At 47.1% G+C, this 64,396-nt stretch overlaps 6 protein-coding genes, 1 long non-coding RNA gene and 3 pseudogenes across 10 annotated transcripts; 5 read left to right on the plus strand and 5 right to left on the minus strand.

Moving 5' to 3' along the window:
* Positions 1-7,779: 7,779 nt before the first annotated feature.
* LOC136496055 (uncharacterized) lies at positions 7,780-11,306 on the plus strand (annotated as a pseudogene).
* A 7,083-nt stretch (positions 11,307-18,389) lies between these two features.
* On the plus strand, positions 18,390-22,898 carry LOC136497146 (calcium-dependent protein kinase 13-like; annotated as a pseudogene).
* Positions 22,899-23,710: 812 nt separating this feature from the next.
* Positions 23,711-25,385, minus strand: LOC136497152 (mevalonate kinase-like; annotated as a pseudogene).
* Positions 25,386-25,653: 268 nt separating this feature from the next.
* LOC136497144 (putative pentatricopeptide repeat-containing protein At3g11460, mitochondrial) lies at positions 25,654-28,690 on the minus strand. The gene has a single exon (XM_066492940.1). It carries the CDS (start codon positions 28,591-28,593, stop codon positions 25,939-25,941), a length of 2,655 nt encoding a protein of 884 aa, XP_066349037.1. The 5' UTR covers positions 28,594-28,690; the 3' UTR covers positions 25,654-25,938.
* An 855-nt stretch (positions 28,691-29,545) lies between these two features.
* LOC136497148 (uncharacterized) lies at positions 29,546-32,529 on the plus strand. Its single transcript, XM_066492944.1, has 6 exons — positions 29,546-29,825; positions 30,281-30,341; positions 30,488-30,623; positions 30,766-31,093; positions 31,344-31,472; positions 31,733-32,529. The coding sequence occupies exons 1-6, from the start codon at positions 29,747-29,749 to the stop codon at positions 32,227-32,229; spliced, it is 1,230 nt and encodes a 409-aa protein (XP_066349041.1). The 5' UTR covers positions 29,546-29,746; the 3' UTR covers positions 32,230-32,529.
* Positions 32,530-32,662: 133 nt separating this feature from the next.
* Positions 32,663-35,727, minus strand: LOC136497151 (protein MULTIPLE CHLOROPLAST DIVISION SITE 1-like). The gene is made up of 4 exons (XM_066492947.1): positions 35,200-35,727; positions 34,430-34,596; positions 33,596-33,983; positions 32,663-33,391 (listed from the first exon to the last, which is right to left on the minus strand). Exons 1-4 carry the CDS (start codon positions 35,416-35,418, stop codon positions 33,206-33,208), a joined length of 960 nt encoding a protein of 319 aa, XP_066349044.1. The 5' UTR covers positions 35,419-35,727; the 3' UTR covers positions 32,663-33,205.
* LOC136497157 (uncharacterized) lies at positions 33,345-34,009 on the plus strand. The gene is made up of 3 exons (XR_010769223.1): positions 33,345-33,449; positions 33,521-33,774; positions 33,872-34,009. It is a non-coding gene; the product is annotated as an uncharacterized lncRNA (long non-coding RNA).
* A 1,030-nt stretch (positions 35,728-36,757) lies between the features above and the next one.
* LOC136497145 (probable L-type lectin-domain containing receptor kinase S.5) lies at positions 36,758-39,522 on the plus strand. 2 transcript variants are annotated; one of them, XM_066492941.1, is made up of 2 exons: positions 36,758-39,124; positions 39,294-39,522. In XM_066492941.1, exons 1-2 carry the CDS (start codon positions 37,026-37,028, stop codon positions 39,328-39,330), a joined length of 2,136 nt encoding a protein of 711 aa, XP_066349038.1. In that variant the 5' UTR covers positions 36,758-37,025; the 3' UTR covers positions 39,331-39,522. The 2 variants fall into 2 exon arrangements, with proteins under 2 accessions (XP_066349038.1, XP_066349039.1); XM_066492942.1 differs by having other exon boundaries at positions 36,759-39,522.
* A 2,157-nt stretch (positions 39,523-41,679) lies between these two features.
* Positions 41,680-42,894, minus strand: LOC136498120 (probable E3 ubiquitin-protein ligase ATL44). The gene has a single exon (XM_066494059.1). It carries the CDS (start codon positions 42,772-42,774, stop codon positions 42,223-42,225), a length of 552 nt encoding a protein of 183 aa, XP_066350156.1. The 5' UTR covers positions 42,775-42,894; the 3' UTR covers positions 41,680-42,222.
* A 6,626-nt stretch (positions 42,895-49,520) lies between these two features.
* Positions 49,521-55,210, minus strand: LOC136498184 (protein S-acyltransferase 21-like). Of its 3 annotated transcripts, XM_066494142.1 has the most exons (10): positions 55,093-55,199; positions 53,715-53,828; positions 53,531-53,633; positions 53,235-53,440; positions 52,640-52,708; positions 52,452-52,523; positions 52,188-52,316; positions 51,474-51,554; positions 51,177-51,368; positions 49,524-50,701 (listed from the first exon to the last, which is right to left on the minus strand). In XM_066494142.1, the coding sequence occupies exons 1-10, from the start codon at positions 55,192-55,194 to the stop codon at positions 49,877-49,879; spliced, it is 1,893 nt and encodes a 630-aa protein (XP_066350239.1). In that variant the 5' UTR covers positions 55,195-55,199; the 3' UTR covers positions 49,524-49,876. The 3 variants fall into 3 exon arrangements, with proteins under 3 accessions (XP_066350238.1, XP_066350237.1, XP_066350239.1); XM_066494141.1 differs by having other exon boundaries at positions 49,521-50,701; positions 51,177-51,554; positions 55,099-55,210; XM_066494140.1 differs by having other exon boundaries at positions 49,521-50,701; positions 51,177-51,554.
* Positions 55,211-64,396: the final 9,186 nt, after the last annotated feature.

Raw genomic sequence — 64,396 nt, forward strand, 5'->3', positions numbered from 1 at the left:
TGATGGTTGGCACTACCGAGTCGACTTTGTCACTTTTAGCCAGATTCTTGGCTTTAGAGAGGAGCACAGAGGTTACACTTACATTCATGATGAGCCTCGAGCTGAGATCCATGACATCAGTTACATGTGGAGAGATAGAAGGATTGCAGATGGCAAGAGGAGTGGTCAACATAGCTTCTATTATATCCTCAACAATCTCATCAGGATCACCATCAACCCAAAAGATGGAGCAGCCTCAGATATTAATGGCTATGTGAGAAATGTGTTAGCTAGATTTGCTCCATGTGGGAACAAGTTCAATGTCCCTATATTCATATGGACTAAGTTGAGATTTGTAGTGGAGGATGGGAGGAGGGGGCTGCCCTATGCCCCTTACCTTATGTTCATGATTGAGAGGGTCACTGGATTTTATTTTCTAAAGGATGGGATGCACACCATCTATAAAATTGAGAAGACCTAGCTAGCTGTAGCTACTCATTGATCATGGAGCTCTCATGCTCATATAGATATCCCTGAGTCTTCTTGCTCTAGGTCTCGCAGAGGAGGCAAGATGAAGAAGTTTGACAAGTGGTTGAAGGCAATCTTCAGCAAGTGCACCTATGCAGCAGACAGAGCATATGAGACATAGCTTGAGCAGTGTCAGCAGCATGAAAAGGACCTTTCCACCACTTCCTCCTATTCCACCTCCTCCACAGTACGGCCTTTTTGAGTCTCTTCGACACATATTCAGATGATGATGATGATGAGGAGGAGAAGGGGCAGCAGGGATGAGCAGTAGATTGGGATGAGACCCTAGAGGGATACTGTCAAAGACAGGAGTCGAGGCGTTCCACTCGCTACACCGCCACTACTCACCATCAAGGGCGTGCACGTATTGACTCCAACAACGATGATGGTGATGGTGGTGCTAGGACTGCTGTAGGAGGTGCTAGGGCTATAGGACATGATGATATTGATTGGACGGACATCCAAGGAGATGACGAGTAGGTGTTGATCTTTCTTCTTTTCTTCTCTTTTTGGTGCTTTATGCCAAAGGGGGAGAAAATTAGAGGGGTCAACAACTTTTTGACGCCATGGTCAGCAGCTACGCTTCATGTCATATTCAATGAGTGTTAGTCTTCACTAGGTGGAAAGTTTGAGAGTCGCTCAAAACTCTAAATTGTGAAATAATGCTACTATTTGACCTTTGTGTGGGATATGGATATATATTAATCTATGCTATCGCTTGTGATACAATTATGCTAGAATGTATATCTTTATATGTTTTACATGTTGTGTGGTGTTTGTTCTGATCTATGCTGTTACAGCAAGTGCGGTAGTGCCACACCCAGCTACAACAGCAAACCATGTTGTACATAAACTGTCATTTGCATCACATTTTACATACCCGACACAGTATGCAGCACCCCACAGGAGCATGGATGTATGAAGAGCCCCATCACTTTCACTAAAATGTGAATATTGGCTTCTTATGCCAATTAGAGAATTCAATTCTTTATTCACATACTTAGGAGGAGGATCTACACCCATGGCTCGAAAGTCTTAGTATTTATTTCATAACTTTTGTAAGCTCTAATTGGGTTATAATCAATCACAAAAAAGGTAGAGATTGAAAGTGCAATCAAGCCTTAATTATGGGTTTTGGTGATAATGACCATGCAATCAGAGAACTAATGAGATTTATCGAGATGACAAGCAGGAATTTTATATTCGAGGATGCTACATGAAATGGAAGAGCCCCCAATTATAAATGTAGATGGCTTTAAACTTAAAGGAGGTTTAAATTCTTTTATATATTGAATTTGAGTATATGAAAAGCCATACTATAAAGGGGGGCACAATGCTTAAGCTAATATGTGCTACCAAGTGCTCAAACAACCATATGCATCCTTAGATTCATAGTCAAGACAATCTACAATTCACTATTACCCTTGCTGTCTTATGCGGTGTGGCACTGCCGCACTTAAAGAGAGGCTCGCCCGACCCCTTGGTCGTGGGCTCTAGTTTGTCCGACCCCTTGGTCGCGGGCTCCGGTTCGCCTGACCCCTTGGTCGTGGGCTCTGGCTCGTCCAACCCCATGGTTGCAGGCTCTGTCTCACCCGACCATGAGGCCATGGGCTCCTTCTCGTCTGACCTTGAGGCCACAGGCTTCATCTCGCCCGACCCCTTGGGTGCGGTGTCCGTTGAGGGATGGGGGTATATATAGCTTTCTCTTTCCTCCCCCAATGGCTATCTATGATTCAAGTGACCGTTGGGGGTTGGAAGGTATATATATACCTTTCCCCTTCCTCTCCAACAGTAACCAGCCTCTTCTTTCTCAATTCAGCATGCTCAAAACAGAGTAGGAGCTCTCTCTCTCACTCCATTGTTGACCTCAAGCCCCCAAGCAAATCCATTGATCTCCCCATCAACCCTTGAAGGAAAAGGGTCCAAAACTCTATTAGAGAGCAGCTCCATTGATTCCCAAACTCTAAAGAGCACTTGGTTCACATTTTAGCCAACGGTTGCGTTTATTACTCTTGGAGCTTGGCTTCTAGCCGGCTAGAGCGTCGCCTGGTGAGCTTGCCGAGTTTGTGGCAGCACCGAGAAGTTTGTAACCACATCTTACAGCGAGTAAAATCACCCCTCATCTCAAGAGTTCACTCTCTTGACTTGAGAATGAGGTAGGGTTGTGAATCCCTAAGCCTTAGTGGTATACATCAATAACGTGGACATAGGCAAGCCTTGGTGGCGAGCTGATCCACAGGATAAATCCTTGTGTCATCTTGTGCTTGTGTTGCTACATTTGTGTTCTTATTGTTGTTGAAGTGATTTCTAGAGTTTGAGGCCGATCTATTTGTGTGTGGTGTTCCCACCACTTTCAGCTATCAATCTATGATCTACTACCCTGCAGAAAGCTAAGAAATGTACCCGATATAAATTTTGTTGGGTATATTTTGAACTATGAACTAATCTCAACTACAGGTGCGGTAGTGCTGTGGGTGAATTTGACTTCAGTTTGAGTTGAATTTTTATAGGCCTATTCACCCCCCTCTAGGCGTATCAGTGATCCTACACTGTCGATTTAGGTAGTGTTTGGTTTAGGGGTAGGACGAGGACCAGGTGGGATATCCCATTTCATCCAGTGTTTGGTTTCGAGACATCAGGGACGGAGATGACTCCGGAGAGGAATATTCCTCGAGATGAAGGGATGCCCCCGTCCCCTGAAATTGGTGGGATGGAGTGGGTACATGTACCCACTTCTCCTGTAGGCTGATTTCTCGTGCTACCATGTTCCCCCTGATCATGTTATCCTCCAAGAACACAACGTATCTTGTTTCTACAATCTTCGTATGTGTGTCAGGACAATAGAAGCGATATCCTTTCGATCTTTCTGGATAGCCAATAAAATGGTAGCTGACTATCTTAGAGTCTAACTTTCCTTTGTTTGGGTTAAACACTTTTGCCTCAACTGGACAGCTCCACACACGCAAATGGTTAAGTAAGGGTTACCTTCCTGTCCATAATTCATATGGTGTTTTAGGCACCGATTTACTTGGTACTCGATTAAGTATGTGAATGGCGGTTTTCAGTGCCTCCATCCATAAACTAATCGGTAATGTAGAGTAACTCATCATGCTTCTTACCATATCCATTAAGGTATGGTTACGTCTTTCAGCCACTCCATTCTGTTGAGGTTCCCCCAGTGTGGAGTACTGAGCAACTATGCCATTTTCCTGTAGGAACCTTGCGAATGGTCTAGGAATTTAGCCATATAGGGTATGTCGCCCATAGTACTCTCCACCTCGGTCTGATCGTACTATCTTGATTTTCTTATTGTGCTGATTTTCAACTTCAGCTTTAAATATTTTGAATTTATCCAATGCTTCCGATCTTTCTTTAATTGGATAAATATTGCCATAACGAGAGTAGTCGTTTGTGAATGTTATAAACGAGTCATAACCATCTACACTTTTCATAGGAAAAGGACCACATATATCTGTGTGGATTATTTCTAAAATTCCTGTGCTTCGTTTGGCATCTTTCTTAATTTTCTTGACATACTTTCCTTTGATGCAATCAATACATTGTTCTAAATCTAAAAATTCTAAGTGCAGGAGAATTGATTCCTTAACCAATCGTTCCATTCTCCCCCTCGAAATATGGCCCAAGCGACAATGCCATAATTTTGAAGAGACAGTATCAATTCTCTTATGCTTCTTAGTTACATCCGCAGATGGGAAATCATTCACATTCTCATCACATACATTGTTCACATTCTCAGCAAGAGATAATAAATAAAGCTTGTCTTGTCGGAAGGCAAGACCAACACATTTATTATTAACCAGTATCTTACACTTGCCATCACCAAAATGGCAATCAATTCCATCATCATCAAGTTTCGAAACACTTATCAAATTTCTACGCAAAGAGGGAACATAAAGTACTTCTTTAAGTCTAAGTACAAAACCATTATTCAATTCTAAAGAAAAAACTCCAATGGCTTCAACATTGGCTTGCACTCCATTTGTAACTTTAATCATTATTTCTCCTCTTTGCAAGGTTCTCATCCCACTTAACCCCTATAAGGAATTTGCAACATGAGTAGTTGCTCCTGAATCAACCCACCAAGTGGATTTATCATAACATAAATACAGGGATTCATCTACAAATATAATAAATTCATCACCTTTCTTTAGCAGAGATTTCAGGTTGTCTGGACAATCTCTCTTGTAGTGTTCCTTCTTGAAGCAGTGCTTGCACCGATCCTTTTCAGCTCCACCATACAGTTGATTCTCAGAATCCTGGGGTTTCTTTCCCTGTGAACTGGAGGAAGAGGTCTTATCCCACTTAAGTTTCCCTTGTGGTTTAGAATTCTTGCCATTAAAGTTCTTTCTTTTATTATCCTTCACAAAATAAGCAGATTCACCTTATGAGGACTTTATCCTCTCCTCTTCTTGAGCACACATTGAGATGAGTCTTTCTATGCCCCATCTTTTAGCTTAGATGTCATATTCTTTTGGCAATGAAGGTGTCATATTGTAGTTCACAATGAAGGTGTCATATTCTTTTGGCAAAGAAGCAAAAATCAAATGAATCAGGAAATCCTCCTCCTTCAAATTCATTTCTTTTAGCTTAGATGTCGTAGTGTTCATCTTTAAAATGTGCTCTCTTATGCTACCACCAGTGAATTTCTCATTCACAAGCTTCTTAATCAGTAAACTTGCTGTGGCCTTGGTAGACCCAGTAAACTGACTCTTGATTTTCTCAAGATATTCTTTGGCAGTAGCACATTCAGGGATTGAGCCCCTTATCTGTTCTTCTATGGTGGCCTTGGTCACCAACAGGCACTTGCAGTTGAAGAGAGTCCATTGCCTATGTTCAAGGTCATATTTCATTCTTATTTCAGCATGATCACGCTTTCGAGCAGCGAAATCAGCGTTAGATTCATTTTCACCTCTCACAGGGTCCTCTGGCTCAGTAGGACACGGTGAGGTGATGGTAAAATCGACCTCTCCCAACGCAAGTTCCAATTCATACTTCTCCCGCCACACATGATGATTAGTCCCATTGAGTGTCGGGATATTGGCAATGTTCACAATGCATTTGCCTTCTGAAATCACACCAAAGTAAGTAAGAAACATTTATACGTAAAATTTCATGCTTTAACTCAACGTTGGTCAAATTAAAACTTATAATTCATCCATGCAAACATTTTACATCACCGTTGGGCAGAAGTAAATTTAATGCATAATTTCTCATGGATCAAAAATTATAATATTATTATTAACAACGTTGGTCAGAAAATAACAATATCATAATCGCATCAAAATTATCAGAAATTCATTTCTCTTAAAATTAAATTATCCCGTTGGTTCAAATTTAATCAAAGAGAACAATAATTATCATGCACAGCGGAAACATTAATAATCTTTTCATATTATTATTTTCCAGAAGCACTAAAAAATTCACTGTTTTCTGAGCAAAATATCGTTGGATAAAATTTGCACAGAAAATTGTATCAAAATCATTCAAATTCATCAAAATATGCATTAAAATTGCTCCTGGAAAATAATAAGAAAAATTTCTTCTTCTTTCATTTCAGCCCAGCGCGGCCCAGCTCGCCCAGCAGCGCACACTGTAGCGGCCCAAGACAGCCCAGCGTCCGCGCGCTCCCACCGCGCCGAGGCCGCAACCTGGGCCTGGGCTGGAAATTTGGCCTTGCGCGCTCTCCCGCCTTGGCCGGGACACTGGCCCGCGCATCTGGCGCCGTTCCTCCCCATCGGACGGTCATCCGTTTCCATCGTTCGGATAAAAACCCCGACGCCGCGCGGGGGCCTGAAACCCTAGCTCATTCGGCTCCTGCCCTTTCTCTCTCTTCGCTCTTTCTCTCTTCTTAGCCGCAGCGATGACAGCAGCCACCGAGCAGCCGCGAGCGAGGAAGGCAGAGCGGGCAGCCATGGCGAGACTTTGCGCCGTCGCCGGCCCCCCTCGTCGGCGTGCGTGCTCCCCAACGGGTGAGCACGCCGCCGTCGAGCGGCCTGGCCGCGGCGCTTCCTTGGCCGAGTCCGACGAGCCAGCGCCCCCAGCTCGGCTTCTTCTCCCGTGCCGGCGAAGGTTCATCTGACGCACCCTAACCCTAACCCCACTTTCCCCTTTCTGATTTGAGTTGTTCTTTTCGGGTTTATCCGAATGGGAAACTAGGGTTAGGGTTAGGGTTCGTTCTTGCCGATTCGGTTTTCTTTGCTTTCGATTTCTTTCTTTTCGTTCATTCGAATGGAAACTGGGGTTAGGGTTAGGGTTTCGACCCTTCTTTCTTTCTTCTTCCCCTTCTTCCCTCTTTCGGATTTGGGTCTAGGGTTCTCGGAATCCGACCCTCCCCTTTTCCCTTCTCTGATTTGATTTGGGGAATTAGGGTTAGGTCTTAGGGTTCGGCTTTCTATTTTCTTTCCCGATCCAGTTTCTTCTCGGAACCTAGCTCCGGTACCATTGTTGGATCTTATCTTTTAGTCATATTCATCAGATCGGGATATATTGCATAGGAATAGAATACATGTTCGGGATTTACATGAGAGGCAGAGAGAAGGGGAGTGAGATGTAGCAAACCATCGAAGGCCGTAGTTGTCGAAGCACCGGCCGGGGTCTCGTTGGCGGACGCCATCTGCGCGCCGGCAGCGATGTTCGGTGGAGAGGGAGGAGTCGGCGCTGTGGCGTCCTCGGCGGCGGCGTGTGCGTCAGGGTGGCGTTGCCAGCGTCGGTGGTGCTTCCCGTCGCTGGCAGCGCCCCTTCTCAAGATCGGGTTTAGGGTTAGGATGTCGGTGGGGTGACTGGTGGCCCGGTGAACCTCGTACTGCGAGCCCCGGCCTCCACCTTTCCTTTATAGCGCTGCGCGACGGGGGCCCACCAACCATGTAGAGTTGGGCGGCCTCGATCAGAGCGCGAGAACAAGGCCCAAAAAGCCATTGAACCTAACTGATGGGAGATCAAACCTAACAGCACACACACTTTGACGCAGCAACCAATAGCCTACGCACCAGCCGAACCAGAAAATCGTAAAACTCTGCCGGCCAGCCGGGGCGACGAGCTGCCCGCCAAAACCCCCCATTTGGCACACTCTGTCCCGCGAGACCGTTTCCCGCTGCCCCCTTCGCGCATTTCACCACGTCGCCCTGTCACGTATGATGAGAACAACCGAGGATTCTGCCGCTACCCCACTGCCACCACGAGGCGTACCGCGTAGCAGAGCCAGCTCCTGGTTGATTCGGTCACGTCAGTACGTCACCCGCTGCGTCCACGACAATGGCGCCGCCTCCGTCGTCCTTGCTCCGTGAGCTCCTCGCAGCTGACGGCTTCAAGAACCGTCACAAGCCGCCCGACAGCTCCGCCCCGGCGGCCTCGAGAGCCGCGAGCATGCCACTCCAGCACCGGCGCCCGGACAAGCCGCCCTCGCGGTCACAGTCCGATGTGCTCACTCGCAGCCGCCTGAGGCAGATGAACGTCGACGCGGACGATGGCAGCAGGGACGCCGGTGCCGAGCGGCGGCGGGCCGCGACCTAGACGCGAGGGTCGTCGGCGTCGCTGACGAGCGCGAGGAGCCACAGCAACAAGGGCGACGGCGACAGGGGCTCAGGCGCCGGTGCCAGGAGCGGCAACGCGTCTGACCCTTCCGCGGGGCCGGCGCTCGACGAGTCCGCGCTCACCGCGCTCATCTCCCTGGCCTCGGGGCCCCTGAAGCGGTTCGCCAAGGACGAGGCGTTCCGCGCCTCGCTGCGCGCCGGCTACGCGTCGTGGCTCGTCGACTCCAACCACCGCGCCGTGCTGGACCTCCGCGTGCACGCGCAGACCATCGAGAGCGCCGCGACAGAGGGCCTGGACCCGCGCGACCTGAAGCGCGCGTCGCTCAAGCTCCACGAGATGGCGTCGCTCCAGGGCAAGGACGCGGACGCGGTGACCGCGGCGGCGGGCGTTCCCTACCCGCGCCTCGCCGCGTGCGCGCACCTCTACATGTCCGTCGTTTCCAAGCTGCAGAAGCGGGACCACTCCGCCGCGGTGCACGCCCTGGAGGCCTTCTGCCTGGCGCCGCGCGAGGCGCGGACGGTCCTGCTGCCCGCGCTCTGGGACAGGCTCTTCCGGCCGGGCCTCTCTCACCTCAGGACGTGGCGCGACCGCGAGTCGGCGGCGGCGAGCGCGGACGAAAGGGTGAAGGAGGTGGAGAAGGTGTTCGTCGACGTACTGGACGAGGGGACGCGCGCGCTCGCGTTCTACTACAGGGACTGGCTGCTGGGGCGGACAGACGCCATGGCTCTCCCGGACGTTCCTGCTCCGCTGAGCACGGTCCATGCCAGCGCGCCGAGGTGCTCAGCGTCGACGTCGTACGACATCAGCTCGGAGGTTATGTTCGGCTCCGGGAGTTCGAGTCCGACGAAGTTCGCGTACGACGACACAATGCGGGCACCCGAGGAGATCGAGGAGGAAGAAGCGGTGTACTCCGACGCCGCCGCAGACGCGGTGACCGTGCTCCCGGACCAGGAGAGCGATGGAGCTGGAGGTGAGGAAAGGAGCTACATTCCCGCTCTGTTGGCAGAAGAAAACGTGCCCGTGCCTGACAATTTAGACAGAGAGACGTTCGAACCACCTGTAAGGCCCCGTCTGGATGCGAAAATTTTTGGCTTTTGGCTACTGTAGCACTTTTGTTTGTATTGGCAAAAATTGTCCAATTATAGACTATTTAGGCTTAAAAGAATTGTCTCGTCAATTACGGACAAACTGTGTAATTAATTATTCTTTTTACCTACATTTAATGCTCCATGCATGTGCCGCAAGATTTGATGTGACGAGGAATCTTGAAAATTTTTAGATTTTGGCTTGCATCTAAACGGGGCCTAAGCATTTTCCCCGGAAACATCCCATCATGCTTATTCACACGAAATACACCAAAGTTTATGACAAATTACATCTCACAATCATATTCATAGGTCGAAGAAGAACCCAACAAGGAATCGGATGCGTCAGCAAGTTACCCGACGATTTCTGACAACTCTGCTATTCACCTTCTTACGCTCGAGTTCTGGTACGAGCACCACTCCCTTCCCTTCCCTTCGACTATCCTCCAATCTTCCAGTGCATACAATACAATTCTGTACTGATCGCTGTGATTTCTTGTGAGTTCCTCAGTGAAGTGCCACTCCAGAGTGACACAGATGGCAACGACGAGTTATCCATTTTCGCCACGGTTCCCAGCGACTTCCTCTGTCCACTGACGCGCCAGATCTTCAACACGTACAGAGAAGAGGCATTGCAGCACCTACAGAGAAGAGGCGACCAAGACCATCACACATTCTCTGAGATGCTGCCTGTCAGATGACAATGTCGTGCCCAGCACTCGGAGAGCTCTGCTGCTGTTGGGACTTGGGAGGACATTTCTATCTACGACAACCGTGACCCAAAATATAAGACTCATTCATTTTTTGGGTAGCACTACAGACAAAGGGTTCGATACCTATTTTTGGTCTTATCCAACAACAAGACCCAAAAGACAACCCTTTCTGTAAATGGGTCTCTAGAAGAGAGGATACACACATTTAGGTTATGCATCCCCTGGCATCTAAAATGAGTCTTTTATATAGATCCTCTGTTGAAGACTATAGATATCGTGTTGAAGACTCATTTTAGATTTGAGTTCGCAACGGGTCCCCAGTTGGAGACAGCCTCAGGCGACCTTCTCGCAGACGACTGGACGCTGAAACAGGCCGGCTTCGTCGACCACTCACAGGCCGTTGCTCCCAGTTCTGACGCTGTCATACATGTACACGTACTGCACACCTGGCCACCTTTTACACCCAGAACACTACCAATGAACAGTTCTTAAGTTCGCTTTGCGCACCGCTCAGGAGAAGGAAGCGGCCGAAAACGATGCGTGGCTGAGACACGTGGCCGCGGCGCTCCTCGGCAGCAGCATCGGGATCAGGAGACCGTTCCTGGAGGCGCTGTCCAAGTGCCTGGGCTCCCCCGACGCCGGCCTGGTGGGCGCGTGCCTGACGACGACCGGGTAGCTGAGCCGCGCGCTGGCTTCGTCGGTGGACGAGGACGGCGCCACGGACACGTCCCTCGCCGCGTTCTCGACGCTCGTCCCGCGGCTGAAGCAGTGCCTGGCGCCCCGCCGGCCCGCCCGGCACAGGGTCCTCGCGGCCGTGTCGCTGCACAACTTTAGCAGAATCCCAGGTAACGCCCGTGCGGGTCTCCCTCTCTTTTTCTGTCATGTCTCGTTCTTGCTTGCCCGAAGCCATCGGCAACCTGATCGCGCGCAGAAGTGGACTTTGGACCATCCTTCAGCCACGAGATTGCTGGTGTCATGTGACTGACGGGAATGATTGCGCTGTTGCAGACTGCAGGGAGCTGCTGATGCTGCTAGCTGACGGCCTGCGCGACCACCTCGCGGAGCTCGCGCAGCTGACATGGACGGCCGGTCAGCTATCCGCCGAACTCCGCGGCCACGAATGACGATTGACTTCCGCGCGCTCACCGGGTGCCGTGGGAGGGCCGCCGGCGACGGGGCCTCTCATCATCGCGGTGGGAGATTCAGCGGAAATGTGTGAAGATTGAAGAAACCCCGCTGCTTTTCTTGACCCGTTCGATAGAACGAACCCTTTGACGTCAACTCCCAACAGTTCCGCCGAGAGCGATAAAGGCTGTACACAAGACTTTATCTTTTTTTTCCCTTCTTCTGCAAAGCTTTGTGATGGATGAGTCGCCGGCTGTGAATACCACACGATGGTTTTCAGTTTTGACAGAGAGATCCGGACTTTATTTCTTTCTTTCTTTCTTTTTTGCTTGTGGCCATGATTATTCAGCGTTGGAATGATCTTCTCCACTTGGGAGTTTGGGTGGTGGTACCGTGGTGGATTAGGACGTTTAGCAACAGCCAACAGGTCGGAGCTATGGCCTGGAAATATTGATTGTAGCACTTGACCTACGACCGGATATACTGTGGGCTCCGTGGATTCCTATACTTTACTGTCTCTATCTCGTGCAGCCGTGTACGCCAGCTTGTGGACTTTTAAGTGGCCTTAGTTCTAATCCCCCCTCGTTGGGTAGGAGACGTGTGCTAGGGAACGCCTCATCATCGTGATTCACATGCATGCCGTCGTTACAATTACACTTCATTCCATTCCAATTTCCATCAAGGGAACACGGTAAACTCACTGGAAAGATGCACTACAGCGTAGCAAAGACATTTCTTATGCACCACAGCGACTCGTCAGTTGCGATTGCAGTTTTTGTTCGCGGACCTCAACGGCTTCCCGCACATGGGATGCTATCGACGGTACAAAACATTTCGCAGCTTGGAGTCAGGGGACCCAGATACGGGGACAGATGGGTCGCCTCGCGTCCGGGCACCCCTGATCAATCAGGGATGAGCCGCGCCACTTGCCGTTCGGTTGGGCGGTTGCGCATGTGCCAAGGATCGTTGTCGATCCAGCCCGAGCGAGCGTGATGAGCGTCCTGGCAGATTTTCGAGTCAACTTCTTGTATCATTTCCAACGCCCTTCCTTGCGTCGCGCGCGGTTTCGTGACCGTGAAGCGTTTCCAGGACGGCGGGCGCGGGACCCTTCTTCCCTTTACGCCGGCATCGCATATACCGGTTGGTCCCAAAGGATGATCACCCGCGTATTCGTGAATCGTGAGATGAGTGCGCCAGAGTGACGAGACGTCTTGGTTCGAATCTGCCAAGGGCGCACGAGCAGGTTCTCCAAGTTGGGCACTGGTGGTGTGGTGGTGCCAGGTGCACGGAGAAGCTGCAGTGTCGGCAATGACCCAACATTTCTTTTGGCGTAGTGACTCGGTAATCATGGAAAGATTTGAAGCAGCCGAAAGCACCGTGGGGGAGGAAACAAGCTAGGGCGCGGCTAGACTTTTCCTCCTACCGTCCTACGACGAAACACGAAACAAGGCGACGGCAAAGGTGAGTACTACGAGCTGGGTGGAGATGGATATATAATAATCATCTGAATTCATATCCGCAAAAAATATAAATACGAATATACATGCTGCACTGTTTCCAACGTGGATATATCAGAATTTGTTTTTCATTGCCCAAATTTGGATCCAAATACAAAATAAATGTGGAACCATGTATTTTTTAGTATCATATTTTTATAATATATATTCTTAAAATAATTTAAACACAGTAGACTTTTCAAGTATCTTGAATTCAAATCGACACATGCAACATACACGCTTCTAAAATAAAATTCTAATTCTAATAGTTATAGATGCATATAGTTTTTGTTAGTTAAGGTTTGACGAAACCTTACCATAAACGACAAGTTTCTGTAACCCAAGGTAAAATATCTGCAACATGGATACAGTGGTGTGGCGTTCCGTGTTGGACTTCCTCAAAGCATGGGAACAGCTTTGCCCGACCTAACATTTCCATCAGTGACATTTCTATCAGAGGCGGATTTAGGATTTTGATCGTTGGGGTACAGACTAAAGTGATGTAGTTCATCGATACTAATAAAATGATATAATTCGATCACTAATAATAATAAAATAGTTGTAATGATATATAAATGGAACAAGTTATATGTTTTCATTACAGGTTTGCAACTAATTCTTATAAATTATTATAATACAAACTAAATCTTCACAAGCCATTCCGCAACTCTTGGAAGCTTTTAATGACATCTTCATTGCACATCAGAAAAAAAAGTCACGAGCTCAATAAATGTGATAAAAAAATCATTCAATTAGTATATTGATCACCCATCTTGTTTCAAGGCTTGGTCTTCACATGGTTCATTGCTGAAAATACTCCGACACTTGAAGTAGCCATAGGTAGGATAAAAAATACTCTCTCAACACGAGTAGTTTAAGCAACAAATAAACAAGTTTAAAGCGATTGTGCTTGTTTGTCTCAACAAATCTAAGAGGGAGCTCACTAAGATTCTTTGCTTATTGGAACCATGTGTTGTTACAAACATCAACAACAAATATATTTAGTTGCAAAGAAAGTTAGACCAGATTTGTACTCGTCAAATCTTAAGGATATATAAAACTTTACAAGTTTAATACGTTTTTTCCTTGTCATAAAAAGCAAAGGAAATCACTAGATTCAAAAGAAACAATGCAAAAAGGAAGCATGAGACTTTCTTTTCCCAGTCGGATGAACTAGCACTTCGGCTTGCTACTTAACAATATATTATCTCCTACAATTAAAAAGAACAAAGTGTGGATATTTTTTGTGCGATATTTATTTTGGTTCGTCCGTCTGTCCACGCCTGCGATCCCACGATAATCATGCATGGAAGGAAATAATAATTATGCATGAAAAAAAACAATAATCATGCATGAAAGGAAACAATAATCATGCATGGAAGGAAACATCAGTGGTGCCAAATAAAAGATGTGCAGGTTATATATGGTGAGACTGTTGAACCTTCTGTAATTTACTAAACGAATATTCCCACCATTAGTATATAGGTTCATTCCCCTACGTTTTTTCATGCTCCTATTAGCATATAATATAAAAGTATTGTTGTGTTCATCATCACTTTCACTTGACTACTCCCATTAGCATATACTTCCTCTACCCCAAAATATAAGTTGTTATGGGATGCGTGCAGGTCAAACTTTCTCAACTTTGACTAAGTTTATAAAAAATACGTGTAACATTTATATCTCCAAATAAGTTTATTATGAAAATATATTCAATGTTCTATGTAATGATACTAATTATATATTATAAATATTAATATTCTTTTATATATAATTGGTTGAAGTTAAAAAAAAAGTTAACTTCTCGGGAAGCGAAAATGAATTCTATTTTGGGACAGAGGGAGTATATGAAAGTAGTGTTGAAAATATTTTAACAGCCAAGTTCGTCTCTGTCTGATTGGTAAGCTTAGACATCATAATGGCATAAATTTTTTTGACTCTCATAGACACCCTCATGGATCAGTGCAAAGCATCCCAATCCTACCACATACATAAATGGCAGCCTTAAAGTTATTATATTTTTAAAGGGTGGACAATAAAGACCATCTTAGATGTTCTGGCATTAGAGTATATACGTGCAGACACATAGGCATGGTGGTGCAAGTGAGCAGCCAGTAGGAGTCGACAGTCAAGGGTGTTTGGATCCCAGGACTAAACTTTAGTCCCTGTCAAATTGAATTTTTAGATATCAATTAGGAGGACTAAACATGAGCTAATTATAAAACTAATTACATAAGTTGTGGTTAATTCGCTTGCCAGCGCCGTGTACAGGATGATATAGAGATGTGGTGGAACTTATTCGTGGATTTATTGGCGCACAAAAGAAATGGATATCGAAAATCATCTTCCCGCTGGTATAAAAAATGATATTAGCCACATCACGAAAAGATCTACACAGTAGAGTTTGTGAGCCGCGACGCCACGCTCTCTGTGACTGTATAAATTTCACGAACTTAGCTTTTTGGATTAACTATCACTTTAACGTCGGTTATATACTTTTACAGTATTGTTATCTTATCGTGTGATCTGTGTGTTTTTAGGTACAAAAGTTTAGCTGCCCCGTAGCAACGCACGGGCACGAACCTATTTGCATATATACTCGAACATGTGTGTACATGATTATATGGAGATACAGCGGAACTTAGTCATGGATTTATTGGCGCATGAAAGAAATGGATATCGTAGAATTCTTTTGCTGATATAAAATATTATCTTAGTCGTATTACGAAAAAGTCTATACAATAGAATTTGTGAGCATGCGACGTCGCGCTCTCCGTGACAGTGTTAATTTTATGAACTTTGTTTTTTGAATTAAATATCACTTTGACGTCGATATTTAATTTAACAGTATTGTTTATCTTATCGTGCGATCCGTGTGTTTTTAGTATAAAAGATTTAGTTGTCCTATAGCAACACACGGGTACGCTACATAGTACATATATAATGGACTAAAGAGTATACGGAGTATGTGCTTAGGCCTTGTTTAGTTTGCAAAATTTTTAGCGAAATGGTACTGTAGCACTTTCGTTGTTATTTGGCAATTAGTGTCCAATCATAGTCTAATTAGGCTAAAAGATTCGTCTCGTGAATTTCGTCTAAACTGTGTAATTAGTTTTATTTTTTATTTATATTTAATGCTTCATACATACGTCCAAAGATTTAATGTGACGGAGAATCTTGAAAAATTTTACAAAATGAAGTGGAACTAACGGTACCTTAGTATTTTTGCAGGAATTTTGGGGTACAACTGTACCCCATGCACCTGCTGTGCATCCGCCCCTGATTTCCATTACTCAAATGTCAGAATGACTAACCCTAGTAATTTTCTTGGCTAGACCACAAACTTCGATAAGAGTATGGCTAATAATATAGTTCGTTGTTGGTTATTATATGTATATTTACAACCATCTATCAGCATACCATGCCTCTACCTGTTATTAACTCGGTTGAGCGTGATGTTTAGGCTCCCGGTAGCACCATGTCATTCAGTTCACTCTACATCACGATGCAAATGGCACTGTACGACAAACGGTTGTCCCTGCAGCATCTATCTCCCTCCTGCGAGGCGACTCGACGTATCCACGGCGTCCATGGCTAACATGCATGCGGTGTGACTTGGCATCCCGCGGCGGACTGCTGTGGCACCCAGCCTCCCGCGACAGCACTTGGCGGCCCCCATGGCATGACTCCAGGCCTGGTTTGGCCGGGCCTATGGACAGCTCCGGCTCCGGCTGATGAATCACGGTAGCTGTATTATTCACCGAAGTCGTTTTTCTCTCTTCTTCTTTCCTCTTTCATTAACACCACCGGAACCGGAGAAGCTCGTTTTTATAGCTACCGTAGCTCCAGCTACATGTCGCTACAGTGTAGGAGCCCGGCCAAACGGGGCAGCTTCCTCTTCTTGGATGAGTTTTGGTTCGAACTCAATTTTTGTATGATATATATCCTTTTGCCCTATTCACTTGTACCTTTGGATGAATTTCTTATGCCACCAAACTACCTTAGGGTAAGATAGACATTCTCCTAGAAATGGTGCGGTCACGGGTTGACAGGTCACACAGCCACTCACCGCCGCGTTCCAACCTGTGCAATGGGAAAAACGAAGGCAGCCAGTCAACGTACAAGTCAAGTCAGCATATTGACGTTTGTGTCAGGTAGTACATCTATGTACAGTACAGATTTTCTTCGGATAAAAAATGCTTTGCATCCATAGATGCGATGATGCAACAGATGAATCTGATGACTTGTCAACTCTGAATCCTCTCACATGATAAACTCCCGAAGAAAGCTTCCTCCCACCCGACGAGGTCAAAGTCAGACGTCCAAATTCTTGCACACGAAACATCTCTTCCTCGTGTCATCGTGTAACTAGTAAATCCTTTCTCCTTCTAGTTTACTGTACTGTGTGTGTGTCTCTCTCTCTCTCTATATATATATATAATGATCAGCGGTTGCTTTCCCCAATCACTTTTATCGGTTATATCCTCACAGTATCTAGCTACGCTCATCTTCGATTCCGAATCGTTCCCAACAATGGCAACAAACCAAAAGGAGGAGCGTGCATCACGACAGGTAGGGGACACCGGACACGCTTATCCTACACTAGAGAACCCACAGCCGCTTCGTTTGGCTGTGGCTCGTCGTAAATGATCGTAAATTTCCAGCCAAAACAGTATTTTTCTCTCACACAAACCAGTCAGCAGTACTTTTTCACGAACCAGCAACGATACGAACCAGCCAACCGAACAAGCTGCCATGTTGCCAGCGAGCAGCGAAAGAGGTCGGGCCCACGGGCACGGGCTCACCAAACCTGCCGCGTGGCTACGCACGCACGTTCCCCTCAAACGCCTCGCCCGTGCACGGAGACACGACGCCGGCGGTTGGGCGCTTTCGCGCCTCGCGAACGGCACCTCCCCCCTCTCTGGGGTGTGTTTGGATCGAAACCTGGGTAGAGATGCCTGACCTGTAGCGTGAACTAAATGCTGCCTGTGCGGTATTTGGATGCAGCCCTGTGAGCTGTCTGTTCCAGGCATTAGGCCTCCAGGCTCAGGCACACGAAAACGGTCGCCTGGGGTGCAGCTGCTGGCTTACCTAGACTAATCACCCGTCTAATCACTTGTTGCCTTATTTACTGTTATTCTTGTATTAGTTGGTACTGTGTATACGAAATTCCACAAAAAAAACGTATACCAACAAACCTCATATTACGTTCTTCTTTTCTGTTCTCTACTAATAAACCTACACTAGCATCGTGTATACAATGTAATTATAATTATCTTTGTTCCTCGTACATCTTTCCTTGTGACATTTTTTAAATAGCTAGGAAAACTATTAAATTTATTTGTAATTTCAAATATATTGTTAATTGATAAATATGTGGATGGTTTTATTTATTTATTGTTTGTACATTCTAACAGTAAACCGTGTATGTTTTAAAATGGTATTATATCTTTTATTAGCATTCCATGTATAAGCTTCCAACTAAACACAACATCTTCTACCATGCCTGGCTAGACAAATTTCATCAAATTTTAGATAAATTTTAGGCAACACTTTTTATCAGATAACTACCCAGGCTTCCATCCAAAGAATGCCCCCGTCTCACCCCGCGCGCGGGTCCGTCCGCCAGCCCCAGCCCCCAAAGTCCTCTCAACCCGGAGGAGCCCACCAGCGCGCACCCAGCTGGGTCGGCCCCGACCCCGACCCCGAGTCCAGTGTACTGTCCGCTTCCTCGCCGTCGCCGAAACCAAGGCAACGCTGGCGGGGGACGGAGAGGAAGGCCGCTGCCGACCTTCGTCTCACCCTCGCCTCACCTTCCCCCACCCGCAAAAATCCAAATGCCACGCCGCGATTTAATTAAGCGCGCACCGGACCGGACACATCCATCGACCAAAACAGCGGCTCCTTTCCCTGCGGCCGCACGCATCGCTCGCGTCGCCGGTGTCGCCGTCGCCACTCGCACGCACTCACTGACCGCCAGGCTGAGGCCAATCCAAACCGGGACCAATCCAGACGAACGCACGGACGGCACCAGCTGCTGCGTGCGTTCGCTTTCCCCGAAACGTGACCCGAGCTGCAGAGAGAGAGAAAGACAAGGGAGGAGAAGCCGCCATGAGGCAGCAGCAGTTGCTGGAGCTGCCCTCCTAGTCGTCCCCGTTAAATCCCTCCTCGCCCAGTCACGAGCACCCGCCCAGTTCCTCTCCTCCCGCCCGCCCCCCGGTCCCCGACCCCGACCCAACCCAGATCAGAGATTCCGTTTGTGGCGTTGGCGTTTCCGTGAGGCGAGGCGGGCGAAGGGCGAAGGCGACCGTCCGGAGCTAGCTTCATGCGCCAGGGGCGGCGGCTTCACCCCGTCGTTTGATGGGCAACGCATGCGGCGGCTCCCTTAGATCCAAGTACCTGCACAGCTTCAAGCACGCCGCGTCGCAGCGCCACGACTCCGAGTACAGCGCCAGCAGCGCCGTCGCCGCCGACGACTCGCCCAGGAAGCAGCCCACGCCGCCCGCCACCACGGACGCCCACGCGCCGGCGCCGGCCGCGCCCGCCCGCCGCAGCAGCCATGAGGCGCGGCGGGGCGGGCGCGACGCCCGACCTCGGGTCCGTGCTCGGCCACCCCACCCCAACCTCCGCGACCTCTACGCGCTCGGCAGGAAGCTCGGGCAGGGGCAGTTCGGCACCACCTACCTCTGCACCGAGCTCGCCACGGGGTGTCGACTACGCCTGCAAGTACCATCTCCAAGCGCAAGCTCATCACCAAGGAGGACATCGACGACGTGCCGCCCGCGAGATCCAGATCATGCACCACCTCTCGGGCCACAAGAACGTCGTCGCTATCAAGGGCGCGTACGAGGACCAGTCTACGTCCACATCGTCATGGAGCTCTGCGCCGGAGGCGAGCTCTTCGACCGGATCATACAGCGCGGGCACTACAGCGAGCGCAAGGCCGCCGAGCTCACCAGGATCATCGTCGGGGTCGTCGAGGCCTGCCACTCGCTCGGGGTCATGCACCGGGACCTCAAGCCCGAGAACTTCCTGCTCGCCAACAAGGACGATGACCTCTCGCTCAAGGCCATCGATTTCGGACTCTCTGTCTTCTTCAAGCCTGGTAAGCTGCTGCTGCAGAATCGCAAACTTCTTTGAGTTCTTCCCATTGTGACATATTGTGCTGTTTTAGTCACGGCTGAAACTTGTGCACGGGATGTGTTACTAATCGGTAGCTCGTACAGTTGTGCTTGCGTTAGCTCTGTTTTATTCATGTTCGTAGTCGTAGGAAATGAAATGGATGATTGCAGGTGAAATTCTGTAACAGCAGCTTTTTGGAGTCATCATGCAACTGAATTTGGCAACAGAAGGGGTTGAAAAGTACTAGTAAATAGTCGGTATTGATTGTTATGTGATGAAAGCTAACGTTGCAATAGCTTAGTTTCACAGGAAATAAATGCAGCTTGCTACTTGCCATTCAAGAGTTAGTGGCAAAACACTAATTAATGAGTTTAGTGCCCTAACCTGCTAGGGCCCGAAATGCAAGTTCAGCAGGGTGCATTTCTTAGCTAGGTGGCAGTTGAATTACTGGATCTGATGGAAGCTGCCTATTATTCTAATAATAGTGCAATAGTACACAGAACCTTTTTCGCTCCAACTTGTAACCAATTAGGCATGCTATCTGCATCCTTGACACTTTTCGCTTTCTTGTTCGTTCTTTCAGGTCAAGTTTTCACCGATGTTGTTGGTAGCCCATATTATGTAGCTCCAGAAGTTTTGCTGAAAAGTTATGGACCAGCAAGCTGATGTATGGACAGCTGGTATCATTCTGTACATTCTACTAAGTGGTGTGCCTCCATTTTGGGCAGGTATATAGATTTTGGTATGTTTGCTCTTAAGTTCTTTAGGATCTTTAACTTTATCCTTTTGACCGCATGCTAACATTTTTAATGACTACAATGCAGAAACACAACAAGGAATATTTGATGCTGTATTGAAAGGTGTCATTGATTTTGATTCTGATCCGTGGCCCGTCATATCTGATAGTGCAAAGATCTTATAAGACGAATGCTGAATCCTCGTGCTGCCGAGCGCTTAACAGCACACGAAGTTCTATGTAAGTTTCTTTCACCACTTTATACTATTGATTTGTTATTTCTCTAACACCGCAATGCATCCATTCACCTGATGTATTTGCAATTGTTGGATAAAAAGATGACACTTGAACTTGTGCACAGGCCATCCATGGATTCGTGATCATGGAGTGGCTCCTGACCGTCCACTGGATCCGGCTGTCTTATCTCGCATTAAGCAATTCTCTGCAATGAATAAGTTGAAGAAAATGGCTTTACGAGTAAGTGCAGTTCTTTTAGGCATGATTTATATGAACTTTGATTCGCAGGTTCAGAAGATAGCACCCCAATAGTTCTTTAGCTAATATTCCTTATTTGATTGGACCCTTATTACCTAGTATCGACCAGGGGAGTTGTGTTACATTTTAGATTGCTTGCTTGTGCAACGCTGAACTAATTGACTATATGTGTTCATTCTAATAGGTAATAGCTGAGAGCCTATCAGAAGAGGAAATCGCGGGGTTGAAGGAAATGTTCCAGACCATGGACACTGACAACAGTGGTGCAATTACTTATGATGAGCTAAAAGAAGGATTGAGAAAATATGGCTCCACACTAAAGGACACTGAGATTCGTGACCTTATGGAAGCAGTAAGTTAGCTGAAACCTTTTGGTATGCTTGTTTGTATTTTTAGCTTCAACGACCTGGGTCCTGAAGCTATACATTAAGGGCGTACCCGTGTAGAGAGCTCCCGCTCCGTGCGGGGTCTGGGGAAGGGTGTTAGTGGCAAGCCTTACCCTCGCCTATGCAATGCGAGGAGACCGCGACTCGAACCCGGGACCTTCCTGAAGCTATACATTAAGAATCATAAATATGTGGCTTCATTAAGAATCTAGGCTACAAAGTCAATCAGTTACTTGTTGCAATTTCAACTTATGTATGACCATTTCTCATTACATATTTATGATTAGGATGAGAGCAGTAGACAGCATGGGGTACAACTAATATTTCCTCATCTTAAAGCAGCCACCATTTTATGTCTTATAAATCTGCGCTTATGTGCTACATGACGTGTATGCGTGTTTTTTTACTTCAGTGGTCTAGCAACTATGCATATTTAATTTAGAGGCTGATAAATTGAGCATCACACTTGGCTCACTTCTTATGCCGGAGGCTTTGTAAAAGAGAAGTTATAACACATTGTACCAAAAAAACTTACGTGTTTTTTTGTTTCGTTTAGGCTGATATTGACAACAGTGGAACAATTGACTATATAGAATTCATTGCTGCAACTTTGCATCTCAATAAGCTGGAGCGCGAGGAACATCTCGTGGCAGCCTTTTCATATTTCGACAAAGATGGTAGTGGCTACATCACAGTGGATGAACTGCAGCAAGCTTGCAAAGAGCATAACATGCCGGATGCTTTTCTTGATGATGTCATCAACGAAGCTGATCAGGACAATGTAAGTCTTACTTTAATTAGGCCACATGCATAAAAGTTATAAAATGGCATATCTTGTTTATTTGTTACTCACCTTCGTTAAACCTATATGAAATGTACAACCAATGCAAGTAGTGTGATGCAATGAAAACACGTACAACTTGCCAATAAGGAAAGGACGGACACATTTTATTGATCAACATAGTTCATTTGATGCTCAATCAATCAATGTGGCCAATGCTTTCAAGTGTAAGGTTATCTCCCTAAGTGTGGGCGCAGCCAGCAAGGGATCAAACACTGGTAGCACCCCAAAAAACGCTCCTCTCTGGTGACCCCAAGAAATAGTGGCAAAGCACCACCCAGTGGTAACAACGCGGGCCTATAGGGGTAGTGGCAGTGGTCGTTTGGCCCTCGTAGATGCAGCCCTATAGGGGTGAAACTGGAGTTCGTGGCTCTCTCTCAATCAGTATGCCGCCATGGGGCGGTCTTTCCTCACCTGCAAAATTTTCATTAATCAATGGTTATGGTTCTGTTAGTAATGAAGCAAAGTTAATGCCGTTGACACGTGTAGTCTAACCTTGCTCTTTTTTTTTTTGCCAGGATGGCCGCATTGACTATGGAGAGTTTGTTGCCATGATGACCAAGGGCAATATGGGAGTCGGTCGAAGAACAATGAGAAACAGCTTGAATATCAGCATGAGGGACGCACCTGGTGCATTCTGAGACTTAACACGATGTACAGCTTGTGGCTTAGCTACTTCCTCTGTCTTGCTGCCCTACGAAACCTTCTACATTTTTTCAAGATGTTGTCAAGTGTCTGTGTGGATGTGTTTTTCTGGGGATTCTGATTGAACTCTTGTGGTTGATTCCATGAAATGCATAACAAGATGTCCATGTCACGCATGAACCCGAATTGTAAATGATGCTGCTGCCCCTTGAGTCTCAGAAACACTAATGTTCAGTGAACTAGCTCGCCATGTCTGTCTCCGGTCTCCCTTGATTGATGACATCCATTCTTGGATGCACGCTGTATCTCAATGCAATGCGTTGCTCCGTTTGTATGAACCTGTACTTAATGTACTGTTTTCCCGATGCTTGCCATGATGTAAGCATGATCTGGCGGTCTGGCCGCCTTTGTTTAGGCTGGGGCGAATCTATAGATTATTATGGATAAGGAATGACGAAAAAAGATAGGGGCTCTTGCGTTTGTACCCTTGTTTTGTATCGAAATTGTGATTTTGCCCCTATTTTTTTGACTTTGTGAATTTACCCCTACTGTGCCGTTCACGAAGCACCAGTTTACCCCTGCTCCGTCATCCACCCCTAACGGTGTTAAACTTTGTACAAAAGGACATGAATGCCCATGCGATTTTGCCCCTGTTTGTTATGCCTAATTGTGATTTTACCCTAATTTGGAATTACAGGACTATTCTCTAAGTAGATACCATTGAAGGGTCAGACAGATGAAAAACTTACAGGACTATTCTCTAAGTAGATACAGAACAGAAACTCAGATATGATGAAATCAAAGGATATTTAGAAATTTGAATAGCTACAGTTCCTGTCCTTCCACATTGATAGATTTATTCACAAAAAAAACTTGTCTATTAGATGGAATGGAACCCAGAATCATTCTAAATATTATTAAGTAATGAACACTCCATTCCAAGTTAAAGAAATTTGACTTAGGACAAAGCCAAAATGAACTACGATGTCAAACGGAGGGAGTACAAGACAGGCCATTGTAGTTCTGAATCTGAAGTTTCTATACTGTCAGATTCTTTATTAATGCATATCAAGACCCAGATTTCTGAAAAGCTTTGAGTTGAAACGTTAAAGATTAACAGAAATCACACATAAGTTGTATGGTGTTTATTTTGTAAAACCATGAAGGAAAAGATGCCATTGTATGGAAGACAGAAGCCATAGCATCTGGATGCCTAGATGCTCTTTCAGACACACCAGCAACCAGGGCCTTTGTGTTCCTACCAACTCTTGTGTCAGTAATAAGCATTTTGACTGGGTTCCTGGACTCAAGGTTTGTCAGTTCCCCCTTCTTGAATTTGATCATTTTCCCTAGTTTCAAACATAAGATTTAGTGAACCAAAACAAACTTAGGAGAAATGATAAGAAGGCAATTAACATTCATATGATCTTATGATTATTAATAAATTACTTAAGTTCACCCATTTGCAAAGGTTTCCATGCCTTAGACCTAAAACTAACAAGAGTACAAGACTTCTTTGGTTAAATTACTCATTTCAATACATAGATACATCATCTATAAGTAGGTGCAAGTCAAGAACATATATAACTATCATACCATAAGTAAACTAGGGGAGTTGTTTGAAAAAATAAATAAGTGAACTAGAAGCAATCCTGACTGCGACAAGAGTGGCGGTGCCATTAAGCAATCAACCATTAAGTTATTGCGAACAACCTCAATACGAATTCCACTAGAGGTCAACCCTGAATGCAAAGGCATTTCAATACTACCAGTTTTAAATAAAGGTTTCAGAACTCATCAATTTCATAGCATACCGAAAGTGCTGACGGAATTGTCGATGCCAGAAGGCTTGCCATGAATGATCTTTTCCCCTTGGAACGCCCATTGGTTGACCAGCTCAAGATCACCCTTCTCCAACACCTCCCACCCCTCAGCACCCCTGTGTGCTCCAACACTGACTGCGCCAGCAGCCGTCAATAGAGCCCCTGACATGGACACACAGAATGCCGACGACGAGCCGAGCCCTGCACCCATGGGCAGGTCCGAGGTCACCACTGCCTTGCCAGGCCTGCATCTGCACAAGAACACAGCGAACAACCACATGTGTGAAAAAACGTGATGTGAGCACAGACTGCAAACGGGAAGGGAGAAGCAACCAACCCCAAATGGAGGTGTAGAGGAAAAGGAAAGCGGACAGACCGGCAGAGAGCCAGATCTTGGCCTCAGGGATCTCCTGGTCCTCCAAGAGCCTGGCAATGGTGGCCAGTTGGTCAGGGGAGCACGGCGCCGGAACCTCGGGGTTGGCGCTGATCTCCTCGCCTAGCGCCCCGCGGAGGCGTGAGCACGGCCACGAGAAGGTGAGGCCCGAGTCCCTGAGGTACAGCTCCACCGCGCCGGAGTCAGCGCCACCACCCTCTCCTGCGTGGCACCGGGAGAGAGGAGCTGTGAGAAGGGTACCAGCGGCGGCGACGCGACAAAACGAAGAACCGAAGAAGCCAGGGTGGGCGGGAGCACCTGTGGGGCGGAGGAGGAGGGAGGACCTGGTGTAGAGATCGATGGCGGCGGCGACGGCGGCGGAGCCGTGGACGACGGCGTGCTCGCCCGCGAGGATGATCTTGCCGGGCGCGCGGGCGCACACTAGCGCTGGTCCCCGATACCCCGCCGTGCCGGCGACTGCATCCATGGCACCGAAGGCGACGAGATCCGCGGCCAAAGAAAACGGAACTGGAGGACGGACTGGGAGGGTGTGTGAGCCGCGCGATCCCTGTCCTCGCGGCGTCCTTGGCTCTGGAGCTCGAGGTGGCCGGTACCGTCAGTAGTGCATCTACTGGCGTCGTCGCTGTCGGTCCTCCGAAGGTCAAACGGGCGGAGCTGCCAAGAAATAGGAACAGCGAACAACCACTTGTCGTCGGAACGGGTCGAGCGAAGGGGTGAGAAAGGAGAAAGGGACGGAGGGTATCGTTGTCTTTTGATATAGGTGTCTTTTCTTTTTTCTTTTTTTTTTACCATTTAATCCAAGCATTTTAGACGGTGTTATAAAACAGGGGTAGACGGAAGCTTCGTTTGAAAAAAGCGAGGGTAAAATCACAAAGTTAAAAAAAGAGGGGCAAAATCACAATTGAAGTACTGGACAAGGGCAAGAACGCAATTCTCCCAAAAAGATAACATCAAGATATTCTATGATGCTCTCAACCAATGTCAACAAAAAGAACTACGCAGGAATCCATGGTCACCACTCACCAGTAATCCCCGCAAGAGCAGGAACCACCATTGAAGTGGTGGAATCGCACGGCATCTCGAATCACGAACTCCCGACCAGTCACTGAGGATATCAGCTTGATCACAGTGTGGCAGTCGCCGCAAATGCGCAGATTCTTCATGATGTGGATCGGCATCCAGGCGGGCAAGCTCATGAGCCCGAAGGCTACAGCTAGCTTCTCACTGTGGTGAATCTCGGAGCGCGGGGAGTCAGTCCTCACATACCCGAGGCGCACGATCTTCTCCATGAGCTCATCCAGCTTCTTCCGAATCGCGATCACCTGGGGATGGCTCACGTCATCCGCTTTAAAGACGTGGACCTTGTTGTTAACCTCCATCCAGCTATATCCCGGGTTCTTTTTTATCCCCTTGTCCCTCATCAGCTTCCTTATCTGTGCAGAATCATCAGATTTCCCAGCATCGGCATAGATCTTCGCCATAAGCATGTAGCTCCCAGAATCGGGCGAGTCCAGCTCAAACACATGTTTCGCTGCAAGTTCAGCGAGCTCATTGTTGCCATGTATCTTGCAGGCACTAAGAAGAGCTCCCCAAACCTCAGCGGTTGGTTTCATGGGCATCTCATCAATGAGATCTTTGGCTTCCGTCAGGTGCCCGGCACGGCCAAGAAGGTCTACCATGCATGAGAAATGCTCCAAACCTGGAGATATGTTATGGACTCTCTTCATCATATCAAAATAAGATTTCCCCTCCTGCACGAGTCCGGAGTGGCTACAGCCTGACAGAACTGCAACATAGCTTATGTAGTCTGGCTTTGCGCCTCTTTTCAGTATGTCATCAAAGATCTCTATGGCTTGCTTTCCCATGCCATGCTGTGAATAACCAGTGATCATGGCATTCCAAGATACAATATCCTTCATGTTCAGGAAGTCAAATACTTTTCGAGCTTCTAAAATCCTTCCGCACTTGGAATACATTGTTATAACTGCATTCGCAACAGAGGTGTCTAAAATGAGACCAGCCTTTACAGTACGACCAATAATTTGATCTCCAAGTTTGTTTGCACCTAAATCTGCACAGCCTTTGAACAATGTGACATAGGTAACCCAGTCAGGTCTAACATCCTTCTCACTTAGCATAACCTTATACATCCTGAGGCCATCTTCCTCAGCTCCATGCTGTATATATGCTCCCAACATAGCATTCCATGTAATTACATTCTTTGTCGACATGCCATCAAAGAACTCTCGAGCTTTTGTGATGTTCCCTACTTGAGAATGTGCAGTGATCATGCTTGTCCATGATACAATGTCCTTTTCATTCATAAATCTGAATATAGATTCAGCACTCTGGAGATTGTCGCACTTTGCATACATGGAGATGAGAGAATTGGACACAACGACAGCTTGAATCAGCCCACTTTTCAGACAAAGTGAATGTAGTTGCCTCCCAAGGTACAAATCCATCCTGCTGCAGCAGCCACTTATAAGAGTTGCCAATGCGAACTGATCAAGTGTCATCAACTCAGCTCTCATCTGGTTGAACAATTCAACAGATTCAGTGAAACACCCATACTGCAAGAATCCCGAGATGAGAACTGTCCAAGCCACGTTGTTACGATCATGTAAAGAGTTGAACACCTGCTTAGCTTCCTTGAAACAGCCACATTTTGCATACAGTTCAACAAGAGCACTAGCGACATATGGATCAATGTGGGGTAGGTTCCGAATCACCTGAGCATGAAGTTGCTTACCCCATCCTAAAGAAGATAATCTAGCACACACAGTAAGAGAACTAGTGTATGTTGTTGAATCAAGGCGGACCCCTTTGCTTTGCATGTCCACAACCATATCAAGGGCTTCTCTGACTCGGCCACTCTGAGACAATGCTGATACCATCATGTTCCATGAAACAACATCACGTTCAGGCATGCTATCAAAAAGCTCAAGGGCATGGTCAACACCATATGTCTTGACATATCCCACTAGCATACTGTTCCGACAGAATATAGTGGGTTCTTTAATGCGAACAAACAACCTTGAAGCCAAATCCACAGTTCCACATCTCACAAACATGTCGACAAGGGCAGCTGCTACATCACTATCATCCTGGGAATCGAACTTCTGAACCATCCCAAACAGCTGCAGCGCCAAACTGTGCTGTCCAAGGGCACCACAAGACTTCATGGCATAAGCGAATGTGAATGCATTTGGCGACGAATCACCACTTCGGTGCATGGACACAAAGCTTTCCAAAGAAGCCAAGTACTGTCGGCTCTGAAAGTATCCGGACATGAGCGTGTTCCACGAGGCCACGTCTCTCGCGGGCATTCTACCGAACAGCTCCACGGCATCGCTCAGTCGTCCGAGCTTGGCGTACCCATTCAGCATGACGTTGTGGGTGATGACGTTGGGGTGGGCGATGTCCGTCAGAAGCAGGCGGCGGGCGTCGGGGAGGGCTCCGCAGGAGAGGTAGGCGTGGAGGAGCGTGTTCTGTAGGAAGACGGCGGACGCGAGGCCCACGGCAACGAGGCGGCCGTGCAGCGCGCGGGCGCCGGTGAGCGCGCCGCGTGCACCGCACGAACGCAGCGCGTCGGCAAACGCCTGCGTGACCGCCATGTGGGAGGCAACCGCCGGAGGAGGAGGCGGCGGTGGCGGCCATGGGGACGCCACCATTCAAACGATTGCGGCCTTGCGCTATGCTATGCGTGCTCCCAGAAGAAGCGAAATCGCATGGTCCAATTCGGCCCATGAAATTTGGTTGCGGGTTGCCGCCTTGCCGGGTTGGAGAAACATAAGCACCGAAAATACGCCATCTCAAAATGAAAGCGTAACATATTTAGGGTGGACTATTTCACCCCTAAAGTATAAAACCGGATTTTCTACCCCTAAACTTTCTAAAACCGATCAAATAACCCCAAACGGTTTTAACGATGGTTTTGCTGCAGTAACGGTGGTTTCATTTTTTCTTTTTTATTTATTTCTGCTAAATCTTTGAAAAATCATAGTAAATCAGAAAAAATCATAAAATAGAAAATCTAATTTTATTGGACTCCACATGAGTAGATCTATATAGTGAATATATAATATGGTATGTTTTAGTACAAAGTTTTTAATGTAGCTTTAGATTTATGTTTTTTTGTAATTAAATAGAATAATTAATAGCTGTAGTTTCTATGGTCCAATTGTGATAAATTTTTTATGGTGGACTAATTATTATATGCTTAAACTGTAGTAAAAATTCCATACACATTAGATCATGTATAACTTAGTTATAAATTTATTTAGGTTTATGCTTGTTAAACCTATGCTTTATCTATAACTAAGTTATAAATGATCTAACGAATATAAAATTTTTACTACAGTTCAAGCATACAATAATTAGCCTATCATAAAAATTATCTAAAGCTATAACAAAACTTTGTATTAAAACATACTATATTATATGTTCACTGAGTAGATCTACTCATATAGAATCCAATAAAATTAGATTTTTTATTTTATAATTTTTCTATGATTTACTATAATTTTTTAAAAATCAGCAGAAATAAATAAAAATAAAAAAATAAAATTACCGTCACTGTATCAAAACTATCGTCGTTTGGGTTATTTGACCGGTTTCAGAAAGTTAGAGGTAGAAAATCCGGTTTTATAACGTGAGGTGAAGCAGTCCACGCGATGAATAGTTTGGGTCGTGTAGACTTTTTTCCGTCTTCCTTGTCTCTCGTACTCGCGCGTGGAGTCTCCGAACTTCCCATTCGGCAGCGAGGAAACCAAAGCCGGGGAACTTCTGATCCGGTGTTAGGGGACAGTGGTTTGGCGCGAGGCCATGGAGGGATCCCTGGAGGCGCGGCCCGGTGTCCTCCTCGTCGGCGCCCCGGGCGTCGGCAAGCGAACCATCCTCTCCCGTGAGATCTCGCTGTCCTCCTTTCCTTATGTTTGGGTTTCCTTCTCCCGATTTGAATGCGAAACATCGAGTGGGTAGAGTTGTTGAACTATTTAGGATCTGAATCAGATGTGTTCGCGTCGTGAGCAGGAGGAGAAGATCCCGTGGTCCACCTGTGATTTGATTTTTTTTAGTGGACCAAGTAAAACGGGTGTTGATTCGGAGTAGATAGAGAAGAGAAGACACAAGATGACAAGCTTGTACTGTTTTAGCTGACAAATTAACGCTTCTAGTTTCAACCATTACCTTGATAATTGATGAATTCGTTGGGCTGTGGAGTAGATATAGATATTTAAGTTTACGTGCTTTGCTAAAATAAGATATTACTCTGATATTCCAAATTTTACTGTTCATAATATTTATATGTGGTTGTGCTTTGTTATTTCCTGACCATTTTCATTTCACCATGAACTTCAGGGTTGCTTGCAGCGGAAATACCTGACGTGCATGACTTATCATCCGGTGTGCTGTGTCAGGGGTATGTAATAGCATCTTGTCAAATTACATTTTTGTCTGTGAGAAATGTCAAATACTCCTACTTATATAGAAGTAGAAAGCATTGTTTTCTGTTAAATCTTCTTCTAACACATGATATAATTTATTTTGCTACTGATTGCCATGCAGGTGGACAATTGAAACAAAGTATTATTCAGCTGATCTTTCCATCTGGACAGCAAATCTTGGTGAAGAATTTTCTCTTGGTTCCCTCCCTCATCTAGACCGGCTGGCGGCCCTCGTTATGGTCTTTGATATGAATGATGTCCGTACTGAACCTGTGTTCTCATTCAACCTTATTGTGCTTTCTGTCTTAGCGTTTAAAGATTCTGAACCTTATAATTTTCAGAGTTCAATTTTTTATCCTCAGTGCTACAGTAGGGTAACAGCCTTAACTAATTATGCAGGAATCCACCTTGCTTACTCTGCAAAGCTGGGCTGCCAATGTTGATATCCAGAGGTTTGAGGTCTTGTTATGCATTGGAAATAAAGCAGATCTTGTACCTGGTCATAGCGCACATATAGAATATAGGAGGCGTATGCTAATGCTTGGGGAGTCAAGTTCTGATCCACACCCTGATTATTTCGATTTTGGGATAAATGAAAGTGAGGGTTGTAGCTTGTTATCTGAGGAAGAGCCATGCATAGAGATCAGAAACTCTACTGCAAAGTGGTGCATTGAGCAGAACATAGAATATATTGAGGCCTGTGCTTCCAATGCTGACTTTGATAAGTGTAAGTTGTCTCCTCGGTTGTAAACCTGTAACTGTTAAAGTTTTTTCTCCTCAAGTTTCTACACTTTGCCATTAGGCTTTTCTTATTTCCAGTAATCAATCTATTACCATGAGCTCTAAATTGAGCATCAATTAATTATTTTATACCCAATGAAAACTTATATCTTTTATGGACTCCAATAGAAGAAGGATTATATCCTATAGGAGCCGTGGTTTTTTCTATCTGAATTGATGTTTATTCAAACTAACAGGTCTATCAGTGGATGGTGATAGCCAAGGCTTAGAGCGACTCTTTGGAGCTCTTTCTGCACATATGTGGCCTGAAATGATTCTGAAATCTGGAAACAGAATAACTGCCCCATCCTTGGTTGAAAAAGAAGGTAGTTAAATGCCATAAATGAGTAAATTGGAACTGATGATTGCTGATCTGTGCCTTACTTATTCTGCACTATTGAAAAACTATGGGACGGCATGGCATGCTTAGAAAGTTTCTATATTAAGTAATTTCAGCTGTTAGAATTTGCTGTCCATCTTTTACATAAAATGTGTTGTGAAATCTTTGCACCAGTAAACTACTTTAAATTATTGAATATAAAATAATGCACTACATGTCCCTGATTATTCATTTTCATTCCGACAGAATCTACGGATGATGAATCCAACTATGATTTTGAGTACGAGGTCCTGTCCCATGGATCTGATGACCAGTGGGAATTTGTTGGCGAGACAAGTACATCCAGAAGCTTTGAGAGATCAAATGAGGCTGATGGGACGCAGGATCACACACATCAAGTTGTGAAGGCCGGTACTGACTCTTCAGCATCCAACCCTCTCCCGAGTGCCATGTCCACAGAAACTGCTGAAGAAAATACTGTAACTCGGACCAACAAAACCGACAATAGTGATCATGTGGACACGACCACAGCATATAGCACTGATGATCATCAAAGTGATCTTCCAGAGGCTAACCATCTTTTTGAGGACGAGCATTATGGTCTGGATGACCTGGAGAAAATCATGTCGGAGATTGGTAACATGCGATCAAACCTAAGGCTCATGCCTGACTTCCAAAGGAGGGAGATGGCTGCAAAGCTAGCCATGAAAATGGCAGCCATGTTTGGTGGTGATGAAGAATAGGCATTTGAGGATATCTAAGGCAATTCATGTAATTCCACCTTACTGCTGATTCCCAGACAGGGTTGCAGATGATGGAAAGATGGTTTTGTACAAGCCGATGAGCCTCTCGGCATGACGGCACGGCACCTAGGGCCTTTCTCATGATAATGTCTTTTTCTTTGGCGAAAATTTTGTGCCTATTGGGCGTTCTATATAGCCTTGGAAGATGTATTATTATGAACTTTAACTCCCTTGAATCCTTCAGTGGAAAACTTTCTGAACTATGTTATGGTGCAATAGGAAAATGATGGAATTGTAGAACCGCAGACAAAAAAAAAAAGATAACTTTACAAGTTATTGTATTTCCAAACTTCAGCGGATGAAAAACAGAGTGCATAGTTTGCATTTTAAATACCTCTGATAGAGGAAATACGTTAGGCGGGGTGGACTACATCCAGTGAATGAGGAGTATCTGTATTGATTTATTCTGCACAGAGTACTCAGTTCGATGTCAAGTAGAGGGGATGAAATGTGTGTCCGTCTTTGTCCCCGGTCTAAGTTCTAGTCTCAGGCTCCGGGTATATGGTTACAAACATGCAGCCCCTGACAATCAACGATAGTGTTGCTTAGCTATTTACAATCACATCCGACTCATGGGTTCACTATTGAGATAAGTGTGATTCCTGTGCTGGAATTGTCCCCTGCTTAGTCGAAACCGTGCAAATGGCAGTGCAGCGCAGGCGCAGCACATAGATTAACACCTCAGTCGTGTTTGTCCTAGGAGTCGGTTATGGCATTAGTGAAGCTACCCAGTACCCATGTACTTGTCAGAATAAATATCCATTCACAACACGTCAAGCGACTTCCATATTAACTGCTCACTATGTAAACCGGTAAGCCCACTGTTCCAAAACTTGTCTATCTACAGCTACAGCCTAAAAGCTGATAACACTATGCAACAAAGCAAATATCATCAAAGAGCTGAAGTACACAAATCTTATTGCCCTTCCGGCCCATTTGATTGTAAACTTCCATCAGAGCTATGTTTACCAGACTCCATAGACACTTGTCTATCTTGATTATCAAACTTCGAGCTCTCAAGATTTTCAGATGGCTTGCCTGATGATCTCATTGATCTCTCATTACGCTGCATACTCGTTGGATCTGAAGGGAGTTTGGTAACCTGTAAAGCATCGTTGGGATTCAGAATCATTATTCTGGAAGGCGGGTGGTTAACAAAAGTATGTGTGATTGGTTCTTTTGTCAGACTAGGCTTGGAGCTTTATCAATATAATCAATTTTGATTTGACAGAAGGGAGGATCTAATGGATAATATTGTTGTCATTTTAAATGTAAAGAAGATCATGTTCATCGGCAAAGCACTCACAGCATTTGAAGCCTCTAGCCTTGCCTGCAAAGCTTCATGCTCAGCCTTAACACGGGATGGGACGCCATCCTTTTGATAGACATTCTGTTTGGCGGTCTCCTCATCTACTTCACTTGAAGCAGCAGCAAAAGGATGGTTTGCTGGGATCCATCTAACTGTATCTGGATCAACATCTGGAGGTAAGGAATCACCTTCCCTGAGAAACACGGTTGGCCTTTTCCACTGATATGCACGTGATCTCCTCTTCTGATGCATTTCTTGTTGCTCCTTCGTAAGCCTAACAGGAGCCAAACGGTACTCCTTGCCAAACATTTGTGCAGTAGATGTGCCCTCATCAATCTTGACTAATGGATTATTGAAAGGATCATCGTATGTGCGGAGCTTTGCACTGCAGGAAAGGAATTACTTCAGTCATGATTATTGCACAAGTCAAAGGTTTATAAGTTCACAGAAAAGCTTCATTTAACCATTTATATCTGCATTGAAATGAACCATGCAATTAGTTTCTGAAAGTTGAATTCCCGTGCCCATACCAGGAACCAGACTAACATGTGAAAACTATGGTGAGGCTTTACAATGGCATGGAACAAGTAAATAGGGACAGTAACTCCTCACAAGCATAAGCACAATGATAAGATCACTTAACAGAAAATTAATTAGTAGACAATGGGGCATGACCAAGTCACATAGACAAAGTTTCAAGTCTTATGTTACAACATGATCATTAAAACAGAGGCTACAGTCCAAACGATAATCAAGCATCCATAAACCCAGCAATACATCAACGAGAATACAAAATGCAACTTCAAGGAAATGAAGGAATTAGTAACATACGTCCCTCGTTGCCCTGATTTTAACTGTCCACGCCTTACTAGATCAGCAACAGAACCTCTATTATCATGCTCTCGACTTCTAATGATAACCTGCCTTGCAGCAGCAGCCAAAAATGCAATGCCAACACAGAAACCAGCAACAAAATTTGGGCTAATGCTTTTCTGGATCTGCATGAAAAGAAAAAGTAAGAACATGAAGTACACAACATGGAAACTGGTACAACTCAAGGATGAGCATGTTAAAGCAGAAAACGTTATTGCTTATGGTAAAAAAGAAAAGGAAGGCACACAATAAAAGAAATAAATTGTCTGCATAGTTTAAAACCAATTCCCTGATGTACTGAAACTTGTTGATGACATTTATGGTTTGCTGGATGAGGATCACGGACAGAGAAACAAGGGATGTCTAATCACATATGATAGTATTCGGCATTCAGTGTCTTCAGCTTATCTATGCAGCCACGAGTTTCATGCCACTGTGTACTAATCAATTCAACAGATCCTCCGTCCCAATTAATATCAATTTGCTACTTAGTTGTTCATAGACGATCATAGGGAACACAACTGTGTTTTGCTTTTGCACTCGTTCAAAAACCTCCCTCACACTCGTCGCAATTTATCTACTAGCCAAATATATGATATCCCTCCTCTCCACAGCAATTACAATCTCCCCTTCACAGCAATTGCCATCTCGTGCTGACACAAACCAATCCCGCAATCCAAATGTAAAAACAAAATACCCAGAGAGGGAGAGGTAAGGGGAGTCCTTACCGAAGCAACAGCAGGAGGCACGGAGGCGACGAGCCCCCTCAGATCTCCCACCCTGCTCTGCAGAGCCCCCAGCTTCCGCTCCCCGCCTGCGACGTCACTGGCGTTGCTCGACGCCGAAGCCCTAATCGGCCGCGGCCACCTCACCGCCCTCCCGCGGAACAGCCGCGGAGGGAGGAAGAGGCGGAACGGGAGGGAGACGGCGACGGAGGCGGTCGCCATTGTCGCCCTCACATGGATGGAGAAGCAGAAGGTAACCAAGGTTAGGACTCAAGAGGCTTTGGTGCTGTGGGACTCGGTGTGCTCAAGGCCCGAGGTTGGGGATGGTCAGAGACGGAGGCTGCCAGTGCCATGGCAAGAGACTGGCGGCGTTCACTTCCACTGCCCTGTCCAGTGAACGTCACATACCGGGCCGGAGTGCAGAGCGAGCTCGAGAAAGCCCATGGGCCTCCATGCCTTATTAGCTCCTTTGTATATAGGAAAAAGTCAATTTTGCCTCTCTTACACCGGAAAAGTTAGATTTTCTCTCTCAACTCTCTGAAACCAGAAATAGTTCCTCCCCTCCTCCATCCAAACCGGTCACTTAACCCCTGCTCCCTCCAAACCGGTCACTTAACCTCCGTGGCTGTTTCCTTGGTGGTTTTCTTTTTCTTTTATTTTTATTCTAGCTGAATTTTAAAAAATTATAGTAAATCACAGAAAAATCATAAAATAGAAAATTTAATTGTGTTGGACTCCATATGATTAGATCTACATAGTGAATATATGATATACTATGCTTTAACATAAAGTTTTTGCTGTAACTTTACATCTATGTTTTTTGTAATTAATTCATAGCTGTGGTTTCTTTGGTCCAATGGCGGCGAAATTTTTATGGTGAGCTAATCATTGCATGCTTGAGATGTAGTAAAAATTTCATGTTCATTAAATCATGTGTGACTGAGTTATAGATTTATCTAGGTTTATGTTGACTTTTGCGATAGCTAAGGGAGGCAAAATGATTTTTTTCCTTGTATATATACATCAAGTTTTCAGTTACAACTTCTAGGCTTTTTAAACAAACTGGCACTAGTTGTGCCAATTTCTATCTAATACTGTAGAGTAGAAGACAGCTTCTGCCGGTTACCAACTGCAAGATGATACGAGTTCAGCTCTGCTGTGTTTTCACGATAATTAAGCTCAGTAGTTTGCCGTTTGACCAATCTAAAGCCATTGGCGCTTTTGGTTTGCAGGACCAAACGGTCTATGAGTGATCAACCTATGTCCGAACCTATGTAACAGTTTGATTTAAGTCATGAAATAACCTGATTCGTCATTTGTTCATTCTCTATAGCAATAATTACAGGCTAACATGCACAACTGCTTAGTTCGGTGAAAATTCGCCGGGTCAACAGATGTCGAACCAACCCATGTCGTATGGAGCCGTATGGAGCCAACCACTAAACCAAACACGCTGTACGGCTCCGATGACTTTGTATGTACAATAGTCTATGCGATGACTTTATTGTACTACTAGATGCTAGCAACCTCCCTGTTTACAACAGATAAGTTCAGGAGAAGTTTGCGTAGTCAAAGTCTCTTCTGGGCTTCTGGCGTTGGGTCGCATTGCTGTGAAGTTTCTGCAACGCAAAAGTCTAAATACGCCTGGTCATTGCGTTCACAATGCCAAACAACACGATTCAATGCACGCATGTTTCCTGATGATGGGCATGGGCTACGAAAGTAAGACTTCTACGTGTTCGTCGCGATTTTGTGGCCCTCATTCATCAAGTACATGAGGCATATAACCCAGAGAATTAGAGAGAGTTCGCCGGAAACGGTAGGTAGCCATGGCGTCCCCGTCCCATACCGGAATCATGCGGTGCTTCGCTCTGCTCGCTTCTGCAACTCTTGCCATCCTGATCCTCTGCGGCACCTGCAGCTGCTTGCACTTCAGCTACCCCTCCTTCGGCACCGCCAATGAGGCCGATTTCAGCTTCAGCCCCGGCGCCGGCATCGCAGACGGAGCCCTGCAGATCACGCCGAGCACCGGAGACCTGAGCCACCGGTCGGGGAGAGTCTGCTACGCGCGGGAAACCCTCAAGCTGTGGAACCGCAGGGGGACGGCACTGACGTCGTTCAGGACGGAGTTCGTGCTCAACATCCTCCCGCGGAACGGGACCGGAGAAGGCATGGCATTCATCCTCACAAACAACCCGGAGCTGCCCCGGAACAGCAGCGGGCAGTGGCTGGGACTAGTGAACAGCCAGACGGACGGCTCGCCGGCGAACCGGATCGTGGCCGTGGAGTTCGACACGAGGAAGAGCGGCAAGGACGACCACGACAACAACCATGTCGGCCTCGACGTCAACAGCGTCACGTCCGCCAGCGCGTATCCTCTCAGCAACCTCTCCATCGTGCTGTCAAGCGGCGCTGATGTACGGGTCACCATAGAGTACGACGGTGCAGCGCTGAGCATAGTCGCGGTGCAGACGTACAGCTTCATATATTCTTGGGCCGGTGACCTGTCGCAGTATCTGACGGACGACATCACCGTCGGCTTCGCGGCTTCGACCGGCGACTTCACCGAGCTGAATGAGATCAAGTCTTGGAATTTCACCACGCTAGGCGACGATGCAGACAGAAGATGGCGACATAGGAAGAAGATGAGATTGCTTCTCGCCTACCTGATCCCGTTCGCCATCGCCGGATCGTTCCTGGCGTTCTGGGCGTGGAGAAGGCTGACGCGGCCGAGAAGGCTAGCCTACCGCAACCTCGAGGAGATGATCGACGCGCAAGGCCCGGTCAGGTTTAAGTTCAGGGAGCTGAGGAATGCTACGGCCAACTTCAGCTCCGACCGCAAGCTCGGCAGGGGCGGCTTCGGCACCGTGTACCTCGGCTACCTGAAGAGGCTGGGCGTGGAGGTGGCCGTGAAGCGGGTGATGACGAGCGGCAACTCCAATCGCGGCGAGCAGGAGTTCGTGGCGGAGGTGAACTCGATCAGCAAGCTGTCGCACCGCAGCCTCGTGAAGCTCATGGGGTGGTGCCACGAGAGAGGCGAGCTGCTGCTCGTCTACGAGTATTTCCCCATGGGCAGCCTGGACAGGCACCTGTACGCCGCCGATGCCAGAGCAATAAGCAACGCGTCTCCGTCGCCATCGGAGACGACGTCGTCAGCAACGCTTGAGCTGCTGACGTGGGAGCGGCGGTACAGGATCATCCGCGGCGTGGCGTCGGCGCTGGAGTACCTGCACCACGGGAGCAGCAAGCGGATCCTCCACCGTGACGTGAAGGCGAGCAACGTGATGCTGGACGGCGAGTACGAGGCGCGGCTGGGCGACTTCGGCCTGGCCCGCGTCATCCAGCGCGACGGCGCGACGCACCACTCCACGCAGGCGGTGGCGGGCACCCGCGGGTACATGGCGTACGAGAGCTTCTTCACCGGCCGCGCCAGCCTCGACACGGACGTGTTCGCGTTCGGGGTGTTCGTCCTGGAGGTGGTCAGCGGGAGGCGGCCGAGCAGCCCCGTGGCGTCACGGTCGTACCGCGACGGCGACGGCGACGACGAGGCGAGCTTCGGTCGAGGCCGGCAGCAGCCGCCCATGCACATCGTGGACTGGGCGTGGCGCCTGTACGGCGAGGGGAGGGCGCAGGACGCCGCCGACGCGGCTCTGGGCGGCGAGTTTGACCCGGCGGAGGTGGACCGCGCGGTGAGGCTGGCCCTGGCGTGCGGCCACCCGAACCCGAGGGAGAGGCCGTCCATGCGGACGTCGGTGCAGGTGCTGGTCGGTGGAGCCGAGGCGCCGGAGCCCCCGCTCCTGAAGCCTGCGTTCGTTTGGCCGCCTTTCGGCGAGCGGCAGGAGATCGAGCTGGCGCATGTCGGGGTGCTCTTCACCGGAGGCGGAGGGCACTCCAGTTTCTGTTCTCTGTCCTCCTCCTTCACGGGAAGGTGAGGAATTAGCGAGGATTATTTGCACATCTACGTAGATGATACAGAGTTCACGAAATTTGTTTGGTCTGTCAAGATGGATCATGAATTGTTTATATTTTTCAAGTAAAATATGTTCTTGCTTTGTAACCAGAGAAAATCATTCTAATTTTTTCAAGCTTTATATTAGAAGAAGAATCACGCCCCCACTAGCGCTCAGAGGATAGCTATCAGCCTGTCACCCATGAAACGGAATGGGCGAATGGCCCGCCCGAGGACTCGCGGCTGTCTTGTCTGTTGTCTCCAGCGGGCCGCGGCGACCACGAACCCAACGCTACGGGCCGACGGCGCACCAAGCTCTCACACAGTCACACGTGATGCGCGGGTCTACGCGGACGCGGCCGCTTTTCTCAGCCTGCCAGAGCATATTCGTTTGCTTGTATACGATCGTGGATTATAAGCTGAAATAATATTTTTCTCTCACATTAAATCAGCTAGCCGTAAATAATCCACGATCATTTATGGCCTGCCGAACGTGCTTGTGTCCACGCAACTTTGGTTGCGATCGAGGCCAGCCGGACGACTGGAATTGGTTGCCTACATCACTTGCACACTGCCAACTTGCGTCCCCCGTCTAATTCTAAAAAAACTTGGGTCCCCGTCCCTACCGGTAAGTTTTAACGGCCAGGTAACCTTCTGCCCGAGTAGATTTTCCGGTTCAATGTCATTGGACTTGCAGCCAGCCAGCCAGCCACTGATGTTGGGTCTGAATGTCCGATCACGCTCATGCTAGAAGTAGGTCGGACGACGAGCATGGCAGACAGGCAGAGTTGCCACTTCGCTGTACTATTCAGCAAGTTTTCGGTCATCGCAGTCATTTTGGCGTCATGGTCAGGTAAATCCTGTGTGTAAACCTTGGCGCCACTTTCGACCCACTGCGGTGGTCAGTGGACAGGGGTCACCGCTCGCCAGTGCAACACAACAGTTAGTGCCCGAGTCAGCATGGCAAACTGCCACAGTGCCATGCCATTCCTTTCCGGCTTTCCGGCTTCCCCAACGTGTTGCATTGACCCGTGGATGCGAAGTCAGCATGGGATCGTGCACTTCCTGTTTGCAGATTAATTGATAATTGCCACTGCGGATTACTGAGACAAAGTTGCCAGCCGACCACCCATCCCACTGAACAAGCGTCTTCGTCTTATTTTAATCATCCATCCAGTGATACTCGAGGCTTGAATTGATCCACAAAGTGCCAGTGCCAGGTGGATAAACTTTTTCTTCCTGCAGTGCAACTTAGATATGATCCACAATTCCACATCCACCAGTGGAATCCAAATTCTGAAACTTTTTTTATGACAAGCTAGCAGGAAAGAATAGAAGGGGAAGGCTCTGAACTTTTTATCTACTACTAGTGGTTCGTATTCGTACCAATCAACACCAACCAAGGCCAGCGTACCACTCCCATCCCAGCGCAAATAAAGCACCCGATGCATAAAAAAACTCAGAAACAAACTCGTATCTTATCCCATATCCCTGCCATTAAACATTTAAACTACTGTCCATTGGACCTTTTTGCATTGATCGGCGTATCTCATTTCAGGGATCGGATTAGGTTGACCTATGCTGTGTGTGAGTGCTCCTGCAACCTGCAAGAGTTCTTCTGCGTTTCTTTTTGCCCTTTTGTGCCGACTTGGCACGCTGCACTTTGCGCTTTCAATCCAGCTCCTAAACAAGGTGGCATGTGCGCTATTAGGTCTGGCAGAGAGTGCGCGTTGTGTGCTTGGGCGTTGAACTCCAACTGGGCTAAAGTGATGAGCGTCCGCCCAACCACTGTCGTCAGCGTTGAACCCCGGGGCGCTGGTGCTGCTTTGCTTGCTTCATCCACGTGCCCTGATCAGAATATGCCGACAGGGACAATCATGCAGTGCAATGCAAGCACAAGAACCAGGATCACTGGATCAGGCTTGGTTCCGCGGCGGCGGCGGCGGCAGACGGCGGAGGAGGTCGCCGTACCAAACTCTACCACGCGACAGCGAACGTTTTGTCATGTCATGGTGATGAACCACCGATCTCCGGTGGGAATCATCACCACGCCAACCGCCAAGGGGGTCCCCGTCCATGTGGCATCTTTCATCACTCCACAGTTCGTACTGCCATGCCATGTGCTAACTCATCACTGTGCAGTAGGACTAATGCGTTGAAATCTTCAAATCGACACAGCGCAACCTTGACTGCTCGTAATAAGTCCTAATTTAGCCGTACAACTTCTCAATCAAACTGTGTTTAGCACAAGTAGTCCGAGCCCAAAAGGGTTGGAGTTGGAACCAATGTACAGTGCTGTCTAGCCCCAAAAGAATGCAATTTTAGGTTTAGTCAAATTAGTCTAAATAATATCTTATAAAAATATATCTCATAATAAGTTTAATGATAATTATTTGATAACAGAAATATTAGTAATTTTTATTAAAAATTAAACAAACTGAGGATGTTTTGATTTAACACTCTCACGTGACCTCAGAGCAGAGCAGAGCAGCTGTACGGCGATTGATTTTTAGAGAAGGTGGCAATGTCATATTCCCTCGGGGATCAAAAAACGATGACGTCGACTTGCTAAATATCAAGATGAAAAGGAACACATGCTGCCATTCTCGGTTCACAGCACCAAGAAAATAGGCATCATGCATTCCCGAGTAGTTAGGCCATGCGAAATACATTTCGCATTCCAGGGGAGCTGATTGCATGTGAAATCGAGTTACCCAGAATCCTGTGGTAAACACACTATCACCCAATTGAAACGGAGATCATCCTTACCAAAGCTCATTGCATGCATACTAATTAATTAATTAGTCGAGTATTTACAAATTGTACAGAGCTGGTACTACTACGCTGCAGCGTTTCAGCTGCAACAAACACTCTTTATCACCCAATCGAGAGCCATGAAATGATCCCCCAACTTCCTCATTCCCAGATTGCTACGCCTACGCTACGCATTACCAACCAGAGGCACAGACAGGCACTACTGAAATCTACTACGATCAGTAGACGAAACCGCAAGAGGCGAGGATGGAATTTAACCGAAAGGATTGCTTCGCTTTCGGATTGGACGATTCCTCTGCCGCCTACGCCAGGAACGGCGGCATGGCGCTGTAGTAGGTGGGCTTCCACCCAGCGTCGTCCCCGTCCTGGGGCCGCGCGCCGCAGCGGCGGCACCGCTCGCCGGGAGGCAGCTGGAGGGACAGGATCCGGCGGCAGGAAGGGCAGGACGAGTGGCCCCGCAGCCACTTGTCGATGCAGGCGGCGTGGAAGGCGTGGCCGCACTGGGGCAGCACGCGCATGGACTCGCCCTCCTCGAACTCCGCCAGGCAGATGGCGCACTCCGCCGGCTCCCCCCCTGACTCCGCCGCGTCCCCTCCTGCGGCGGATGCCGGCGCGACGTACGGCACGGTGGGGATCTTGCGGAGCACCGACTTCTTGACGCCCCTGTTGGCCGCCGCCTGCGCGCGGCCGCGCCCGCACGCGCACCGCGCCACGAGGCCGATGCCGAGCACGGTGATGAGCGCGCAGAGCAGCGAGGCGAGCACGATCACGACGTCGTGGTCGTCGGGCCTGTCCGACCCCGCCGCGCCCACCGGGCTGCTCCCCCACATCAGCTTCCTCGCCACCCCGTGCATCCTCGCTCGCACTGTTCGCTCACGGGCGGGCTTATCGTCGCAGTCGCAGTCGCAGTCGCAGTCGCAGGGGAGGAGGAAGCTGACAAAGTGTGTGTGTGTGTGGGAAGGGGAGCGAGGGGTGGCCCTACCTTTTATATATAGAAACAGATCCCGGTGTCTCTGTTTGCTGCCTTTCGGAGGAGCGGATAAATAAATAAAAGCAGCCAATCTCCGGGGTTTAGGGTGTGTGAAGTGTACTATAGGAGTATACTACAAAAATAGCGTCTTCTCCGACGTGGTTTTCCTACGTTTTGGACCTCTTTCCATGCTGGCTTCGGTGTTTTTCTCGCTTTGAAACTGTTCATACGAGGAATATGCTCCCAATATATATATATTTAAAAGCCAAAAAGATGGCCAGCTCCTCGGCCTGCGCCTCTATACACCTCGGCTTACATGTTTTACACCGCGCGATCTGTTGGTTGACGGCCACCGTGCCTTTTGTCGGTAGGTGGGTGCCCGATTCTCTAACTGTTCTCTCCCCTTACCTTTGAGCTTCTCGGTTTGGCTTCTGTCCGAATCCACTTCTGCCTTCGTTTCTGTGACCCTGCCTTCCGATTCGGCCATCAATAATTGCGTCCTCGGCTTCTCCCCAATCGGCCTGCTGTCATTTTCTCTTCCCTTCCCTCGGCCTATTGCTCCGCTGCTCACCTGCTCTCCTCTCCTTCCGCCTCCTTCGCCGCCGGCGCTTCTTTGTACGCTGCCGCTGCTGCCCCTCCTCGGCGGCCTCGCGCCGCCGCAGGCTCGCGCCACCGCAGGGCCTGGGGTGCGGGCCCGGCTCCGCCTCCTTGGGGCTGCCCAGCATTCTACTGGGAGCCGTCGTCGGGGCCTACGGACGGCCGTCGCGGTTCCGCCGTCTAGGGAAGCGGTTGTTCCCGCGGAGAGCCTCGCTGTCGTACTGTTGCCTCTCTTCTGTCTTATCCACCCCTCTGCGCTGCATGCGGTCCGGTTCGCTCTTCGGTGTGCCAATGTCTGATTTGGTTGCTTCGTTGCCCATGTAGGTTCCCCTCGTTGTTGCTGCTGCGTTCATTGTTGACACACGCCTCTGAGTTGTGGCCAGGGGTCGCTGCTCCGCCGTTCAGCCACGCGTCTGTGCCACCGGAGAATCTCGCCGTCTTCCAGTTGGTGCGCGTCGTCCAGTTGGTGCGCGCTGATTTTATTCACCTGCTTCCGTCTCATTGTGTGTTATAGATGCGTTTCGGTTCTCTGTTTCCTATGCCCTTGCCTGATTCGACCGCTCCGTTCCCCCTGCAGGTTCCCGTCGGCGCCGTTGTTGTCCCTGTTGGTTGCCTGTTCTTTCCAGGTCCGTTCTTCAGCCCGCCTGCCTTGTGCGTCTCCTTTTCTTATGTTCATCTAAGATATTATACATCCTCACTGATGCAGCGTTTTGGGTTTCTTATCTTGCACGAACGTCATGTTCGTGTAGGCTTGCGTGAGTTTAGAATTTAAAAAAAAAAGGGGGGTTCTGTGTGTTTTGGACAAAACATCAAAAACAAGGGAAAAAATGTTATGTTTCCGCATGTCCTACTTAGCTGTTTTACAAGCTGTGGCGCAGCATTGCTGCCTTTCTTATGTCTCCGTTATACGGCAGACAGTAGAGGATGGGACTAATTTGTATGGTGTTGAGCTGCAGCTGCCCCAAGCCCCCAACACGCTGCTCAAGGCCCATCTGGCACCACACTTTTCTTCTGGGCTCCCCCGGGTTTACCAGCCTCTTCTGCTTATGAGACTGCATCTTTGCAAGCCCTGGTACACTTACAAGCCACGTTTGGTTTCATTATAGCCGATGACAGTATTCACGGTTTATTGTTGTACAGGAATTTAGCTCGCCATCTTTTCCCAATTGCAAATAGAGGTATCCACCTAGCTAGGCTGGTTATTGCTACTTCCAGTGATGCTGGCGCACCCTGTCCGCTGCTCCTGGCAGTTGCGCAGCAGCTAATTGATCAAGTAGGTTCCGTTCCAGACGGAATGGTGTTTTAGCGTCTGATGGTGCTCTCCAAATTTTTTTTACCTGTTTTCCTAACCTTTGTTTCGTGGTTCATGCTTCCCGCTTGTCTTCACAGCATGTTACACCTTTTTCTTTCCTGTATGTTGACTAGGTTTCCCACGGTTCCTCTCAGTTTGCTTCAATGTTTCATAGTCGTCAGTTTAGTTCCCACAGCAGTGTGCCTTTCTCATTTGTGCCTAATTTACTGGCCCTCGATAAGTTCATGATTCCTCATTCCTGGCTAATTGACTCATCCACACCGACTGCATGCTTTGTTTTAGTTTCTTTGCGTATGTGTTTGTTCTGTTCTTACGTGCTTCGACCACCCTTTGTCTATAACAACCTGCCTGGGTCTATCAACAGGCAGCAACTCATATACCACAGTCACAGGAACTATGCGATCCACTGGACGAACTAACCCTTACCATTAGGGATGAAAACGGATCGGATACAGACGGATATCACCGATATTACATTTGTTTTTATATTTCTGCCCGGATTCGGATTCAAATACGGATAGTGTCAACTATGTCGGATAGGATACGATTGGATATCGACATCATAAATATGTGATTTGAGTATTCGGATACGGATACGGTATCGGATGTTGGATATCCGGACTCGGATACGGACATATCTCAACCCCTCTAAACGAATTCGGTTTCGAATACGGTCGGAAAATATCCGTACCGTTTTCATCCCTACTTACCATAGACTACCATCACAAAAACGTGCAAAAGCTGCATGGATACTATGAAACCAACAAGGTACGCTTCTAACATCCAGCTAGGTGTCTCATCTACTACCGCTACCTCACATATTCAGAAATAATGGATGCCTATGCTTTCAGCAAAAATACATCTCAACCAGACTGTAGACAGAAACGCCGAGCCTAGCAGGCAACCGCTGGGATTGGATGAATGCAACAGAAGAATGATGTACATCAGCATCATCATGCATCGCCTATCACCAGACCTTCACCAGCACCACCACACATCGGCAGCGCTACTACCACCGAAGACAACTATTTGTGTACGCCGGCTTAGAGATCAGCTACCGTGTATAGCTTTTCCACTATAAAATACTTATCCCTGTAATATATTTCAATAGACCTGTATAACCTCTGAACGTGCTACCGCGCGAGCACGCGGAATCGCGCGCCAATCGACTAGTATGTCTATACTCTTCGAGCAATCGAGCTTTGTGTTGCCTACGACGAAACGAAGCTGGATGCAAAACTAATTTGAGGTAGCGTGGAGTATATGTATATCCATTCATTCAGAACAGGAGAAAAAAACAGATTTTTCTGGCTTTAAGGTGTCAAGCGTAGCGTAAGACAACACGTTATTTGGACACACTTGATCTATTCATTCAAATTTAGAAACTTCTGGAATCATTGCGTGCAAAAGATCAAAGGGGGATCGGGTCCTTTCTAATCTTATGGTTTGAAAAGTCCGCCATATGGATAAACTAGTGATGTACCTAGATAATATTTATATTATTCAGAGAAATGAACGAAAATAGGATTTAGTACTAGTTGGACGGTGGCTTCATTGATGACTTTGTGTTCTTGCTTATTTCCGTGGCAAATGTTAAGCGTGTATTAATACTATCACACGAAGGATCAAATCGTCGAGCCCAATGTAATCTGTCTAATTATAGCTTCATAAGCCTTGTACGGTAGCACTGTGCTCTCTTCTTGGCGACAAAGGAAATGTGATAGCAATTTCATGTATGTACATTAAGCAACCGACGAATCCATACGGTACATTCCCCTATATCGGTACCAGAACAAAACGTACGTATGCATTTGCAATCAATGTCTTACGGTCCATTCCCCTATCGACGATGAAAGCACACGTAAGAGCTTCACGTGCAACGACGGATCGCCCATGATTTTCTCTCCAGTGTAAGTGTGTAACGTCTAGCGACGAACCAGTGTGCAGCTAGCCGGCTAGTCCGGCAGCAGTGCTGCAGCACCCGGGATGCAGATGGGCACACTTTTACAGAGACCGACAGATACATACTGAGTACTCCGTACAGTAGTGGCCGAGGAGCGAGGAGGTACAGCTAGCTTTCGTTCCGGAGGACGGTGTACGGCCACGGCCACGGCAGCAACTGAAATTTTCACTGTTCATACTGGTTTTTGTGAGAGAAGAATAATCTCTCTGCTGAAAAAAAAAGTCAAACAAACAGGCTTCTTGCTCAGCCGAAGAAGCTTGGCCCGGCCATGCCATGTGCGCGCGGTGCACCCGGATCCCAAACCGGTTGTTCTGGCCCCGGCAGCCCCCCGAAGGGTGCACGTCACGCCACGGGGTTCCGTTGCAGGCTTTCCGCTTCCATCCGGGGGCGGTGCCCAGCGCCGGTCGTAGGATTTTAAGACTCGTCGGACGATCTCGTCGCAACGGCTCTTCTGGATCATGTATAAAATTTTATAATATATAGATAAAAGCAAATTTAATAATATATTTTTAATTTAACATGTCTGATAATTAGCGAAAAATAATGTAGATTAAGCAATATATTTTTGATGTATGATAATTATTGAGGAACAATGTAGATTAAAAAATAATATATTTTTTTCTCACCCATGACAAATGTTTCTTAGGTAACATTCTAAAATTCTAACATCTAAATTAGAAGAAAAATATGACTATATGGATACAAAGTATTAGAAATCTGGAATACTATACAAATAATTAATTTGGATTAAAAATAAAAAGAAAAAAATACCTTGGACCTAAACAACTGATCGGTGATCGCAATTCATAAGAAGTCAAGAATCAAGATGTCGTCGTCGTAGAGCCCTGCCTGGTCGCCGTCCTCGTTCGCCGTGTCCGTGTCTCCGGTAGTCTAGCTCTTCGCGGCGGCGCGGCTCGCCAGCTTCGCGTGTGTAAGGCGCACGTTGCGAACTCACGATCAAAGTGTGCTGTGTGCAGCGTGACTCCTTGTCTCCTCTCTACCCGAGGGCCGTGGAGAAAGAAAACTAGTAAAGAAATACCGATGTTATTTTATTGAATCGTCTGACCAGTTCTATGTCTCTCTTCTCATTAGTTTGCTAATGTCTAATGAACTATAGGACCAGGAGTTTATATATCTGGGCTTAGGCCCCTCCTCCGCTTGCCTCGGCCATCGCACCTCACGCCCTACCCTGGGGCCGGCACTGGCGGTGCCTCGGTGCCCCCCGCCGCCCCCGCTAATCCCGGCGAGGCCGGTCCCGGTCCCGGTCCGCCCCGTCCGCGTCGTCGTCCGTTTCGGCCGGAGCGATCGCGGTCGCCGCCTCTCACTGAGTGACCAACCGTCGCGGCGAGGCGTTGGCGAGACACTTTCCGCTGCCCTCTCGCCCAAGGTTTCTTGCTGGGGAAACGCAGCACCGTTCGTACGGTTTGGAGCGGAAATGCGTGGTCCTGGTCTGGTCTGTCTTTAGCAGCGCCGGCCGGTGCCGGGTCGCGGGAGGTGTCGTCCGGAGGTGGCGCTCACGCCGTTGGCGTGGAATGGAAATGGCCGGTGCAGGTGCAACCGTGCAGAGGATGGTCCTGGTGCTGGTGCAGGGAACCGCCGACTCGGAAGTCTTATCCTAGAAAACAGCCTGCTCGATCTCGAGGGGGGGTATTATTCAGACGCAGATAATCTCCCCGTCTGATCATTTCGCACCTGAAAAATATCTCCAGCTTTTGAACCCGCACCTGGGCTTGGCCGTCACCAAGAGACGTGACACACGGTGCACGGTTCAGTGCGTGGGTTTGCACAACCGCTTTACATCTTCTTGATGCCGTGTTTGCCGCAGCAGCGGTCCAGCCGGGCGATATTTGTCTGTTCGTTCTTTTTTCTTTTTTCTTTTTGATTTGATGATTGATTGAGAAAGAGCCGGGCGATATTTGTTGACACATCATTGTAATCCATTCATTCATGTATGTCGCTCCTGGTGGACGCCTGTTGCCGTCGCGTTCGCGGAAATGCCCCGGACCACCAACGCCACCGCCAATTCGCCACGCGGCACACGGCGAGGAATAATCCCACGCACATTTTGAGCGATGCCTGTACACTGGACATGACAGTTCCAAAGTTTGGACGCTGAGGGATACTAGACCTGAAATGGTGGCCAGGCTCTCCCTGTCTCTGGAGCCTGGATGAATCGGTCGGAGAGTAGCACCCACTTTCACTTCTGTACCACGAGGGGAAGAACAATAAAAAAAACGGAAAGAAACACCCACCTTTTCACTTTCATATCACAAGGGAGCAATAACAAACTATATAATATTTATCCGGCACTTTTTCAACATATATAAACACGGAGATCAGTGTATCTTTAACACGTGCAGGGCAATAACAAACTATATAGCATTAGTCGATGACAATTGACAAATGACAAGTACCGTCACTTTTTATCCAAGAATGGCTCACGATGAAGAGGGCCCCGATTCCGCGGAGTCACAACCACCCACTTACCTTTTTTTTTTTATTTTGTGGAGATAACCACCCACTTACTTATTCCTCGCGGATTACACGAGTTTAACAGCCACAAGTCGTGCAAAAAGCGGGAGTAAAATATGATTGCAGCCACTCAGGCCGAGATAAACTCATGGTCATGGGCAGTCCAGGCGAGCGAGTGCACGATGCCTCATGCGGATTTGAGATAGCTTGGACAGTTGACATATAGTACAAGATTATCCAAACATCGATAGGTCTCCACCAGAAGAGAGAGGGAAAATCGATCCAGATTAGCGAATAGATTTAGCACATTGGTAAATAAGGAGCACGTTTGTAGTTATCGCCTTGTTCTGAGTATGGCCAGGTGCAGCTAATTAGGTTTGGAGACATAACATTTATCACTTGCACTTCACTACTAGAACTGGCAATAGGGGTACCCTCGTTATCCTACTCATCATCACTTCCATAACTTCAGTGTTTATGGTTGCTAGTGCCTAAATTGATCTTAATTTCTATGAATCTGATACAAAAAATCATGAACTATTCTGTCAGATGTAAGAGCTAAGAACTACTATACAATAATAACCGAGCAGAGAAACATGTGTTTCGGAAGACCACTCCAAAAAAAATTGATATAGTAGTATTTCACGGTAACCTGGACAGCTGATCTTTCTGGGGGTTACTGGGATCGAACACCGGGAGCTGGTGCGGCCGAGGCCCGGCAGACCTTTGGCTCGAACCACCAGGATCTCTGAAGCTTCTTGCTGCAGGGTCTGCAATCAGAGGTCCACCAAAGAATATGGACTGCCCGGTGTATAGAAGCTCAGGATGGCCAGAGCGAGAGCTGGATCCCTGGTTTGCCTGCGCAGACACGAACCTGCCAGCTTCCTGATCCCAGTAAACAGATGACCGGGAGGATCTGTCCGCTTGTGGTGGAGGGTAGGACTTCCCTGCATTGGTGATTTCACTGACACTTGCTTTTGCTGAGAATGGAGACCTGTTTGCTGATGTCTGGTAGATTGGGTTGAAATGCTTGGAGGGATGGTGCTCGGCAAGAGGAGTTGGAGTCCGTGAGTTGCTCTGGAAGCTGCTCGGTGTCTGGGGGTACAGATCGATGTCATCTGCACTTGCTCTGCTGGGTGGATAAGAGGGCTTGTACTGCGAATTCCCGCAAGACCGAGGGTACCTATGGTGTCCGGTATCAGCACTTATGACACTGCTTCTGGTACTGAGGTTATCACTGTCTGCCTCATACTGGTTGCGGGTATTGATCGGTTTCAGCACGGACGAAGAGGCTCTGGCTTTTGCTGCTGCTTTCATGGCCTCATTTGAATCGAGCTTCGCAAGCTTCCACGCACTGATGCGGACTGGACGTTTAGGATGGGTTTTGATTCTTTCCATTGGGTCTGTGGTATCAGGATCAACAGTTGAAGGGACTCGGCCAGGCTCCAGGTGTGGGATGATTTCGTCCTGCAATGTGATGCAGACAGGATCAAATATATGCAGGATGACTCGCTCTGAAGGAAAAGATAGGTGCAACTTATAATCGCAGACAACTGTGACAGGCCGAACAGCACTAATTTTGATAGATTATCTAGGATAGTGTGAGTTTCTGATAAGATTTGTTGAAGTTGAAAGAATAGACCGCACATCAAATTGTGGTGCCTTCAATTATACTCACTCCAGTCACAAATAAGTGACGTTTTGGACTCGAAACGGTCTTCAGAATGCAACTTTGACTAGTACTTTTTATTACAAGATATTATGAAACATAGCAAAAGTACACTTTTATGAAAATATATTTCAAGACAAATCTACTCATGCCATTAAACTCAACACATAAAGAGTAATTTGTAAACAAAGTTTAAAATGATTGACTTATGGCAACCCAAAACGTGACTGCAGGGAGTAGACCATGAACACAAGACAATGGTACAATTAGTACCTGGTCAATGAAGATACGTGGGGGAGTGCACCATGCGCCTTTGTAGTGCCGTGCAAACGAGCTCCCACTAAAACCTGTTGGTGTAGAACTCATTGGAGAAGAAGCCAAACTTTGTTGGTCATCAATGACAGAAGGTCCAGGAGGTTCACTCTGAGCCCTCATGGCCACAACATATTCATAAGTTGTTATGCCCTGAAAAACATAGTGCAACAAGAGTAACCATATTACATGATGCATTCTTGGACACGATCTAATAAAATGGAACAAATAATGACAAGTGACAACAAAGTGACTAACCTTCCGGATTAATATCATATGGAAGAAAAATAGTTCTCCTAGTGGTACTGAAGCAAGCAAAGAAAGAGCTGTAGCCAGGGCCTGGAGTCAGAGAGATTTCTTTGTCAAGAACTCAAGATTATGACAGTTTACTAGCCATACCATATCATAATTCATAAACAGTTGACAATTAACTATCTCAGAGTCATCACAGTTTACAGGACATCTGTGCCCACTCATTATCTTCCTCAGCTATGATCATCTTTCTCTCTTCTTAGTGCATGTGTACATAGTCAGCATGGACCTTGGATTTTCAGCTAAGACCTAAACCTCAATTGGACTAAAGGTTAAGTAAAATGACTTGTTTGGACAAAGACTATTACTGTGGATTGTAGCAAATGTGCGATACACTCAGCATTGGTTGTGCTGGATTACAATTTCTGCTTCTAAAAGTTAGCAATTCCTTATTTTCACCTCTAGATAAGATTGGCCCCTTTTCATACTAAGTTGTATTGAACTCCATATCTTGTCTTACCTCAACAGCCTAATTAAAGTTAGTACCTACCAGTTTGATTGTGATTATCACAAGGATCCTGAAATAGCGATGATAAAGCTTGCAAAATTAATAAAATGTACATGAAAAATTCTGTTAACTATATAACAGGAAAAAAAAACTCACATTGTAAGAGAAACTAGACTAATAAATTAAAAAAAAATCAATAGTTTAATACTTACCACAATGGTTGCAAAGGGTGCTCGTGAAAGACCATAGCCCAGCTTTTCCACAATCTGATCTTCTATTGCCGTCTTATCAGTGAAGCAACGAACAAAAACAGCAATACCAACTCCACACTCAACAGCAAGCTGAATTTACAATAATGGCAACTAATCACAAAAAAAATGCTTTTGGAATAATCCACAAGATACAAGCTTATTGGTATTTAAAAGGATGTAAAGTTCACAGTCAGAAATATTAACATTCCATGATTTTTAACATACCCAAGCCAGACTCACAGCCATAAGGCATAAAAATGTGATATAATTTTTTCTTCCAACACAGTTGTTCAGCCACTGCATCAAAAGATAAAACACAGGTTTGAGTACTAACAATAACAAAAGGAAAAAATCAACAAAAAGTAGAAAAAACAAAGAAAGCCAAATTAGGTAGAGAAGATTTTATATAATACTCGGCAGTGATGATCAAACCCATCAACGCACTTGTCGCAACTTCGACAGTGCTTGCTATGTGTGCGCACCTGTATCAGAATACAAAGGAAACTGCACTTAGTGTCAACTAAAACTTTATGTTGATACCATGTGTCCAAACATAAAGTGCACTGAAGATTAATACAAAGAAAAAAAAAAGCAAGCATCATGGCAAATGAAGATGCCAACTGCTGGCTTCGAAATAAAACAGAAGCACCGAATAGTCGTGAAAATATATAAACAAGTCATTTTCTTATGCTTAAATAAAAACTTTGTTGCATAAAAAACTATCTAGCTTGCAATTGTAATAACATTCCAAACAGTGCTGTATTGAGAGTACCTGGAACTACATGAATACAAAAAGATCGCTAATATTTTTTTAGGCACCAACTCATAGCATCGGTTATGCTGCAAGCAACAGTTTTGGTTTTCAGGTACATGGGTACTTAATAAATTGGTAAACTAGAAGCAAAGAACCAATAATATATACTCTTGGTAAGATAAAGAGAAATTGGGTCGAACAGAAATATAGCACACTATGCACATCAAATAGGGTTGGGGCTCAGCATAAAGTACCTCCGCGTTGCAAAGGGTGCAAAAGAGTGCCTCTTCACCATAATCTTCTTCATGGTTAGCTTCATCCTCTTCGCGACAGTCCCCAGTTGTAAAAATAGCGCAACAAAAACAAACCCTTCCAAAGCATGATTTATGCTTTTGGATATCCTCACCGTCACCGGTTCTCAATCCTGGCTTACCAGCTTCTTCTTGAGTGTCTACAGGTGCTTTTAACCAGAAGATGAAGATGTATTAGTAAATAAAGTGATAGGGTGCAAAATAGAACTATAGAAGCATTGTTAATGAGCAAGATATACCTTCTGATTTATAAAATAGTGTGCCATCCATGGAAATCAGGATGCCAGGGTCAGCGGGATCGATCGCAGTACATCTAACATATAGAATCAGCACGGATAAGGCCTGGCAAAACAGAAAACAAATATCAAAGCAGTGATCACTTACTCAGGTATTAAATCCAAGCATGGTAGGGTGGAATCTTACCAGAAAACTATAAATACCCACAGCGATATATTCATACAAGTCCTTCCCAAGAAATGGAGAGAAGAAAGCATAGAATGCCATACAAAGCAAGAAGTACACTGTTATAGCCACCACCTGGAAAAAATATATATATAAATGTTACATACAATCATACTGTTCCACTGATAAGGACCAATAGGGCATAGGTAAGGATGCATTGCCTGCAAGGATAGAATTTTAAGAGGAAGCACAAATGAATGTAAGAGGGCCACAAGTTCAGCAGAACTGAAGGCCATGACTTCCATAATGTACATAGTAATCCCTATCTAAAACGGGAAGCTCCTAAGAGATATTACTAAACGATGAGCTTACAAGCATGTCAACTGATTATACCGTCAAATTTACAAGTGTGGACTTAAAATTTTATATTCACTTCCAAGAGAAAATATATTTTTTTATAAAACAAACTCGTTAGCTTAGACTTTTCATGCTTCTTCTACAGGACACTCATAAAGTCATAGTAGCTCAGAATTTGTAGCCTTTCCCTCAAAGCTTGCACTTGCATCAAGACTTTATAGATGAGGGGCAAATAAGGTGAGCAAATGAAAGTAAGCAGGATGAATTGGCTTGTGAATGGATCCAGGCCACTGCTAACTGAATGTTCATGGAAAATTCAAATTCAAAATAATGAAAATACCTACTTGATAGTATCACATAATCGATAATTTTTCCTAAGGCGAGAATTAATATTATACTCGTAGTTCATGCTTTAAAAATCTTGGTCACTAGTCACTACTCCACAATTCTGACCTCACCAGGATACCATTGTTCTCTGATAATGCATCAACAGAAGTAGGATACTACAATTCAATTCTTCATTGAATCCAGAAAAAAGGCTTTATAGCAACACACTTCACAGAGCTGCCAAAGCTAATAGCTAGGCATTGACGCTAAAATAGAATACGACAAACTCACTACAACATTCAAACTCACCGATGCATTAACAATTTTTTAATTCAGTGCAGCACATTTGATTTCGCACATCTGGCTGTAGCACAGGCAACTATTAATTGGCTGAGACAGTGGCATAAAGCTAAGGAACATACTAGTGGCAGGGTCAGATCCAGATGAATGACAACAAACAGAACGCATCAGTTATTCTTTAGGAACACGGAAGCATCCATTGTAAGGCATCAAGAAAAGTACAGTAACACATTTTAACAGCAACCCCGCTCCTTAATGAAAAACGTGCTAAGCACGTTCTCGAAAAAAAAACATCAACCCCGAAAAATAGGTCCATGATGAATCGAATACAACATGCAGTTTAACACAACCTAACTATATCAAACCTTACAAAAAATGAAGGTACACATATTTAAAAACAAGAGAACCGCAGGACCTCAACCTCAATGAGAGCGTACACGTCACTCCGATTAATTCTGGCCGTCCGATCTTTGATCCTACGGCAGATGTTGCTTGAATCCGCTTCTGTCCGGAGCATCTTCTTTGTAGCTTCTGTTGCTTCCAGCTTCTACTCAACACAAATATATATCCGGCTTCCGATTCACAGCACACACTCCTCTCTCTCGTGCTCGCCTCTCCTCCAGTCCTCCCTCTCCCTCTCTTGGCTAGGGCCGGGACCCGTCGCGCGCGTCCCGGCTGCGGCGGCAGTGGCGTGGCAGGCCCCCGGCGTGGTGGCTCGGCATGGCCCCCCGGGCGCGGCAGCCCTGGCATGGCGGGCCCTGATGCGGTGGCGGCGCGGTGCCCCGGCGCGGGCACGCTCCAGCGGCGGCCGCCGGCGCAAGGCAAGCCGCCTGCCTCTCCCACCTCCCTCCTCCTCTCTTCTGGGCATCAATAGTGTTGTGGGCATCGAGATTTATCATACCAAGTGCACATGGTGAAATTCCTCACATGCCTCTAGGCATCAATAATATACGCAGGTATCGACATTTGTCATACCCAAACAAGGACGATAGAACCTCCCATGTGCATTTGACATCCAATAGTGTTGTGGACGCCTACCGTCATCCTATATCCGTCGGCGTGGGCAACAAGGCCTAGAAGCATTCATACTCTCTCCCTCTCACTTGTAAGGCCATCCCCTTCATCTATAAAAGGGGATGCGCTCTCTCCCAATAGACCCAGTTGATCCAGGCTGATCAAAGTCCCTTTAGATTCATTAGATCGATCAAGTTCACTAGCTCACAACCACTGAACCGCTAGCTTCAGACCTTAGGCACATGCTTGAACACTTAGCCCATAGCAGAGCTCCTGTCGCTCTTGGCCCTTCTGACCGGAGCTGATTGGATCTCTTGTACACCCCATCTTTCCCCTTCTCATTTGTAACCCGACTATAGACTTCGAGCACCTAGGCTTAGGAATAAAGTCACCGACCGACTCAAACTGGACATAGAGCACGTTGCCTAAACCAGTATAAATCATGTGTCATTGAGTGCTAGGCCACCTTCGATCACAACGTATGGCAAAACTATAAATATTTATGTATTGGTCACTTTCTATACCGACAGTTGGTGCCGACCGTGGGGAGGACGCCGTACGTTCAACACTTTTTGGTCATCAGATGGCCCACTTTTCTACCACCCTCGCCGTGGTGGGCTTAGGCGATACGATTTGCTTCGGCTCGCTCAAACTTCCCGCTCTCCCACCGGTTGGGATGTGGGTTCCACCCGTCTTCGAGCCATCCTAGGCCTTCCTCTTTGGAAGCCTGGACTTTGTCACCGATCGGCTCGACGTACTACACCTCTGCAAGAAGGCTCACATCTCGGCACCCATTGGAGGGGTGCCCTCCATCGACTCCGGGATGCATGACTTCGATGACACGACATCTGCGCTTCATTCCGAGCAAACTCTCTGCTCAAACCCCACTCTGAGTAATGTACATGCTGTTATTCACTTACTATTCTCTATCTTCTACCGATTACCTGGAGGAACCCCATTGTCCCTGACGCAACCGCCATATGACCGATTCCCCTATGACCTCACATCTTCTGCGGACGCATACGCCCAGGGACTTTGTAGGATGCTAGCGCTGCCCCCTCTCGCATCCGAATTTGTGGGAATGGCGAGCTATGCTCCAACCTATTTCTGCGACCTCATGGATGACGATGGCAAGCGTGATGGCTCTAGCATCAGTGACATGGCGCCTAGCCACCATTTGTCCTAGGAGTGCGCTATGGTGGATGCTCTAGAACACCCATCGGAGGAAGCAGAGTCCTTATAGACTCACACCTCGTGGGACTCTTGTGCGGAGACCCCCGAGCTCACATAGGAGCATGGCGAGGCACTACGACAACAGTGGCTGCATCAGCCACCGACTGCGCCAGCGTGCTCGGTGCACCACACTACGCCCCGTGCGCATAGACAGATGAGCGGCGCCTGGGGTTGCACCCATCAGTTCTAGCACAACATGGATAGGGGGACCGACCCCCCACAGTTCACTCGGGGCCAGTTAGAACATCGCCTCCATGGCAATGCTTCTACGTGGCCTATCCGAGCCGAACGACCCCATGAGCAGGCGATCCACCAGAACCTCCGGGCACTAGTGGAGACCACCGCCGTGCAACAAGCAGAGAGCTCCATATCGCGACGCCAACTCGTGACCTCACTCCCCACCAGGGGAATGGGGACGCAGCAGAGGGGTCGCTCCACTCGATCACCACAATGACCGCTGAGCATAGCATAGGAGGCCGCATTGGCACCTCGCCTTGACTTGATGACCGCTCCATACCGACCACATGTCTATGTGTGGCTCGAGCTAAACTGACATGCACAACAGCGATCGGAGTCCCAGCCCTGGTGGCCCAGGACCCCGAACCTTTGTCCAAAACCTCCAGCGAGCATTGCTCCCACCACACTCCAATGAAGGCTAGGGCAAAGGTAAGGCCAAGCGCTAGGATCAGGACGAGGGCCCCTCCACATAGAGGGGGAAAAGATCAGAAAGGATTGCCGTTGACCAGCCAACTCTATGTTGGATGCCATGACTAATCATGCGGGCACATAGACCTAGCAGGACCCTATGGCCCACTTCCATGGGCTCATGGAGAGCCCATGCACCAACCACGACTGCCCCATCAAACACCTCTATAAGGATTGCCAGCTCCTCAAGCGTCTTCTGCGGCAGGCTGGCTGGCCAAAAGAAGAAAAAGGCAAAGAAGCAGCGACTAAGAAAGGGGGCGTAGCGGGCAAGGATCCGGACGACTAAAGGTTGAGGTGATCCGACCAGATGCCTACCGACTGAAGGACAACAACGACGACACTCTCTCTGAATGCTTGGAATAGCTATGTCATTTTTCTTACCCTAAGTTTTAGTCTTATCATTATTTACTTAGTGTATGCTCCTACAAAAGCACCCCGACCCGAGCACTTTTTGGCCCGGGGCACTCGAGGCCTCCACTAGGGTACACCACTACCTCTCTATTTTGTTTACTATCATATGGTGAAATTCCTTCCTATCCAACCAAAAGGGTAGTTTATTCCTTTAATTTGCCTTACGTAGATTTGCTTTAAAACATTCCAACCGATCGCACCACGCCTTTCCCTATGATTACGAGCAGCCAAGCCTCATGGGCCATGCCTCGGGCTCCTAAGGTTGCAGCCTATGAGACAAATAGGCAGGCACAAGAAAGAAAGAATAAAACATAGAATTATGCTAAGAAAAAAACTAAGGAATAGAAGGGGAACAAGCTTCCCCAAATGGAGTGACTCCATCATAGAAACCGAAACCAATTATAGTCATTAAGCACACAAGAACGTTTACATGGGGGCTCCCCCACGAACTTAAACTTTTCATGTTCACTAAACTACTTATATTTTACAAGCTATTGGACTGGCTCAGCGGCACCTACTATCAGTGCGACCGATGAAGGCGCGGGCTGCTCACTTCCTGGCGACATGACATTCGGCTCAATCAAAGTTGGGGCGATGTCGACCTCCGACCCAAGCTCAGTGCCATCCATAGGCTGGGCAACGTCCTCCCCACGTATGCTTCTGGCCATGTCTTCATGGCAGACATCCATCACCCACTAGGTAGAGACTTGCTCTACCACCAACCTTGCATGCGGCAGCAAGCCCTCCTTGATCGATTAGATCTCCTTCGTGCTCAAGCCTTTAGCATACCCACTGCAGATAGTGGCAAAATCCAGGTTCGGGTGGTGCATCGCCATCGACATCAACACCCCCGACGCCCCATAGAACAGTCCACTCATGATAAGGTCCTGGACCGCATCTAGGACCTCCGCCAGCTGGACGGTGGGCATGCTAGTGCTTAGCACCGACCCGAAGATCTCCGAGACGACCAGCTGGGCAATGTTGCAGATCTGGTCAAGTTCCCCCTCAAGCGCACATCGCTCCTCATGGGACTTGGCTAGCTCCTCTGCATTCTAGCTGAACGTCCCTTGACCATCTCTAGGTTCTGCTCCAGCAACCTCACCTTTCTGCCTAGCTCTAAAAGAAGGGCAACAAGCTTAGAAACAGGCTGAAGGAAGAAACCAGCACAACAAAAAATAGAAAAGGTACGTATCAACGCAGAAGTTCTCAAGGACAGAGAGTTCCCCCACCTATCGAGTCGCCTGCGCGCACAACTAGATGTTCACCTCCTATGTCCCCATCACCCATTCCCAGAGCATGAACACCTCTTGGTCCGCCTCTGACCGGGCCTTTTGCTCTGACTCCAGGGCCTTCTGCGCCAACTCTAGGGTGCTCTGCTCTGACTCAAGGGCCACCAAGGACTCTTAGAGTGCTAACTCGGTGTCCGCTAGGGATGTTCGCAACCCCACCTTGATCTCCGCCTGGCGGGCCTTCACTGCCTAGAGCCCTTGCTTAGCAGCAGTCGCTCGCTCTCCTGCACGCTGCCCCTCCACCTGCGCTGCGGTCACCTTGGCCACCCAGTCCTAGGACTCACAGCGAGTGCACTCTAACTGATGTTTAAGCTCAGCCATCCGGGCATGCTCCATTCGAAGGAAGCTGGACTTGCAGGATGACATCCCCTTCAGACTCTACAAAAAACAAGCATGCTAAGGCAACCAACAAAAGATCCATAGGTCAAGGACAAGTACGGCAAACTCACCTCCATGGCAAGCTATAGGTTGACCTTGACTAACTGTTGGGTGGACTTAACCCGCTTCTAGGTGTCTCCAAGCTTCATGGACAGGTTGGCTAGTTTAGACACCGCAGTATGTCCTTGCTCCCCAAGGATGTCTCAGAGCTGATGCTCCGACAAATCCCAAAGGATGAACCGCACCTTTGCTAGGTCCTTAGGGTAGGGCCACTCTAAGTCGCCCTCCGACAGCCCATCAGAGGGCCTAGCGGATGAGGACATCACTCCTTTGGATGTAACAGCTGATCCTCCAACAGTCAGGCGAGGTCCAATGACCCGGGCTCGAATGTGTCAACTCAATTTACAGGTGAGCTCGTTCTTAAGCGATCCTTTTCATACTTTTGAGAATAGACTACTACCTAATGATGTTATATTGCTTAGGAACATTGGAGAGGGTCAAGAGGGACTAAGAGGACGTGGAGGAGGTGATGATGACCAGCAAGGACGTCCAACACAAGCCGGAGGCCCAGTCCAACACGAATTCGAGTCTGCCTCGGCCTCCAGGACCAGTCTGCCTTAAACTGGTCGCCCAGGACGCATCCAGACTCTGTTTTCGATGATCCACATATGGATGGAAAGCTAATTTGATAAGGACGCCAATACAAGTGGTTTCACATCAAAGCTGTTCGGAATCAACGGGAATCGTCGAAACAAGTCAGCGTCCAGAATCTGCCAGGGTGCTGCGACACCGTCTTTTGGTCTGTTGGACCATGTATCGAGTTTGGGCCCATTAGGGGCACGTCCAGGGGTCTTGCATGACCCTAGAGTCTTCATAAACAGCCACCACCCCTCCATTAGGGTTTGGGTTTTGCTTAGATTATTCTGTCAAGAAATAGTTTCGCCGTTCTTCGGTTTGTGAGACCCCAACTCGTGAGATTAATCATACATCTATAATTTGGTTGCGATCTTTCTTGTTCTTGCTTGTGTTCTTCGTTGCGTAGGCAGGGATTAGCCTTCTTGGCGAGGTCAATCTGGTCTGTGACTCGGTTGATAACCAGAGGAGCTGTGGTGCTAAGATTGTAGGGTTCGATCTTTCGATCTGAAGCCGGATCGGTGTGTCATTCTCCGCCACAACGATAGTTACCATCACCTAACGGAAGATCGGGATCCCTGTCTCCATTAAGTGGTAATTAGAGCTAAGGTATACCGTCAGGTTCACTTGTTATTCCCTAGTTTAAGTGTTTCGCATTCATCCCATAGTCCAGTGCCATACTCGTTTTTCCTGTCCTAGAACCTTCCGCGCCATAGCCTTTGCATATTTCAATTTCAGAGTCCGTCGTGTTGAGTTTGTGTCCTGGTCGAGGTCTTGTTGCTGGTTAGGTCATGTTAGAGTCCAGTTCGTGTGTTTCCCCCCATCGTTTCCATCAAATCTTGGCTGTTGTGACCAATTTTGCACACATTGTTCCCGTTTTATCCTCTAATTCGGAGCCAATTCTTAAAACTGGTCTAGTTTTCGCATACGAACTCCGTTTTTGACGTTCCATATATGCAAATCGATCAAAAAAAAATTTCAGATCCGTCCATCCCTGCTTTGCTAGGGTTCAGAATTTTTAGATTGGCCAAAAAGTGGTCACAAGATCCTCGTTTCGTGGTCATAAGGTTTTTATCAATTTTCATCCAGTTTTCTAAAAATTCCACAGGCCACGTCTTACACTTGTTTGAGCTCATATTTTCTATGGTTACTGCTTTTGTGCTCCTAAGTAAAGGAAAAATATCAAAAAAATAAAATAAAAAAGTTAAAATTTCCCAAAAAAACAACGACAGCCCCAAAAATAGAAAAAAAGAGAGGGGCAAAAGAGGAATAATATCTAGAGGAGCACATAGAGAAGCCCAACGTGAGCTGTGTTTGCGTGTGCTGTCTGGTTCCTTGTTTGTGTTGCTGTTTCCATCCACCATACTTGTTTTTCTCATACCTATTACCTTGCTATCCACCATACTTTTGTCACAACCTAGTACTTGCAACACTTTAGACCAGCAACGAGAACAAGTATTTTGGACTATAATTCAGTATTACTTTCTGTTACTGACTTGTGTGCCAAATATACATATTACTCTTTGTTTGCCTTCCAAGCTCCACAAATTCTTCAGATCAGTACAGACAAAGGGCCTTGCAATCTCGGTACCACTACCTCATAGGTATCACGAACCAGCCGTCGATTGTACCGCCCACTGCTTGTGTTGGTAAGAACTTGGTAAGAGCTTGGTAAGACGCTTCCACTTGCTGTGAAAAGTGACACCACTACAACCACGTAGTCATTTGGTAGGGATAACTTTCACCTATTTGTTCCTGTTTTTGTGTTTTTAATGGCAGGAGGTGAATAGACTGCAGATAACAATCCTAAGGGTTTCAGCGAGTGTGTCAGCCAAGAGCAACTACAAGCTGTTGTAGAGGATGCCCAAAAAAGGATGAATGAGGCCGTCAGGAAGGCCGTCACTGACGCACTCATTGAACTCAACATTGGCAATAGCATGGAGGGATTGGACAAGACAATTTCCATGCTAACCGACAAGGTTACTTAGTTGGAAACCTTCGTGGCGGGCAACAATGACGTTTTTGGTAGCAACACCGATGGTCAAGACACGGTGCATGATGCCGCTGGAAACATAGGTCGAGCAGCTATCCGACAAGAGAGATTACGACAACGTCTACGCCACAACACGACAGGTATGGGTGGTGTCCATCACCACCACCATCAAGGTAATAATCACCGTGTGCCCGATGATCCTTATGCTAAGATTAAGTTCACAATACCATCTTTTTCGGGTCATTATGATGCTGAGGGATATCTTGATTGGGAGATGACAGTAGAACAAAAGTTTAGTGCCCACCTTGTACCTGAGCAGCATAGAGTTAGACAAGCTACTAGTGAGTTTAAGGATTTTGCCATTATTTGGTGGAATGGGCTAGCTGCACAGGATGCTTTACCTGGTACATGGGAAGAACTTAAGGTAGCTATGCGTGATCGTTTTGTTCCTCCTTCTTATCATAGAGACTTGCGTAAGAAATTGATGCGTTTAGAACAAGGAGATAAATCTGTACAGGATTACTATGGTGAGCTCCAAAAGGGATTGATGCGCTGTAGTGTTGTAGAGGGAAACAAAGATGCCATTTGTCATTTTTATTCTGGTTTGAGGCGTGACATTCAGGACATTGTTGATTATAAAGAATTTAACACTGTCAACCAGTTGTTTCAGTTTGCTATGCTTGCAGAAAAGGAATTGCAGGGGCGTGAACAGCAGGGCAAGAGTAAGGTCAGCACCAGCACATACACACCACGCTCAGCACCATCTTCGGGGCTGACCAAGCCAACCACTTTTTGGACGCCTCCACTAGCGAGCAAGCGACCAACAGCCTCTGGAGTTTCCGCTACACCTAAGACACCTCCCGCACGACCTTCAGATTTAGGTAAAAATTCTTTGCAGGTGCCTACCAAGAGTTCCTCATCCGTTGTATCGACGGGACGTACTTTGGGTATTCAGTGCCATTGCTGCCATGGCATTGGCCATGTGCAGAAGGACTGCCCAAGTCAGCGGGCATATATTGCTACAGAAGATGGTTACATCAGCACCTCTGACATTGAGGATGAAGAAGACCAAGATGTAGATGAGGAGGATGGCGAAGTCCTTGGCGACGAGGCCACGGCGTCCTATAGGAGCATTATTGTACAGCGGGTGCTTAGCTCACAAGTCCAGCAGCCTGAGAAGCTACAACGCCATAACTTGTTCTAGATTTTCTTCATCATCAGCGACCGACGAGCACGTGTCATTATTGATGGAGGTAGCTGCAACAATTTGGTGAGTTCTGATTTGGTCAAGAAGCTTAGCTTGACCACACGCCCACACCCACATCCATATCATATTCAGTGGCTAAATGATTCTGGTAAAGCAAAGGTAACACAAACTTGTAGAGTTTCATTTTCCATTGGTTCTTATGCTGATTCTGTTGATTGTGATGTGGTACCTATGCAAGCTTGTTCACTTTTATTGAGTCATCCTTGGGAACATGATAATGATGCTACACACCATGATAGAAGTAATAAATACACTTTTGTGCATAAAGGAAAGAAAATTACTTTGGTACCTTTGACCCCAGCTCAAATTATACAAGCTGATAGAGAACGCGCTGCTAGTTTGAATGATGTTCAATCTGAAAATCAGCAAGTTGCTAATTCTATTTTCCCACCTAAAAAGGATAAGTCTACATCTATTTCTAAGGCTGAGGGGATTAAATTGAAGGGTGGTGTTATGCTTGTAACAAAATGTGACTTTGCTGAAATTTCTATTGATGATATTTGCTATGCTTTGGTATGCAAACGAGCTATGTTTTCACTTGATGATATTGTTAGCTCGGTACCTCCTGCTATCACTAACCTTTTGTAGGAGTATGAGGACATTTTTCCAGCTGAGATACCCCCGGGGCTGCCACCTATGAGAGGGATAGAGCATCAAATCGATTTGATTCCGGGAGCGACCTTGCCCAACCGAGCTGCATATCGAACCAATCCTAAGGAGACTAAGGAAATTCAGCGGCAAGTCCAAGACCTTTTGGACCGCAGGTATGTACGTGAAAGCCTTAGTCCTTGTGCCG

The sequence above is a fragment of the Miscanthus floridulus genome, chromosome 12 (assembly GCF_019320115.1).
Source record: "Miscanthus floridulus cultivar M001 chromosome 12, ASM1932011v1, whole genome shotgun sequence".
Classification (NCBI taxonomy): domain Eukaryota; kingdom Viridiplantae; phylum Streptophyta; class Magnoliopsida; order Poales; family Poaceae; genus Miscanthus; species Miscanthus floridulus.

Bases quoted from the DNA above. Each gene is read 5' to 3' on its own strand.
- LOC136497151 (XM_066492947.1), bottom strand. From the start codon at position 35,418: ATGGCGACCGCCTCCGTCGCCGTCTCCCTCCCGTTCCGCCTCTTCCTC. The intron at 34,597-35,199 runs GTAAGGACTCCC...CTTTTCATGCAG, and splicing joins TGCCTCCTGCTGTTGCTTCG to ATCCAGAAAAGCATTAGCCC. The intron at 33,984-34,429 runs GTATGTTACTAA...CCTTTCCTGCAG, and splicing joins AAATCAGGGCAACGAGGGAC to TGCAAAGCTCCGCACATACG.
- LOC136497144 (XM_066492940.1), bottom strand. From the start codon at position 28,593: ATGGTGGCGTCCCCATGGCCGCCACCGCCGCCTCCTCCTCCGGCGGTT.
- LOC136497148 (XM_066492944.1), top strand. From the start codon at position 29,747: ATGGAGGGATCCCTGGAGGCGCGGCCCGGTGTCCTCCTCGTCGGCGCC. The intron at 29,826-30,280 runs GTGAGATCTCGC...CATGAACTTCAG, and splicing joins CAAGCGAACCATCCTCTCCC to GGTTGCTTGCAGCGGAAATA. The intron at 31,473-31,732 runs GTAGTTAAATGC...TCATTCCGACAG, and splicing joins ATCCTTGGTTGAAAAAGAAG to AATCTACGGATGATGAATCC.
- LOC136498184 (XM_066494140.1), bottom strand. From the start codon at position 55,194: ATGCTCCGGACAGAAGCGGATTCAAGCAACATCTGCCGTAGGATCAAA. The intron at 53,829-55,092 runs GTCCTGCGGTTC...TATTTTTTCCAG, and splicing joins ACGCTCTCATTGAGGTTGAG to GTGGTGGCTATAACAGTGTA. The intron at 52,709-53,234 runs GTACTTTATGCT...ATTCTGATACAG, and splicing joins GCACCCTTTGCAACGCGGAG to GTGCGCACACATAGCAAGCA.
- LOC136497145 (XM_066492941.1), top strand. From the start codon at position 37,026: ATGGCGTCCCCGTCCCATACCGGAATCATGCGGTGCTTCGCTCTGCTC. The intron at 39,125-39,293 runs GTGAGGAATTAG...GCTTTATATTAG, and splicing joins TCCTCCTCCTTCACGGGAAG to AAGAAGAATCACGCCCCCAC.
- LOC136498120 (XM_066494059.1), bottom strand. From the start codon at position 42,774: ATGCACGGGGTGGCGAGGAAGCTGATGTGGGGGAGCAGCCCGGTGGGC.